Source organism: Hibiscus syriacus, unplaced genomic scaffold, assembly GCF_006381635.1.
Source record: "Hibiscus syriacus cultivar Baekdansim isolate YM2019G1 unplaced genomic scaffold, ASM638163v2 tig00112349_pilon, whole genome shotgun sequence".
In the NCBI taxonomy this organism is placed as follows: Eukaryota; Viridiplantae; Streptophyta; class Magnoliopsida; order Malvales; family Malvaceae; genus Hibiscus; species Hibiscus syriacus.
Window position 1 is genome coordinate 886,208 of NW_024063310.1, and position 72,089 is coordinate 958,296.

Sequence of the window (72,089 nt, forward strand, 5' to 3'; positions counted from 1 at the left end):
CTAATTAAGGGTATTGATACTGTTAGGACTACTCAAATTCTAGTAGCCTATTTTGGTTTCGATACCTTAGGTTAGTACCGATACTCTAAGGTCAGTATCAGTATTGAAGGGCCTGGTATCGATACCCTCATTTTGAATTGGGTAAGAAACTTATTTCATCTTAAGTTTTTTTGGTAAGAGGATCAAAGGTCGTCAGAACTTTATAAATAAGACTACAAGTGAGAATAACAATAAGGATTATAATTACAACTAGAAACGATATAAATTAGGAAGAAATAAAACTAGTCTTTATGTGACACTTGGGAAACGAACATGACACCCGAGTTACTTTAATAGTATAACTATCGTCTTATTTGCTAGAATGTCCAAACATGTCTTAGTCAGTGCAAAAGGCACTTTAATTGTTGGATGGGCCTAGATGCCCCAAGTACTAGCAGAGAGTAGGTTGGTCAGGTTACGTTTATGATACAAAAATTTCGGATCTCACCCTAGGTAGGCTAGAGGGGCGTGAGTCCCGAGATGTAGCAAAACCCTCTGACCACATCATGATGCCTACCTCTATATGTGTTTTTATCTTAGCATCCTTGTATGCTAATATTTTGTTTCCTAGTATGATCATGCAGTGAAAACATGCAATATAGTTTGGTTATTGTTGTGGAACTAAGCTTATGAGCTCATGGTTTGAAATTTGTTTCCATGCGCAGGTTCATAGGAGAAACGTTCAAGGAGCTTATCACACAGTTCATATTCTAAATCGACCCAAGCTTCAGAGTACGTCTTGAGTATTTCTTAGAGAAAATGTACTATTTATGGACCTTCTTGTATTCGAGTCGTATTTGTATTTTGAAATGCTCATTTAAAACATTTGAGATGTATTTTGAGGGCTTCCCGTATTTGTAAACTTGAACACTGTGTTTTTATTTTATGATTATGATTTATGATTTTCACATGAGATTATACAAGCTTTTATAAAGAAATTTTTGGGTTAGCCAATTCGGTGGTCATGTGTAATGTTTTAGTCTATCGATCTCCAGGTTGTATCGACTTAGGACATTACAAAACAAATCCAAATATAACATCTCATACATAATAGCTCAATTGAATTTTGGCTTAGCCTTGACACTCACGCCCAGTTGGAAAAGAAGCCCTACACTGACGAACTATGTTGAAAAACCCAATGTAATTAGGGTTTTCACCTTTTACTCACTGACATATGCTCTTAGCCATAAGATTTAGATCCATCCAATGGTGCATATCAGAAATACATCTAAGGTTTTCAAACCCTAATGAGAAAGTTTCCAACGTTGCTGTTATGGAAGGAGCTGAGATAACAACATCAAGGAATGAGAATGAATATCTAGGAGGAGCTGGCAATGCAGAAGCAGTAACCAAGGACAACCGAGAAATTTTATTTCCAACTTAAATCTACTTTCAATTCCCTCTCTTCCTTCTCTGGTTTTCTCTGGTTTGATTCATAACAATTTGGTACTCTCGTTGAGTTCAATACCATGGTGAGTAACACTGAAGCAATCAAATCCTTGCAGGAGACAAGTGCACGTCACGATCAACTGCTGACCTCTATTCAAGCTGATGCGGAGGAGTAGAAGAACTGGAATGCCTCCACTAAAAAAAACCTACAGGAAGTCCTGTGACAGTTGGCGATGATTTCTGCACGGTTGGGCACTATGACAACTACTTTTGCTGAAGGCGATGGTTTTGTGGATATCGGGAGTACCCGAGGCAAATAAAAAATACGAGCTGAATCTGAGGACATATTTCCTATCTTGCCAAAATCGGTCCAAGTATAATTACCCCTATTCAATGGGAAAGACCCAGAGGAGTGGTTGGCATCTGCAAATGACTTCTTTGAATTTTATGGCACTGAAGACCATCATCAGGTAACAATGGCGTCCTTCAAAATGGAAGGAACTGCCAAGAAATGGTTTCGTTAGATACAACGCCAAAGATAACTGGCCGGTTGACACCATTTAATCGGCATGATTCGACGACGATTCAGAGTAATAGAAATCGAATCGCCAGAAGGGCAGTTGTCCAAGCTGGTTCAGATCACGACAGTGGAAGATTATCAAACACACTTTGAAGATATGGCTCTGCGTACAACCAACCTCTCGGATGAGTTCCTTATACCATGTTTTGTGTCTGGGCTTCGTCCAGATATTAAAAATGAGGTCTTGGGACATCGTTCTAATTCAATGAGTGAGGTGCTACCTTTGGCTCAATTTTATGAGGCCAAGTTCAATGAGACACGAAAGGTAATGAACCGCATGCCAAATATGAAGCTACCTCATCTTTTACCTACGCCAACAACATGTCCATCGATGTCTAAAGCACAAACAAGCCATCCACTACCATCATAACACTATATAGTATTTTCTACTCCTATGCAACCTCGTCGAATTTCTGCCGCTGAAGCTCAGTCACGGCGTGAGAAAGGGTTATGTTATTATTGTGACGCTAAATTTATCCCAGGCCACAAGTGCAAAGATCCTCAGTTATTCTTGTTGGATGATGAATTGGAGGATGAGCAACCAGTTCAGACCACTGTGGTGATGACAAATGAGAGCAATAAACTAGAAAGCTCCGATGATACTACACGCGAACAATCTTTGGTCTCCTTCAATGCTCTAGCAGGCTGCTTAACTCCTAATACTCTTCGCGTTATGGGGGAGGTTCATGGACGCCAGGTGCGAATTTTGATTGACAGTGGAAGTACCCATAACTTTTTCTTCCCCAGTGTTGCTCGTAAAGAAAAAGGATGGAACATGGCGATTTTGCGTGGACTATCGTTCTTTAAATGCAATTACAGTTAAAGATAAATTTTTTATCCCTACCGCCGATGAATTATTTGATGAACTGGGTAATGCTCACTTCTTCTCTAAGTTAGATTTGCTTGTTGGATATCATCAAATCCGAGTCAAAGCTGAAGATGTTTCGAAAATGGCATTCTAATCACATGACGGACATTACGAATTTCTCGTAATGCCATTCGGATTAACAAACGCGCCATCCACTATCCAGGCAACAATGAACGATCTGTTCGCCTATTTCTACGTAAATTTGTTTTGATTTTTCTGGATGACATACTTGTGTATAGTCGAAATTGGTAGGAACACTTAAACCATGTACGACAAGTGCTACAAACACTGCAAGAGAATGGTTTTGTTGTAAAACACAACAAATGTACATTCGGACAAACCTCAGTTGAGTACCTGGGTCATATAGTTTCTCGAGAGGGTTTATTAGTAGATCATTCAAAGGTTGAGGCAATAAAAGCATGGCTGATTCCTACAACGATCAAGGATGTGAGAAGTTTTCTAGGCATCGCAGGATATTATCGCAAATTTATTAAAGGATTTGCAACCATTGCAACGCCAATCTCTGATTTACTTTGCAAAGGACATCCATTTGAATGGACTACAACAACTCAACACGCCATTGATAAGTTGAAATTATGTCTTTGTTCTACTCCAGTGTTGGGATTACCACAATTTGACAAAGAATTTCATGTCGAAATTGATGCTTCTGGAACAGGGATATGAGCCGTCTTAACCCAAGAGGGTAAACCTTTGGCATATTTTAGCCAAAAACTTAACCCAATAATGTAAGTTGCTTCTGCTTACAACCTTGAAATGTTTTCCATCACCCAGGTAGTAGGGAAATGGCGACAATATCTAGTCGGACGAAAATTCAGCATCATTACTGATCAAAAATCATTACGCGAATTAAACCAACATACTATACAGACTCCAGAACAACAAATATGGCTGTCAAAATTAATCGGGGTATGATTTTGAGATCCGTTATCGACCAGGGAAGCTTAATAATGTTGCTGATGCATTATCTAGAGAAATCGAAGCTACTCTCATGGCTTTCTCTCATCCACTATTTGGCATTATTGATGATATACGAGCATCAAGTTAGAAAGATGTTGATATCCAGCATATTCGGGATAACATTTTAAAGGATGGGACTGACTATGATGGTTATGAAGAACACGAATGTTTGATGTTGGTTTGAGGAAGAATTATGGTTCCTCATGAGGCGACATTGTGATCTCTATTATTAAGAGAATTTCACAGTTCACTAATGGGGGACATGCTGGTATTACTCGTACATTTCAATGATTAGCTGCCAATTTCTACTGGAAGGGTATGAGGAGAGACGTTCGCCAGTTTGTCTCTGAATGTCAAGTTTGCCAATGTATGAAAAGCACTAGTTTGGCTTCAGCTGGTCTTCTTCAACCACTTCCCATTCCCAACCAAGTATTTGAAGATATTTCTTTAGACTTCATTGTAGGCTTGCCGAAATCTAATGGGAATGAGACTATATTGGTGGTGGTCGATCGACTCACTAAATAGGGACATTTTTTCGCACTACCGAGGCACTTTGATAGCAAATATATGGCTAACATTATGGTTCAAGGGATCGTAAAACTTCATGGAATACCAAGAACAATAATTAGTGATAGGGATCGATTTTTTTTGAGCGAATTGTGGACAGAAATAGCCAAGCTACAGGGAACAGAGTTGTGTTTAAGCTCATCTTATCACCCACAAACTAATGGGCAAACCGAAGCTTCGAATCGGTGTCTCGAGATGTATCTTCGTTGTATGGCAGGGGATGATCCGAGCAAGTGGGAACAATACTTAGCATGGGCTGAATACTAGTATAATACGACTTTTCAGACCTTAGCTGGTATGACTCCTTTTCAAGCTTTGTATGGGCGTGAACCTCCCACCATCGTTCACTACCTAGAAGAAAGTTCTACTAATGCTCAGGTAAATCGTGACTTACAAGAGCGTGATGCGTTACTTAGGGTCTTGAAACACAATTTAAGTCAAGCACAAGGACATATGAAAACTCAGGCGGATAAGCATCGACGCGAACTGGAACTATAAGAAGGTAGCTGGGCTTTTGTGTGTTTACAACCTTATAGACAATTGTCGTTACGACTACGAAAAAATCAGAAGTTTGGTCCACGATTCTTTGGCCCTTACCGAGTTACAAAACGTATTGGACCTGCCGCTTACAAGCTAGAACTCCCGGAGTCCGCTCGTATCCATCCAATAAAAAAGCGATTTCAAAAGTTTCTTACCGATTAAACTATTTCGAGTAAGATGATAAGTCCTCTGGGCAATCCACAAGACTTTTAGGCATGATATTTTCATATGATATTTGAAAAATGAGAAAACAATTTTCAAAATTTCTCATTTGATCTTTTTTGAAAATGAAATTTTTGAAAAGTAAGAAAATAATTTCCAAAGTTTCTTACCTAGTAGACTATTCCAAAAGCTAAAAAGTCCTCAAGGCATCTGTAAGTCTTTCAAGCTTTATGATTAAATCATCCAGATCATCTGAAAATCTTTCGAGCAGGATGATAAGTCCTTCAGGCCATGTATAATACCTTCAAACAAGATGATTTTGTATGCTATTTGTGAAGAAATGAGAAAGATGTCTTCAAAATTTATCATTTAATGTTTTCACTCGAAACAAAATCTTATCTCACTTGAAATTATCTTTTTAAAACAATTTCGTCTCACTGAGATTGTTTTTCTTTAAAAATTGTCTCACTTGAAATTGTTTTTCTTAAAATAAATTTCGACTCACTAATTTTTTTTTCTTTAAAAAAATCATCTTACTTGATATTGTTTTTTCTTAAAACAAATTTCATCTCACTTGAGATTCTTTTCTTAAAACAAATTTCATCTCACTTGAGATTCTTTTCTTAAAAACAAAGTTTATCTCGCATGAGATAATATCCTTTGAAACACAAACTTTAAAATCATTTCACTTAAAAGAAATATTATCTCAATTGAGATTATTTTTCTTAAAATAAATTTCGTCTCACTTGAGATTGTTATTCTTAAAATAAATTTCGTCTCGCTTGAGATTGTTTTTCTTAAAATGAGTTTCATCTAACTTGAGATTTTTTTTCTAAAAACACATTTTATCTCACTTGAGATTGTTTTCCTTGAACACAAATTTTAAGATCAGTTCACTTAAAAAAGAAAATTTTATCTTACTTGAGATTGTTTCTGTCGAAACAAAAATTTTATCTCGCCTGAAATAGTTTCGCTTGAAATACAAACTTTGAAAAGTTTTACTCGAAAGAAATATTTTTATCTCGCTTGAGATAGTTTCCCTTGAAACATAAAATTTGAAATCATTTCACTCGAAAATTTTTATCTCGTCTGAGATAGTTTATCTTGTAGTACAAACTTTGAAAACTTTCACTTGAAAGAATTTTTTTGTCTCGCTTGAGATAATTTCCCTTGAAATACAAATATTGAGATTGTTTCACTTGAAATAAAATTTTATCTCTTCTGAGATAATTTCCCTTGAAATACAAACTTTGAAATTGTTTTACTAGAAAAAAATCATCTCACTTGAGATTGTTTCTTTGAAAACATGTTATTTTCCTTACTCAGAACAATTTTTTAATTTGCCATGAAATCACTTCCTTCTAGACATATGACTTCGAAGAAATGTGGAATCGAATAAAAAGTCGTTGTCTTTTCGTTTTTACCCTACTCTTATTTACACAAAAAAAAAAGAGATCATTGTAGACACTCATTTTCATATGAAGGATTAACATGAGCATTTATTTTTAATTTTTAATCCTTTACTTTCATTTGAGTTATTTTAACTATATTATTTTAATTTTAAAGTTATTATTAATACTTTTTTTTTTGAAACGTGGAAAGGCGTTATGTATTATAAATGAAAGAGAGCTAGCTGTTCGACACTCGTACAATTGTAAACCAAACAATCCATCGAAAATCAAAACAAAATTTTAAGCAAAAATAAATAAAACAAAAACACCAATTAAATATAAATCGGCTATCCATCTTCCATTCCCAACAGCAAACAAAACGATAACCACACAGCAGCAAGGAAGTTCAAAGTTGTAGGTTAGAAGCGGGCAATCCAAAACCCGAAAACCACCAAACTGTCACGGAGGGTCCAGGAAGCGTCTGTCTTCAGCTATCCGAGCCATCACTGGCAGTGGAACGTCTTCAATCCGGTCGGAATCTTCATTTCCCAGACTTGCCTCAGAATCTAAGGTATGAGCCGCTTTGTTTTCCAATCTTGGAATATACTAAAACTTACAATCCCCCGATAGCTATATTCTCCATTTCGCTTCCCAGGAGGACTAATTTTCGATCTATCATGAGCTACAGAAAGGATCTTTAGCACCACGGAACGAGCATCGCCTTCAAAACTCACTCTCGTGAAACCCATGCCTTGGGTAAATTCCAAAGCATGAAGAGTCGCCCAGCCTCCGCAGCAAATGCCGAGGTGACGTTCTCCACCCACCTTTGACACGCTCCCAAAATATTACCCTCATCCTCTCTTATTACCACTACTGACCAAGCTTGTTTATTGAATTGCAGGTACATGGAATCAAAGTTTGCCTTTACAAAACCAGGAGGGGGAGCCCAATCCATCCACCTACACAGTCGTAGCAGAGTTGTAATCGAGGCAATGAGATCTAACGAAGGTAACAATTTCATTTCCCCGAGTAATTTTAACAATTTCATTTCCCTGATTAATTTTGCCTTCATGAGAATGCTTGTTTCTAGCAAACTAAAGAGCCCACACTGTAGTTAAAACTTGAGCATGCTTCAAACTCGGGTAGTGCTCCTCGAGTAGCGAACCTAACCATTGAGTGAAACTCCACTGCCTGCCCACCACATGCCAAGTGATATTTAGGAGTGGCTACACGGAGCATGCTAAGCCACATTTTCGAGCGATATGAACACTCAATTCTACCTTAGTAAAGCATTGTTTACAAACTGGATCGCTAGTGATCCTTCTAGAGTATAATACCTGATGAGTAGTAACAAAATTATGGATAAATTTCCACACCTGCAACTTGATTTTACTTTGACATTGCACACCCTATAACCTTTACGACTCTCACGCTTATTAACAAATGAGTGTAACAACTCATACGCCAACAAGATGTTGTCAGAGACAAGTCTGCTCGGTACGAAAGCACTTTTTGTATCATCGATACAAAGATAAAGAAAAGATTGCATTCCATTAACCAACATCTTTGATATTATTTTATAAAGCACATTACACAAGCCGATTGGCCTAAAGTGAGAAAGTCTCACAGGTTCACGAACATTGGGAATAAACACAATATGGGTGGAGTTAATATCTGACATATCAGTCCTTTGATGCTTCGAATAATGTAACAACAATCAGTGCAAGCATACACTTTTGTATCAACTAATAAAGTAGATGCAAATTAATGCATCGAGTATCGTATCTACAGAGACTAGTATTATTTAGATAATTGCTATAGCATTTAGTAAGTAAAAAAATAGAATTTTATAGGTCATGTTGTAAACAAATCAATAAAAATATAAAAGCTAAAATAAATATGTGAATAAAGATATTAAGGGATGAAGGGAATCACAGTAGTGGCAATGAAATCAGTGGATCGACTCAAGCTAAAGATTATGGTATTGTTAAACTCAATCGTGCAATTAATGATGTCACAGAAATGCGTCTAGCATTAGTGATATGATCTCGATTATATGTTTCGAGTCATATATGTGAATGTCCGATCGTGATTCTAGTAAAAAACCCCGTAATGATAGCTTGAACTATGAAATTACATAAATATAAACATAAGAAGGAAATGATATGAAATAATAATTGAAATGATGGAATGAAAAGAATGAGGAAATTGTTTGAAGGTGATGGAAGAGTGATGGTTGTTGTGGTTTGATGATAATGAAAATAGATGGTGAAGTATGAATGGCGTTGTCGTGGCAAATGGTGTTGTTGTGGCAAAGTGTGTAAGGATAAAGCGGATTGTGACCCGTTAGCTATTTGGAGCTAAGAACCAACAATATAAAAAAAATTGGAATTGAAATGGTAGGGTATGGAACGTGACCCACTAGCTATATATGAGCTGGGAACCAACGCTATAACAAAAGGAAATGGATGAAGACTACAAGACTATCTTGAAGCCGATAAAGTTCTACAAGAGAACAAGAATGAAAGCAACCTCTCAAAGATGTTTTATATATTCCAATCTGTCCTACAAATGATCCCAAAGGTGTCTATTTATAGTATTTTCTAAGAAGCATATGAAAAGACTCAAAAGATGAAAACATTCTCATCAATTTAGCAATAAAATGCACTTGAATGCTTTGTCTTCTTATCTTCAAAGTTGGATGAATATTCTAGATCATTTTGGGGATGAATCTAGACAATTTGAAGCTGAATTTGGCCTTAATTTCGTCCAAGGGGTGGAAGACTCTTGCTATTCCATGCTGAAAATTGTCTTGATAAGTGAATTAAATCACCCTTCATTGCATGCTCCCTTGAAGAATATGAACAGCCCTTGAACTTAGATGATAACAATCAACTTTGAATGCTTTTAATAGGTGAATTAAGAGTCCTTCAATGGCTTGTCACTTGGCTGAAGTTGAAAAGACTCTCCCTTGGCTCAAACTCATCCAAATCATCCATGCATAAAATTCCCGTAACAAAATTCCAGCCTGCACTGTCTTCAATAAATCGATCATATCTCAAGCTCCTGATATCGGATTAAGGTGATTCAAAAGGCGTTGGAAAGCTAAGAGATAGAGGAATAATGTCCAATTGATTTCTAGAACCAAACACATCTGTATCGCATCCAGAATTGGAAGACATTCTGACTGACATTCTTGCATATGATGAAACCATTTAACTTCTCTTATGCACCTAGACACAAAGGTGAACTTTATTCAATATTTAATTGAAAACATGCATGAAAAAATTAAGAGTTAATATAATAAAAGAACTAATTTGATGAATGAACTAGATGATTTAAATGCAATGCATGCTTGAATGAACAACACACTTATTAAATGCAATGAATGTTATGCAAACTTTAAATTCTCATGCAAATTCATGCATAAGCAAAGTAAAGTATTCCTCCCTTATTATTCCTTTTTCATCACGTTCCAAACGTGATGTAAACATACTCTCCATAGCTGCTTGAAATTCCTTAGCCCTTGCTCGTGTGATGGGGCCACTTGGGTACTTCTCCGGGTCTTTGCTATTGGCTATCATATCAGTCCCTCCCTCTTTAAAGCGATTTGTCCCCAAATCATCACCTATATCATAAGGAGACAAGTCAACAACATTGAAGGTTGCACTGACATTAAACTCACCTGGAATATCTAATTGATAGTCGTTGTCATTGATCTTCTTGACTATTTTGGAATGGTCCATCTCCCCGAGGCAGTAATTTGGACTTTCGTTGTGCCGGAAACCTTTCTTTCCTCATGTGCAGCCACACCCAATCCCTTGGCTCAAAAGTATTTCGCTTACGACCCTTACTTGCTTGCTGCTCGTATTGCTTAATTCGTTTTTCAATGTTCTCCCTTACTTGTTGATGAAGCTTCTTAACAAACTCAGCTTTGTTAAGTCCATCTTTATTCACAATTTGATCAGCAGGTAATGGTAGCAAGTCTATCGGTGTTAATGGATTAAACCCATACACCACTTCGAAAGGCGTACGCCCCGTAGTAGTATGGATTGAACGGTTGTATGCAAACTCCACATGTGGTAAACTCTCCTCCCATGTTCTCAAATTCTTCCGAATGATAGATCGAAGTAACATGGAAAGTACTCGATTCACCACTTCAGTTTGACCATCCGTTTGAGGGTGACAAGGGGTGGAGAATAGTAACTTAGTACCAATCTTACTCCATAGGGCTCTCCAAAAGTGGCTTAAGAACTTCACATCCCGATCAGACACAATAGTTCTTGGTATACCATGTAGCCTTAAAATTTCCCTGAAAAACAAAGTAGCAATATGTGAGGCATCATTAGTTTTGTCACAGGGAATGAAATGAGTCATTTTGGAAAATCTATCAACAACTACAAAGATGGAGTCTTTATTGTTCTTTGTGCGAGGAAGCCCTAGCACAAAATCCATTGAAATATCCATCCATGGTGCTTCCGGTATGGGTAGTGGTGTGTAAAGTCCATGTGGAATGACTTTAGATATGCCCTTCTTGCAAGTAATGCAACGCTCACATAACCTTTCCACATCTCGTTTCATTTTGGCCCAATATAGATGTTCTTGAAGTATAGCCAAAGTCTTTGATATCCCAAAATGTCCCCATTAATCCTCCTCCATGGGCTTCCTTAGTAAGCAATTCTCGCATGGAACCTTGAGGGACGCGTAATCTCCCTTCCTTGAATAGAAAACCACCATGCTTAAAGTATTTATCAATTGTCCCTTTCTCACAAGCTTTATAAATTTCCCCAAAATCAGAGTCAGAAACATATAAGTCTTTAATAAGTAAAACCCAACAACTTAGATTCCAAAGTGTTTAAAAGAACATACCTTCGTGACAATGCATCGGCAACTATATTCTCCTTACCTTTCTTGTACTTGATAACATATGGAAAAGTTTCAAGAAACTCTACCCATTTGGCATGCCTTTTGTTGAGTTTATGTTGCCCCCGAATATGTTTCAACGCCTCATGATCGGTGTGAATGATGAACTCCTTAGGCCAAAGGTAGTGTTGCCATGTGTCCATTGCCCTCACAAGAGTATACATCCCTTTGTCGTAGGTAGGATAGTTAACCGTAGCTCCACTTAATTTCTCACTAAAAATAGGCTATAGGACGTCCACCTTGAGACAAGATTGCTCCAATTCCTACACCTGATGCATCACATTCAATTTCAAAAGTTAAATTAAAATCAGGTAGAACAACTAAAGGGGCATGTATTAAACAATCTTTAATTCTATTAAAGGACTTCTCTTGATCTTCCCCCCAAAAGAATTTAGAATTCTTCTTAATAACACTTGTTAGTGGGGCGGCTATGGTGCTGAAGTTTGGGACGAATCTCCGATAAAAACTTGCAAGTCCATGGAAGCTCCTAACTTGAGAAATGCTTGTTGGTCGTGGCCACTCTTCAATGGCTTTAACCTTCTCTTTGTCAACCTCAAAACCTTCAGAACTCACAACGAAACCTAGGAAAACAACCCTGTCAGTACAAAACGTACATTTTTGTAAATTAGCAAACAATTTTTCCTTCCTCAAAACAAGTAAAACTGGCCTCAAATGTTGAACATGTTCTTCCATGGTTTTACTATATATTATAATGTCATCAAAATAAACCACACAAAACTTACCCAAGAATGGCCTAAGAACATGATTCATTAACCTCATAAATGTGCTTGGTGCATTAGTTAAGCCAAAAGGCATAACCAACCACTCATAAAGACCTTGCTTCGTTTTGAATGTTGTTTTCCACTCATTACTTTCCCGCATTCATATTTGGTGGTAACCACTCTTAAGATCAATCTTGGAAAAGAGGTTAGAATCGTTAAGCTCATCTAACATGTCATCTAAGCGAGGAATAGGGTGACGATACTTTACCGTAATTTTGTTTACCGCTCGACAATCCACATACATGCGCCAAGTTTCATCTTTCTTTGGCACAAATAGAATCGGCATGGCACATGGGCTAAGGCTTTCCCTCACGTAGCCTTTTTCCATCAACTCAGATACTTGCCTTTGCAATTCCTTAGTTTCTTCGGGGTTGTTTCAGTATGCTGGTCGGTTTGGAAAATTATCATTCTTTCTAAAGAGAGAGAGTTGAAAAAGTGTTTAATGACGGCAAAGGAAGCACTTGTGCTCATGTACAAGGAAATTTTTTTAACACTAACTACCTTGATCAAAATTGCCAAGGCCTTCCAAGTAGTAAATGGCTTGCGTGCATTGGTACAACATCACATAGCACCTTGTCTTTGTACTTCCCTATAGAGAAAGCAATTCGAACTTGCTTGGTCACATTGAGTTCTCCTCCATCGTTGAGCCATTGCAATTTATAAGGCTGTGGATGCTTTGTTGTTGCCAAGCCAAGTGTATCTACCATTAAGGTACTAGCAACATTAGTGCAACTACCTCCATCAATAATAACAAAGCATACATTTCCTCCAACGTGGCAGCGAGTATGGAAGATATTTTCACGTTGTTCATCTCCTCCATTGGATTGCACGTTTAGACTCCTTTTGACAACAAGGACCTCTCCTTCCACGGCATGCTCTAATTCTTCCATATCAATGGTAGCATCTTCATTCTCATCCTCTTCTTGTTCCGATTCAACTTCTCCATCATCTCGAAGAAGCATGGTGTTGCGATTTGGACATTGGCTTGCAATGTGTCCACGCCCCAAACACTTAAAACATTGTATGTCACGAGAACGATTTGGAGTGGCGGCAGTCTTACCCTTGCTGGTTTCGGCAATGGGCTTACTTCCTTTGGGCGGTCCTCCTCTTTCGTGGGATGGAAATGGAGGAGTCTTCTTGTATGAACTTTTCCCCCATTTTGAAGTTGCACTCCCATAAGATCGTGTGGCACCCTTCCTTTTGAGTTGTTTTTCCATCTTTATGGCCATATGCACCATGTCTTCTATCTCCACATAATGTTGCAACTCAACCACGTTCGCAATGTCCGGATTAAGTCCCGCTAGGAATCTTGCCATTGTGGCTTCTCGATACTCATCGATGTTGGCTCGAATCATGGCCACCTTCATCTCTTTGTAATAATCTTCAACACTTCGGTTACCTTGTGAAAGGTTTTGAAGAAGGTTGAATAACTCCCGATGGTAGTGGGTTGGAATGAATAGCCTTCACATCACTGCTTTCATTTCATCCCATGTAGTGATAGGATGTTCTCCATTGCGTCTCCTACTTGATGTCAATTGATCCCATCATATTAGTGCATAATCCATAAACTCAAGGGCAGCGAGTTTTACCTTCTTGAGTTCGGAATAATCATGGCACCCGAAGATGTGCTCTACCTTCTTTTCCCATGCTAAGTAAGCCTCGGGATCCGTCTTGCCTTGGAATGGTGGAATGGAAATCTTGATATTAACAAGATTATCATCCATTAATGGACGAAACCTTTGGGGCCTTATACCTCGATTTCCCATTCTTTGTTGTGATGCACGATCTTCTTCTGGTCTTTCCACTTCTTCATTTCCTCCTTGATTGACATCTTCTTGCTCTCGAAATCCTTGAGTACGCTCTTCTTCAATACGGTCAATATGTTCATGGAGAGGTTCCAACTCTTCCCTCAAAATCCTAGTCAATTCACACACCATGGCTTGCATTTGTAGGTTTGGTTCAACGGTACCTGTAACTTGAGAATTGTCTCCCGAATGATGAGACATAATTAGTAATAAACAAACCTCACACAAAAAAAAACCTCACCAAACGCTCCAAGAAAAGTCACTCCCACTCGTGTTTCACTCGGGATGGCTTTTACCCTTAATGATCACTCTTGCCTTTTACCACTCGTGCTTTGATTTCAAGTCCTTTTGGGAACTTTCTCAAGGCTTACAAGGTCTAGTGGACTTCGGCTGAAACAATTATGGTTTGGTAGTAACGATAGTGAAAAGAAATTGGCTACAAGGAAAAGAGATGGTAAGCAAAGGTAACAAAAATTGAACAATTGAATATAAAGATGAAGTAAATATATTTTTTTCTTTAAAGATGAAAAGAATTACTCCCTCCCTCTTTAAACTTTTTTTTTCTTTTTGACTTTTTTTTTGATTTTGTACTGACCCGGAAGAGAGAAAAATGATACGCTTACTGAATCGACTAGCTCTGATGGCAAATGATATGATCTCGATTATATGTTTCGAGTCATATATGTGAATGTCTGATCGTGATTCTAGTAAAAAACCCCGTAATGATAGCTTGAACTCTGAAATTACATAAATATAAACATAAGAAGGAAATAATATGAAATAATAATTGAAATGATGGAATGAAAAGAATGAGGAAGTTGTTTGAAGGTGATGGAAGAGTGATGGTTGTTGTGGTTTGATGATAATGAAAATAGATGGTGAAGTATGAATGGCGTTGTCGTGGCAAATGTTGTTGTTGTGGCAAAGTGTGTAAGGATAAAGCGGATTGTGACCCGTTAGCTATTTGGAGCTAAGAACCAACAATATAAAAAAAAATTGGAATCGAATTGTAGGGTATGGAACGTGACCCACTAGCTATATATGAGCTAGGAACCAACGCTATAACAAAAGGAAATGGATGAAGACTACAAGACTATCTTGAAGCCGATAAAGTTCTACAAGAGAACAAGAATGAAAGCAACCTCTCAAAGATGTTTTATATATTCCAATCTGTCCTACAAATGATCCCAAAGGTGTCTATTTATAGTATTTCTAAGAAGCATATGAAAAGACTCAAAAGATGAAAACATTCTCATCAATTTAGCAATAAAATGCACTTGAATGCTTTGTCTTCTTATCTTCAGAGTTGGATGAATATTCTAGATCATTTTGGGGATGAATCTAGACAATTTGAAGCTGAATTTGGCCTTAATTTCGTCCAAGGGGTGGAAGACTCTTGCTATTCCATGCTGAAAATTGTCTTGATAAGTGAATTAAATCACCCTTCATTGCATGCTCCCTTGAAGAATATGAACAGCCCTTGAACTTAGATGATAACAATCATCTTTGAATGCCTTTAATAGGTGAATTAAGAGTCCTTCAATGGCTTGTCACTTGGCTGAAGTTGAAAAGACTCTCCCTTGGCTCAAACTCATCCAAATCATCCATGCATAAAATTCCCGTAACAAAATTCCAGCATGCACTGTCTTCAATAAATCGATCATATCTCAAGCTCCCGATATCGGATTAAGGTGATTCAAAAGGCGTTGGAAAGCTAAGAGATAGAGGAATAATGTCCAATTGATTTCTAGAACCAAACACATCTGTATCGCATCCAGAATTGGAAGACATTCTGACTGACATTCTTGCATATGATGAAACCATTTAACTTCTCTCATGCACCTAGACACAAAGGTGAACTTTATTCAATATTTAATTAAAAACATGCATGAAACAATTAAGAGTTAATATAATAAAAAAGAACTAATTTGATGAATGAACTAGATGATTTAAATGCAATGCATGCTTGAATGAACAACACACTTATTAAATGCAATGAATGTTATGCAAACTTTAAATTCTCATGCAAATTCATGCATAAGCAAAGTAAAGTATTCCTCCCTTATTATTCCTTTTTCATCACGTTCCAAACGTGATGTAAACATACTCTCCATAGCTGCTTGAAATTCCTTAGCCTTTGCTCGTGTGATGGGGCCACTTGGGTACTTCTCCGGGTCTTTGCTATTGGCTATCATATCAATTAGCTTAGCATGTTTTCCTCTCTCGATGGCTCCACCCAGAAACTCGCGACAAGGTTATATCTCTATACCCATTGATGTAAATTTACTAAGGATGCTACGAAAATCAGTCAGTAAAATCTCTCTATACTGAAATGTTGCTCTCGCAACCACTGATGTTGCGACATCGACACTTACCTCTCGATGCAGTGCTCACACAATTCCACTCACCTCTCGATGCAGTGGACTAGACAAATATATATTTCTTTACTAAATGTCTTTATTAAACCAAGCAAACACCAATCGAATTAATGGACAAAATTAATTAATATGAAACTCAAAATATATTTAAAAATAATAGCATCCAAGGTTTAACAAATCCCAAACAAGTTTGATTGGTATGAATTTCCCAGCAGCAACCTCCCCAAGATGCACAGGTAGACACCCTAGCCACTAAACCACGGATTCCCCGATTAAAACAAAGATTTTTATATTTCTTTATCTTGCTAAGCCCATAGGAACTTGTTTGATGAATTCAACTCTCAATTGATTAAATGCTAGCGACATACCACGCTCACTGTAGTGGGGGAATAGGTGCTCGCACCGAGAGAAAGCCCGATAGAGACCCCTGCTTTTATGGAAATCTTGTTTTTTAGACCTTCGCTGATAGATGGCTTCCCGGTTTTTATAAACTTGTTTTTTCTAGTTCAAGAGATCCACTCCCGATAAAGTAAAAACTCCTAACTAAAACAAACAATGCAAATTTCATTTCAAGTGCCAGGCAAAGGACCAAGCAGGGGCTTAGGCTCTTGTTGAGGAGTTCCGGAAGCTGAGTAAAAGCAAGCGCCCAGACTTCTTTCTATACGAAAATAGAAATTAGTATACGAAAATAGAAATTAGAAAGAGGCCCCCTACGAAGGAAGAATCTGAACAAGAGGAATGAGTACGGCTAGCCGAAAGAATAAATGGATCGATCCGGGACTTGCATCAATGAATGCACCATGGGTACAATGGGCATACCTTTCATCTACCCTGCGTAGGAGGTCGCCTTAGCTAGTGCCAAAGGTTTTACATCATCCTTGGCTTGGGTTGTCCCAATTCCTTGATCTGATTATGAAACAAGCTCTTCTGCGACTGCCTTAGCTCTTAGCTGCGGGGTCAACTAAATAAATTCTTTCAGCTCCAGGACCAACTTCTCAATGAAAGAGCTCTTTTCGGCATAAGAAAGAACCAGAAACCAGAGCCTCGAAAAAGGGGCTTTTTACTCCCTATGTGGGGCGTGGGAAACTCACCTGTGAAGCTGGTGTTTAGTGGTGAGGCGTCCTAAAACCGACCGACGAGTCTGCAATAGATTGGATTTTGAGGAAACCTAGGTAAAAAAGGTTACTGGGAAACTAAGCTAATAGAATAGGGTTATTCGGCATTGATCGAAAAAACCCCTGAGGAAAGAAAACGAACTAAGCGTGGGATTATAAACCTATATATATTGTGTGGTAGAATGGGGCTTTGCCTCCTTCGAGACACATCGCTCTGTATGCTACTAGGCGTACTAGCTTGCTTAAGCCCAGCATAAGGCTTTCTTTACTGCGCCTTCCTTGCTTGACAGTTTTCTTTCTTCTACAAAAGGAAATATAGATAGATACATCTTTGAAGGGGTTGTACGATCGATTGCTTTTTCACTGCCGGGCATGCATAACTAGTTACTTTACTCTTTCTAAACCCCCCGACCCCTTAGATGAGGCAAAGGCCGGAGCTGCTACAATAGCAAAAGCGGGAGCTGGAGGAAATAAGACTGATAGATGGACGTGAGAAAGCTCTTTTATAATTCTAACATTTTGGTCTGGTATCGTGTGGTATATGGGCGGGAGGAGAATAAGAGTTTCGTCTCATCTTTCAGCTGGAGTTAAGGCTCTCCTGTAAGAACTCTTACAGGAATTGGTAGACAAAGCATAATGCTTCTTACAAGCGAAAGAAAGATTAGCTCGATCCCAGGAGCGGAGATGGAATCTGTCGAGGAGCACTTCTCGGGGTAGCATCGCCCAGGTTGAGAAGGAATCGCTTAGGTTTCTTCGGAACAAGAAGAATAGGAATTCTTACTTGACGTAATCTCAATATCAGAAAAAGGGCTATGCTATATATCTATATATATAAATTATTAGAGAAGCTGCGTCTCTATCTCTTAGTGAGATAGCCGCTACTATATAAGGGATTTGTGCAATGAATTCTTTTCTGCCAGTTTCGAGTGGGAGTCTAAATCAACCCATTTTCAAGCAAGATAGACCAAACGACTTTACTGTAGGAAGAATCCCAGAAGAGGTGATACACTGATTCTGGATGCAACTCACAAAGACAGCAAGTTTCATCATCAAAAACTCTATCGTATTGAGAGTTCTTTTGATCCCATCCATTCCTTTATCGTCTGATTCAGTGATTAGTTAAGTTAGAAGAATGGAATTACTTCCATATGCGGGCAGATATGCATTAACAAGCTTATTGAAGGAAGTTCCCCGCTCTCGAATAATAAAGTAAGCTGACTATCCCGCAGTGAGCGCTACCTAAGCACTGTTGAAGGCACTCAGAGAAGAGTGGAAATAGTCCTAAGAGGGCTTCTCACTAAGACTTTCGACTCCGATGCCCTTGAATCCGTTGATTGAATGTCTATCACACTTTCACATCCTAGGAAGTTGTGAAGTGGTTTTTTTTCTGCTTTCAATTGAGCGTAGTGGCGGTACTTCCACTTGTCAGTAGATCCACCTAGCTTAGCTCCGCTTCCTATCTGCATGGACTGCTTTCGTATGATGATGCGCATCATTCGCCTCTGGCTTGGCTCTCCCTAGTTCTCCTCCCCTGCTTGACTTGCTTTCAGGATTGAGGCTGTCCACACTCTCTATTGCACTCCGGAATTCGAAGTCATTGAACTACTGAACTACCTTAATCAAGCCTGGGCATTCTCATAAGCTGATAGACTAGACTGACTTATAACGAACTGGACTTAGCTGAACACCAAGCCGAGATCCATGAAAGATGGGTGGAATCGAATGGATCATTCCCTGAACTCATTGGACTGACCTCGCGAGGTTCTTGATTAGATAGATCACCTTCAATCGGAAGACTCAGTTGTCTCGTCCACATTCCTTCCCTGTCTTTCCCCAGGTAGGTCCATTCAGGCATAGAACTGGAGTTTGGAGTTCTCTACCAGGTTGATTGAGTGCTCGACCAAAGGGAAAGGGCTTGAGCGTCCTTGATTCAAAGTCTCTATATCCCAAAGCAACTGAGCTTGATAGCTGCCACCTCCGCATCTCCGATAACAATATCGGAACCCAAGATAGCATAGGTAGTAAACCCGGATCCACTAACTCGGTACTCAACCACACGGTGTTGTGGTGTGCTAGAGTGAATAATGTCCAGGAACCATAGAAAGCAAGTGGTTGTCCCCGTGCCGAACGCCACCAAACAGTAACCTTCTCGACGATGGGAACATAAGTGAGATTTCATGGGAAAGAATGACTAGTTTCGGAAGGAGGTAAGCGCCTTCTCCTAATCGAAACTGCTTGGCTCGAACTGAAACCTTTTTATGTTTTCTTCTCTGTTTAGTGTAAACTTTCACACCTTATTCATCGTACGAGCAATAGTCTGATTAGGATTCTGCTGGAACTGCTTATCTCGGCTAACTCAGAGAAACTTAATTGACTAGCTTGCCGGATCCCTATTTACGTTCACTCGCGGTCGATCATCTTATTTCCGGTAGTGAATAATCGAAAAATAAGCTAAAAACACGGTAAAATACTTTTTTATCACTTTGCGATATCGCGTAGGGAAGGAAATGGACTTGATGCCAAAAAACACGGTAAAATGCAACGCAATAATTCTCGAACTGACTTCCGTTCCGTCCTGTGTCCCTTTGTTCGGGTTTTTCCGTACTAGGGCTAGCTATCTTTCTGGGAGCGAACTCCAGGGTCTGAAAGAGGGAGTGAACCACCAGGCTCCGGAGGGAGTGTGAACTACCCAGGGAACACGAACCGATTGTAGCTATTCCGGGTTCTTATTTTCGTAGCGGCGAAAGAAATTGATCCAGGGCTCCGAAGGAGTAGTTTCACAACCTGGGTCCGCTAGGAGTTTTTCAATAGGAACAGGGTCCAGGAAAGCGAAAGAGGATTTCAGTGAAGGTCTGAAAGTGTCGACCAGAGGGAGGAGAGGGATAGGCAAATCCAGCCGAAATGCTTTCTTCAACTGTCAAGTCCGTACTAGGGGATACCGTTTCAGGAGGGCGATTTGCTTTCCTTTTGTTTTGTTTTCGTGTCGCCCCTCTTCCTATTGAAGTGAAGGCTTAGAACGCTTTACGATCTTATACCCCGCTAGCTTTCAAGGGTTTTCAAAAGATCTGTTATCCCCTTGCTTTATCAAACCAGGTCTCCTCCTTAGCCTGGAAAAAGGCATTACCCCCTCCTCGGTACGAAGCAGGATGGATTCGGGGGCGGGCCGGCTTTCGAGTTCTACCTTCGGTATCCTCTCCCATTTCTTCGCGCTCCTCCTCTTTTCGTGGTTTACGTAATATCGGGTGTTAGAACGGATCTTTATCTCCTTTAATAGCTAGTCGAAGGAAGATGGACAAATTCTAGGGTCGGTAATGCCGTTGAATGAACGAAGACTTCCAAAACTAACAGAGAATCCTCCTTGAAGCCAGATTGTTAAGGTTGCTGTTGCACGTACTAAAAATCCGGTACCATTCCGTTTTGTTTCCCTCGGCGTGAGTGATCTTAATGTTCAAAAAAATGTACAAAACGCCCCAACCCAGGATCTAAACACGGGAGTGAACTACCTGGGTTCGAGATGTTGATAACGCCACGCGCACGGTCACTTTAAAGCCAGGGCTCCTACGGTTATTCAAAACCAGGCTAGAACGGTAACTTATCCAGGGTCCGTTAGGACTGGTTTTTCAAAGCCAGGAAGCGTAGCTGGTTTTTCAACGCCAGGTGCATACGGAGGTAAAGGAGAGGATCTGAAAGAGGCTCGATTGTGATTGTAAGGAGAGGGTCTGAAAGAGGTTTTATAACGTAACGCCAGGCGGAGAACGGGTTTTAGGTAGGCTTAGTAGACCGCTCCTGCTTCTTTGTATTACCGTTACGTTTTCCCATCCTCTCGCTTTCCTCTGCCTTAGCTACCTTTCAGTCTCGCTTTCGGCTAACCTTTTCGCTTTCCTCTCCCTCTGGTCGAGCTTTTTCTTTCACTTCGTCTACGAACGCGACTAACGCTTTCCTGGTCGAGTCAGAGGCTACCTTTTCCTCTCCTTTCAGTCGAGATATTATATAACCTCTCCCTTTCGGTCGACTACCTTCGGTACCCTCTCCCGAGGTTAGAAATGTGGGGGGACCTTTCCCGTCACCTGTTAGCTCTGTCCGCCACGTGTTATGTTAGCGACATAAAGTGCGAATAAAAGTTCATCGGGACATTTTCTAACGTCCGGTTATGCTTCTTTCTTATCCTCTCCTAGCTGCCAGAACTCCGGAAGAACATCAATAGAAGAAGCAACTAATTAAGATAAGAACTTTCAGTAAATTAAGGGAGTCTTTTAGCAGTCCTAGTTGATGCAATAAGAGAAAAGAACCTAGGAAGGAGAAAGTCAGATTTTTATCCCCAAAAAGAAGATCATATTGAGCAGCGGGAGATAGCATTGGGACATGCTATTACCTATGTATGGTGACGGGTGTCATGCCAGAGTCTGTCCGGGTGGGAAAAAGCGAGCGTAGGAGAAGGAAAGGCATAAAGCTAGTACTGCGAACCCCTTTAAGCTAAGCACGAGATTGGGCATCCTACTTTCTCCGCATCAAGACCGCGTTCACCCCCTTTCCTTTCAAAGCATTGAAGGCCGGGTGAGAATAAAGAGGGAGGGAGCACTCGTGGCACACTGACTATATCCGTTCGAGAAGAAAGCAGAGTTCCTATTCACCGCTACCCCTGAGTGAAGAGTCGACTCAAAAGAACAATTCAAGAGACAAGCTTGCTTCTTCTCGCGGGTTGGCTTAATTTCTCTTCTTTCAGTCATGGATGGTCATAATACTTTTGAGTAGACTCCTTTTCTTTCGTCAAGTGGCTAAGACTTCTCTCTGTGGTTCAACAATTTAGCGAATCTTCTACCTTTTTTCTTTTTTCGCACAAAGTGACAATCCAATTCAATGTGTTTGCTTCGTGCATGAAAGAGTGGATTTGAAGCCAGCTTTATAGCACTCTGGTTATCACAAAGTAGAGTTAGACCATTAGGCTTTATACCCCAGCTCAGAGAGAAGGTGACGATACCAAGTTCGAATAAAGACAGGTACTGAATGCCAGCAAAGGGGTTCAACGCCACTTGTACATACCTTTTAAGGTATCTCAAGTAAGATCTCCATTCAATCAATAAAGTCTCTAACACCAGGGCTTCGCTCCTTTGAGCTAGCTGGCTTTGCCTTTCTGGTGAGATTTATTCACGCCGGAGGCGAGCAGTTTTCTCAAAGGAGTCCTATGACCCCATTATGTGCGGTATGCGCTGGACCTTTTTGTTGATGATGCGTTTTCGAGTTATCATTGGTCTTGCTTCGGCTTAACCTTTCGCAGGGTCCTGTTGTGTGACTCTCTCTCTCTCTCTATCTTTCTTTCAGATCTTGAGAAAAGAGGATTTTTTACTAGCACAGATAATGAAAAGAAGTCGAGCTCTCACACGTTCCGAACATGAGACTTCTGGAACCCGATGATCCTCTGGACAAAGAAGAAGATAGAATGTGGGCTGTTGGTCTTGATCTGCTGGTGTACTCGAAAAACTGGTCGCTCCTAGTTGTTCTTTCTCTCCACCCAAACGTGTGTCGAGAAGCTGCTTGAAATTCCTTAGCCTTTTCTCGTGTGATGGGGCCACTTGGGTACTTATCCGGGTCTTTGCTATTGGCTATCATATCAATTAGCTTAGCATGTTTTCCTCTCTCGATGGCTCCACCCAGAAACTCGCGACAAGGTTATATCTCTATACCCATTGATGTAAATTTACTAAGGATGCTACGAAAATCAGTCAGTAAAAAATCTCTCTATACTGAAATGTTGCTCTCGCAACCACTGATGTTGCGACATCGACACTTACCTCTCGATGCAGTGCTCACACAATTCCACTCACCTCTCGATGCAGTGGACTAGACAAATATATATTTCTTTACTAAATGTCTTTATTAAACCAAGCAAACACCAATCGAATTAATGGACAAAATTAATTAATATGAAACTCAAAATATATTTAAAAATAATAGCATCCAAGGTTTAACAAATCCCAAACAAGTTAAATAGTATTTCAACTAAACAAAATTAAAACTCCCTCTTAGAATTATTTAATTGTTGATATCGTTGATGCTCTCATCGATAACCAGCCACCACCTCTCGATGTTGACTTTGCCTTCACGACCAATTGTCGCTTTTCTCCAAAATTGCATAAGCGATCATGACTAATGGTGGAGAAAAGAAAAGAATAAAATAAAACCCTAAAAAAATCTCCTTTAAATTAGTGGTTGCCACCTCTTTTATATAATAATTAAAAACCCTAAAAAATAGAATTTTAGCACATATTAAATTAAGGCTCCTTTTCCATTAACATTTCTTTCTACTTTTCAATCCTTTCCATATTAGAATTATGTCTAGCTGTCAATAACTTTCTGCCTACATGTCAATTGCTACAACAACAAACCAGCAATCCTACCTCGTATCAACGTACAACAACAACTATAGCATCAGACCATGTCATAGCATCGGGGTAATAATTTCACAACAAACTAGCATAATTAATCCAAAAATTACCAACTCACTCCTAACAATGCATGTAATGTAAAATTAACTAAAAACACTCTAATTATGATCCTAATATGCTAAAGTGAAAACACAAACCTAAGTAAAAAAGCCTTCAATAATAACTCTTTTGGAGAGTTTCACACCCCCAAACCTAAGTGTTTGCTTGTCCTCAAGCAAAGCATGACAATAACTTTCTCATAGCAATTAGACAACATCACTCTTACACTTGCTTTGCACTTGTCACCTCATAACCTTAGCAATTTTCTGTCAATCACCTTAAAATCTCAAGACAAAAAGAAATCAACTCAAATCAACTAATGATACTCGTGTATGTGTGTTCTCTTAGTCGAGAAGGTTCACCACCATGGATATTTACAGAGAATATTATAATTATCAAATTAATTAAATAAGCGAAAGATGTCACAACAATTACTATTTAGCTTAACTAGAGCTTCAGCTCATCACGACTACTTGTTAATACTTGAATAGTAAGATGCTGTCAACAACGACCCCTAGCCTTTTAGGTAGAGTCATCTCGTGAAGACTTTTATTCACTCATACTATTAGAGAATATTTTTCCTAGTTAGCATTTATTAAATGTATCAAACTTACCTTAGCAGTGGAGTGTTCTAAAGCTAAAAGATTATTGTGAACAATTTATTCGGCTACAGCTAGTTGGGCACCTCTAGCAATTCACACAGAACTTAGAGAAATTTTTTTTGGGTTTAAAAAAAAAAGCAAGATAACTAAATATTCGCCAAAATACCCACAAGTTAACCAAACAGGACATTTAGTAAATAGTTATAGCATCACAAAATTTATTAAGGCAATCTCAAATTATCTCTAAATCATAATATTCTCAGCATTAAAATGCTATCGACAATTATCTCATCATAGAAAAGTGAAAAGTCTCGACAATTGTTTATCTATCTAAATGTCATGAAAAGTAAATGTCATGGAAAAATTGAATGAACAACACAAGCAATGGAAAACATAAACATGACATAACAAATGCAATATGACAAAATGAACAACACCCCCAAACTTGAGATGCGCATTGTCCTCAATGCATGTAAAAAATAAAATAAAATAAAATAAAACATCTGAGAAGAGACATCAATACTTCGCTAATGTTGTTGCAGATGTTGTACAACAATAAATGCGTGGGTGTATTTCTAATGATGCAGCAATGGCAGTCTGAAATGCAAAAAGCTGATGGGCAGTAATGATTGTTTGTAACTCCATATGATGCTTTGAAGCAAATGCAACAATAACAATATGAAATCAAGGATGATGTGGTGATCAAAGTGAAGGCATTACATGAAAAAGAAAAACTCTAGATAAAAAGCATTAAATGAAAAAAAAAGAACAAAACATATCATAATGTCATGAATAACTTATTGAAGCAAGTAAAAAAAATCAATTTCACATAGTGAAATGGATGTTTCTGGTAACTTCTCTTGGATCTTAGTAAAACGATATCCCTTTTTTTTGTCAATGGTTGTTGTGATATAATCATGCGACTTCAGGTCCTTTGTGCTTGTGAGATCAAAACATTATGTGAAGCAAAACTCTTGCTAATCAGTCGTGAATCATACTTCTTCATTGAAACCATAAAGATGTTGCGACTTCAAATGGTAAATTTTTCAGATGAGAACCTTTATTGCTAGAGCCTTACGAAACCTTGTTGCCTTCGTTGTTACTATATCATTCTGCACCATAGTAGCATTTGCAGTTTTGCTCAGGTGCTCATATTGTGACTTTGTAGTCGACTTTAGTGGTGCATAATTGTTGTTGATGTCAGGATCAATATAGATGTATTGGTTTCTCTCTGGCTCGTTTGAGTCTTCTTTTGTCGCAGCAAAATTGAATAGTTCTTCAATGCTCCCACATTCATCTAATTGCTCTTGTATTATTTCTTTGACAATATCAACAACACGACAATCGTCTTCTTCATAGCATTGTAGTGGGTCGAACACATTGAATGTAATTTGTTTTTCATTGAGATGCAATGTGAGTTCTCTCTTTTTGACATTAATCAATGTTTGTCTAGTAGTCAGGAATGATATTCTCAATATTATGGGAACCTTTTTGTCGGTTTCACAGTCCAAGACAATGAAATCAACTAGATATATAAATTTTCCACTCGTACAATCACATTGTCAATCTTGCCTTTACGACATATGACGGATCGATCAACGAGTTGAAGTGTAACTGTTGTGGGTTGTACTTTCCCAATGCTAAGTTTCCTGAAAATAGACAAAGACATTAAGTTAATGTTAAAGCCTAAGTCACGTAAAACTCTACATATGTATTGATTGCTAATAGTGCAAGGAATAGTAAAACTCCTTGGATCTTTTAATTTTTTGGGCAATTTACTCGTGACAATGGTGTTACACCCTTCAATGAGTTCAACGGTCTCAAAATCACCAATCTTATGTTTCTTGGAAAGAATCTTCTTTATAAATTTAACGTATTTTGGTATTTTCTCTAATGCTTGTAACGGATCATGATGTCGTGGACGGATCATGATGCACATTTCGCGGAAGCAAACAAATTATAATTTCTTAATATTCATCACACACAATGTTCAATGTAACTAACATGCAATTGAATCTCAATTAAACATACAAACATTACATTTAAATGTTTAGAGGTATTTCAGTCATTTCACATATTATAATAAATCAACAATTCAAATCACCCAATTAAGGTTACCACATGTTAAACATTGTCAAAAGGAAGTAGCACGCAAAATTTCATACCAATCGGACATCAGATAATCACTCAATTGATCATACAAGATTAGGGACCTAAACGTAAATATGTAAAACTTATGTACCAACTAGTGATATAAAATTAAGGGTTCCATTATGCAATTAAGTGTGTTTAAGAAGTGTCACTCAAATCTCATCAAATTTCCAATTTAAGAGTTTAAGTAATTAAACAAATCAATTTCTGGGTTAAATTGAACTCACATAATCATTTAGGGGTCAAATTAGAATTTAAAGAATACTTAAGACCTTTAATGAATATAATTTCACCTTTTTCTATCGATCAAAACAACGAAGGGGTCGATTTTTTCTTGAAAGGGATCGATCCTTTTTCACGGGGATCAATCCTTTTGAAAATGGATCGATTCTTTACAAAATAGAAACTTTGGGATCGATCCTTTCTCTTAAGTGATCGATCATTTTTTCTTAAAAATTGTAGATTTATCAAGAAAATGCATATTTGGTCAACTAATCACCCACATAAAAGTAATCATGGACTACAAACATGCTTGGACACTATTCAACCGCTTCATACATGTCAAAACAAATGTATAATATGCTTTATAACACAAGTCAACATATTAATCAAGGATTTGACACCAAAAGTCATCAATTGTATAAAAGTTCATTTCAAGCACAAGTAACCTACTCATTTTTGGCATTTAAGGTTGTTTCATGCAATCTAAGAGTCTAACACGTTTAGTTTACCAAGTTACACTTAACTAAACACTCTAAACACTTATTTAGGGTCTAAAACAATATTTGAGTAATTTCATGCTTCAAGAAACAAGTTCATACTTGTAAATCCAAATTCAAAAAATCAAACCAACATCAAATACAAAACATAAATCCACTTATTACAAACCAAAATCCATCATTATAAGTCCAACAAAGTGAATAATAGATCTAAGTCCCAAACGTCCCCACATTTCCACATAAAGTTTCCGAAAACCACATACATATAGCTTTATGCCTTAGCCTTGCTTGATCACACTGATGCCAAGCTCTTCGCCTCCAAACTCGACTCTAATCCTCTGAAAAATGTTAACGAGTGTGAGCTTATAAAGCCCAGTGAACGACTAACATTCAAAGCAATGCACATAACCAAGACAAATATCAATCCTACATACTCATGCGTAACTTGTTCTTTACTCTACACATATAATTCAACATCTCATGCTTAAATGACCAGCTAAAGTTTTCCAAATCACTTGATTCCAGATTAAACAAACATCAAGGACCATATAGTTCAAAATCAATCAAAAGTACACATGCACAATTACATTCCTTGGCAAATCACACACATTTTTCCATTTTAAGATCAACGACTTTTGTTCAAAACAAAATTCACTCATTGGATAAACGAACTCAATACAACTCCCATTTTGCTTACACTCACATAGATCCAAAACCACGATTTACAGAGCAAACTCAACGCCCAATCTTACCCCGTATCTTCTTAGAGCAAAGAGCAACATACCATCTGAATCCCGTATAATCTTGAATCACACACTAATACAAAACATATAGAGTACTATTTTCTAGGCATGCCTTTCATATCCAAAGGTCCTATTAAGATCAATAACTAATTAATCTGATTCACCAAGAGCGGTTGTCAATGATGCATAGTTTTCTCATATTGATTCATATACATTTTGATGCACACTTACTGATAGTTGTAATGATCAACCCACATATTTGGATAGTGAGAAAGTTCAGCTTATCCAATTCACATTCAGAATATATATAGATTTTCACAAACCGTTTCCAAAATCCTATACATCATTTGCAACACATCACATTCATAATTCACATTCTCATTTCCGACACAAGTGGCATCATATTTAATCAACATAATTCATATTATATCGTCATAATTAACCAAATAACACAATATATCGGAATTACAAATGCAACACTACACAAACCTCAACCTTGAATCATGTTCATTTACTAAGAATGAGAACCACTTACCTTGCTGTCTGGAAAACGAAAGCGCTTCCAAACACTATCTTAACATTCACCAAACTCAAAGCACCAAGTTTCCTCAACTAATAACACAATAAGAACCTTGCAAAGCAAATTAACACATCAAAATCTAATCTAAAACAAAGCAAAATCCATTGTTTCTAAAACAAAGTGCAAACATCGAAAACCTTACCAAAGCGTCACTCCGGAATCTCCAAATCGAAACTCACAAATATCCACACTAAAAGATGATAAACAACCTCACAAATTAACATACACAAACCTGAATTCTTGGATTCCCAAAAAATACCAAAAATCGACATTATTTTCAAGAAATCAATTTCAAATCATTTGCAATCGAAAAACTTATTTAATATGATTATAATCAATCCAAAAACAAATAAATTTCATTAAGAAAACCTCAAAACCAATTTAAGAAATCAACACATTAATTAGCTCTGAAAATCAATTGAAATCTTAGAAATCCTTTCAATTAAATCAACAATTCATTGGAATCATTAACATTTAGTCACTTGCCCTCGAATCTTGAAAGAAAACCAAGAAAAATATCCTTGCCTTGCTGGAAAATGAATTGAAATTGAGATCATAAATAGAACTACATTATGATCAAGCTTTAAAAACAAGAAGAAAAGAGAAGAGAAACTAGAGAATTAAAATCAAGATTGAGATTAGTGAATTTTAGAAATCAAGAAGAAAAAGAGAAAGAATTGATCAACTTGTTTGGAAGAAAACAAGAGAAAATGGAGGAAGTTAAGAGAAGTTACTAAAATGTAAAATGGGAAGAAAATGAAATGCACATGAATAAAAACAAGTAAATGTAATTTAAATTAAAATAAATCTAGATGGAAAATGGTAAAAAAGGAAAATTAAAACATTTTAATTTAGAAGGAAAAACTCTAAACATAAGCTTTGGTATAATTGTTTCATAGGCTTTGGACATTGTGAAAATTTACAAAATGATCACCGAAATTATAATTTCCAATTATTTCAATACAGCCGCAAAATCATTTAATTAAACTTCTATAATTAAAATTAATCATATAAAATCACTTAAAACCTTTCCAAAATATTTTTAAAAGCAAAATATAAATTTTAGAAAATTTGTTTCCTTTTTATCGGAAATCCGGAAATCAACCCAAAATCGACCTTAACTACCAGACCCAACTTTAGGACGTTACAATTCTTCCAGCAATAGTATGTTAACGTGCAATTGCCGCAACACTTCAATGAATTTTCTAAATTATCGGTCTCCTTACTTTTCTGGAATGTTTGGGGGAATGATAGAGGTGGCCTCATCTGTGGTTGTTGTGGCATCGGGGTTGAAACAACATTTGGCAGCATTCCTTCTGGTAATGGTCCATAATTACTACAATGGCCCAATTCTCTTGTTGTGGCACTAATAATGGGGCTTTTAAGATCAACTTCTATACCCTTGCCCTTGTCATGCTTTGTAGTCTCTTCATCAGTAGTCTTATTGGGGTCCTAAATATGTTTCCTAATGTGGAGACTACTTCGAGTTGTAATGGCCTTGCAATGCTCATTGCAATGATATTTCCCATGTGGCTTTGGGTTCTCGGTGTTGCTGGGCAACACTTCTTAATGTATACTCCTGATTGAATTAGCTACCTGTCCAACTTGATTCTTCAATGCCCTCAATGATGTTGTCTGGCTTTGGATCACAGCATTCCTCGTGATGTACTTCTTCAGTAGAGACTTAAGAAATGTCGATGTTGAAGCTGAGACTTGGTGAGAAGACTGCCCTTGAAAATTTTCCTGATTATTGTGTTATTGTTGTGGCATTGCTTGATGATGTTGAAACATTGGTTGCAGTTGAGTATATTGTTTTTGTGAATAATGCTATTGTGTATTCCCAAAATTGAATTACAATGCTATATTGGGGTTGTGATGATTCTAGAAATTTAGATTGTAGGAGCTCTCATATATGTTGCCATTGTTATTCATGTTATAATTCTCACAAAATACACAAACTCGAGGTTTTATGGACATTCCTCAACATTATGGCTAACACCACAATAAACGCAAGAAACAAAATATGTAGCTTTTAGCTCATACATACCTCCAGGCTTTTGCATTCTCTTCATTATTTCAGTCAATGCTATCATCTATATAGTCAATGTATTCAGAGAATCATTGTCCACTGCTATACAACACGTCTACTCCACATAACCCTTGTAATGGGGTATTGGTAGTCATTGTTAGAAATCTTCTCTAATATATCATAAGCTTTGTGTTGGATTTATCCAACAATGCTCCATTGGTAGAAACATCTACAACCATCCTTGTTTGCATGTTAAGTCCATTTTAGAATATCTTCATTTGGATCTAGTGCTGGAAATCATGCATCGAGAATTTCTGTAGTAAGTCTTTAAATCGCTCCTAAACTTTATACAAGTTCTCATCCTCCAATTGCTTGAAGGATGTGATGTTGTTCCTCAATTTAGCATTCATGTTGGGTGGGTTGAATCGCATCAAAAACTTTTGAGCAAGTTCATTCTAGGATGTTAAATCACCAGGTGGCAGCGAGTTAAGCCATGCTTTAGGTTTGTCACAGAGCGAGTAGGGAAACAACTTCAGCTTCAAGGCTTCTTCAGGTACTCCTTGCTGTAAAAACGAGTCACACACCTCCATGAACGCTCTAGGGGTGTACTCTAGAATCTTCGGTCAATGCTCCACCATATTATTATATCAATAAAATGGTTAAATCATGATTTCGATCCCTTTATTATGCTTAAATTTGAGATTTAATCTCTACACTTTAATTTATCATAATTCGGTAATTCTATTATTATAATGTCATCGGTTAATCAAAACACCAATGTTGAGTATTTTTCCCAAGAAAACACTCATCTTGAATTGAAAGAAGTGTTTTAACAATACAATTTCAAAATGTTGAATTGATTAGAATAAGTTAATTAAGATTTAAATGAATCAAATAATCATTTAAAGTATAAAATTGATCGATTATTTTTTAATTTTTTAAATCGAATCGAATCCAATTTGATTACTTGGAAAAGAAATAATTGAAATAATTGAAAACATGAACCCAAATTATGCGTGGCTAAAATCAGCAGATTTGTATGGTTGGAAGTATATATCTTTATTGTGGATATATACCCCTCAAAAAGTTGAAAATTCTCAAGAATAGTGGCTATAGTTTTCAATCTTACTTTTTCTTATCCCCTTTCCTTTTCTTTTGTCAACAAAGATTTTGATTGTTTGAAACAATGTTTTTAAAACCAGACCGGACCTTAAACCGGTGAAGGTACTGGTTCACTGGTTTAACCGTGGTTCAACCGGGTTGAATCGGTTTATATAAAATAATATTTTTTTTAAAATTTTACATAATATTCAAAGAAATACCAATATATATATATAACAATCTTTTTAAGTTTACAATATTAAAAGGTATAAAAATATCACAAGTCATATCATATATAAGTTAAATACCATAAAATCAAGTGAAACAAATTGATTCAAATCAACTACAACATAATATTTAAGGTCAATACCTAATGGAATTCATCAACAACTAAATAAAAAAATTATATAATTGATACAAGTATCAATCATCATGATCATAAAATAAATTTGGGGCTGAAAAAAAATCATAACAAACGACGTCGTTTGATTTATTTAAAAAAAAACAGAAACATGTGAACCGGTTTTGTCGGTTCCCAACCGGTTCTTTAGCGGTTCATTGTAAAACTGGTTTTGGAGGTTGACCGGACCGGATAGGCAACCGGTTCCCGGTTCAACCGGCCGGTCTGGTCCGGTTTTGAAAACATTGGTTTGAAAGATGTATGCTTGTCAACATGTTACTCCGTCTTTTCATTTTTCCTAATATTACTACCAACACAATATCAAAATTCAAAACTCTAAATATATAGATAAAAAAATAAAAATCGAGCATAGATATTCGCACCCCTTCATGATGAATTCCGATTCGAGGCATGCATTTTCATTTCGTTTACTAGTGTCGGGATGTTATTCCTTCGTAAAGAGTAATAATATGCTCGCACGGTTTTTATGACCCTCTCCATCGTCGATGAAAAATAGTGTCGACATCTTCATACTCAAAAGTGTGTTTAGCCGGATGTTTTTTTCTCACCTGGAACTCTCTCCACAACGATTTTTTTTTTATTTCTTTTCTCTCTCGAAAGTTCGTTTTTTTAATGCTTCTTCGCTGAAAATGACAAAGAGACTTTATAAAGGCAAGACGTAGGTGATAAATATTCTCCAATATATAAACAGATGCTTCCCTTGAACACATAATGCTAAAGGTAGGAATTGATGGGGTTTTTTTTCACATAAAGATTATTTCTCTGTGTTCCCCCTAAATGCTGAGGACAAGTACTTGACATTATTAAGTGCTAATTTCCACTTAAAACACTTAATTGGGGATTTAATTAAATCATTATCCAAATGAGGAAATGATTCAATTGGGAGTACATTCACACACATTATATAATCATTGATTCTAACATTGGAGGGCATCTAGAACCCTAAAATGCATGAGCATCGACCGAAGTGTATGATTTTGTGTCAGAAGATACGATTCTCTAAAAAAAATATATTAGAAATTTAGAGGTGTAGATTATTAGAAGAAAATACAAAAGAAATATCTAAATTATATAAAAATTTTGAAAATTTTCAAAAAATACAACCGCCCCCAATATTTCCCTTGGTTATCCCTGTGTGCGAGTGAACCTCTCGAGGATTGAAATGAAAGGTCACATACACATGATGGAACAACACTACTTAGAATATTGTTCAAGAATATATATCAAATCACAAACTCTAAACTACCAATAACCTCAAACTCTTAATGAATTAAAGAATTAAAGAAGAGATTATTGAACGTTTAAACATGTCTGAATTCATAATCTAAGAAATTTTCGGTTCAAGAAGAGGGACAGAATGTTTGACTTTTTAGGGTAAACTTTCAATTTTCAAAGCATTAATATATAAATACATATACGTATATGTAAATGAAAGATACATTATATGATGCTCTATAGATTATTTCTCATTACAAGGTAAAGCCGGCTAGCGATTTGATGCTAGAATGATGGCAACTTTCAACTCATAAATTTAAAGCCAAAGAGCACCGGCATTTTTGAGCAAGTTCTTCAAGGAACCATTGAGATGAAGTGTCATGATGGTGTTAGCCGAACCGACGAATCTACCGCCAATGAACACGGCCGGGACCGTCGGGTTGCACCCGAGCCTCATCAAACCCCATTCCATTTCCTTGCCTCTGGCGTCTTCGTCGAGCTCGTATATCGCCGGGCTCACCCCTTGCTCGTAGAACAATCTCTTGATTGCATGGCACATGCAACACGAGCTCTTGCTGAAGATCACAACGGCTTTTTGGGATGCCAATTTCGCTAAGCGATCCATTTTTCAAGAGTATATGAGATTTTGTAGTTGCAATTGCTTACTTTGTTTTGGCTTGTGATGGATTTGAAGGTTTCATATAGATTTGTATATATAGGGCAACCCTAGGCCATGATTGAATAATATTTTAATATTGGGAAATAAAAAAAAAACTGAAGGTTCCTTTTGATATTGGGATCGATGCCACCTTCCAAAATCAACCCTTGATTTGACACACTTATACAAGTATAGAGAATTTGATGAGACCAACATTCTTTTTTCCCCCTCTTATTTTTTGACGAGGTAAAATGCCCCCATTGGCTTCCCATGTGACTGTGGGGATGGAGAGGGTGGGAGGAGAATGTCAACTTTGGATAGAATAGTGGGGTGTGTGTGTATATATATATTTGACATAATTCGATCGTGTTCATGAACTGATATAATACTATATCGATAATCGAATTTTGAATATATTTATATAAATTAATTTGATTAAATCGGTAAAGAATAATAGTCTACAACACATGATGTAAACTATTATAGCAGAAATTCAAATTGAGGAGTCCAATCATGTTTTCCGTACACTAAAATGGAATTGAAGCAGGAGTACGGACCACATTAAATCCTTTTATTTTACCATTTCTTATCATTATTTTAATTTTATCATATAGATTATAAAAAGTTAATTTCTGTTTGTCACCCCTAAAAACTTCTTTGAAATTGTTTATATTCATGGAACCGCATGGATTAAATTGAGATTACATTAAACTCGAACAACTTAATCAGACTAAATTCAGATTAAAATCGATTTTATTATAAAATTATATACTATATTAATTTCATATGGATCAAAATTTAAAACCCTCCAATTCTAGAGGGACTGATGTGTTGAAGAATAATAATAACCAATCTTAGTGAAATATGTGTTTGGAATAATTTATCAGCACGATTAAAGAATAAATCACGTGAAGATTTCGCAATCCTAAAAGGATATATTGATGCGCCTACCAAAGGATATATGTATATATTAAAGCATCATATTAGTTAAATAATGATTATCAAATATATATTATCATTTATTTTACTAATAATGTATAAACTTATAAACAATGAATACTGACGTAAAATTAGCCCAATAGGTCGAGGGTGAAAAATCAGTCTATTAGATCATATTAAAAATTAATTTAGAATATTCGGTAAATATTATAGTGCAGAGTAAATTTGTTACGTCCATATGACGAGTTTATCTAAATAATATTTTTTATTTAAACTCGTCGCGTTGAAGTAACGAGTTCCAATAAAATCTATTTTTAATTAAATTTTGTCTCGTTGGTGTGATAAGTTATAAAAATATATATTTTTATTAGAACTCGTCACTTGAGTGACGAGTTCCAAGTCACTGTAACAAATGTCGTATCTTAAAATAAAAAATCTAGTGTCGTATTGGGCTAAATAATTAGCCTTCCAACGGTATTGGGCCAAATTTACCGAATATTGATATATATCTTTAAAGTTAAGATGAATTTACATTTAAGGGTTATTTTTTAATTTTATATATATTTATGATTTTTGGACGAGTAAAATAGATAATTGAGATTATTTTTTGTATTTTTCAATGAATTTTTTTATTTTTTATTATTAATTTATTCTTATATTAAAGTTAAGATGAGTTTACATTTAAGTGTTATTTTTGGATGAGTAAAATAGGTGTGACACGTGAAAGATTTTTCCAATTCATCATTCTTTATTAATTTATTCTTATATTAAATAAGTATAAAATAAATAAACATTTAACAAAAAATACACTCAAACCGGATTCTTTATTCGAATGCCTCACCAATTCATAACCACAGGCCCCAAAGTAAGATTTGATATTTTTTTCCTTTGAAATTAAAAACCTAAATTATCTTTGACTATTATATTAATATATGATTTATCAAGTTTAGTATTTATTTTTGACAGTATAAAATCAATCAATTTGATCACAAATGATTTAAACTTTACATTGCTTATATATAAAATTTTCAAAGTGTTTAATTATAATTTTTTAAATATGTACTTATGTAATGATTGGAAGCAATAATTATATTATACTTATACAAATATAAATTTAAAACATGTCTTGTTTGCATTTATTTATTTTTGGATAAAATTTATATAGTATAAAGAATATCATTTTTAAATATTTTTTTTAAAATATTATTTGTATATATAATAAAAATAGTATTTTTCATATAAAACTACCTATTAGTTTTACACATTTTTAAGATCGTTGGATTGAGAGAAATTAAAGGTTGAGATTAACTTTTTTTTTCTTCTCGTGAACATATTCTCAATTTTTATTGTTAATCTCAACATTTAATTTTTCCCATCCAATAGTCCTAAAAAAGTGTAAAACTGAAAGAATTTTACACAGTTTAATTAGATCATGCCCCTATATGTGTGTGTGTGAGCGCGCACGCGTGTGTGCATGCGTGTGGTGTGTGTACATGTGCGTGTGTGCACGAACCAACTTATCTCAATGGTTAAAGGAATTGTTGTTGTTTCTAGAGATCATGGGTTGTGCATGTGCGGTTAAAGGAATTGTTATTGTTCCTAAAGGTCATGGGTTCGAGCACCTACAGCTACAACAGTGTGTGTTCGCGATTGCGTGCTCGAACCAACTTACCTCAGTTGTTAAAGAAATTGTTGCTGTTTTTAGAGGTCATGAGTTGTGTGTGTATGTGCGCACGCGCTCGTAGAGGTCATGGGTTCAAGCACCAGTAGATGTAGCAGGGTGTGTGTGCGAGCACACACGCGTAACATGATAATTGAGCGTTTATTGTCAAATGGTTATGAGTATTTAGCTTAACATCAAATATATATATATATATATATATATATATATATAAAGATTTGGCTCCTGGAATTCCGATTGAGCCATTACAATTCTGTTCCTTTGAATCTTTTAAAGCTTGTAAATAATTTGTAGTATCCATCTATATAGAGATAAATTTAATATAAAAAATTAAAAAGAGTTAACTGTATAAATGTATAATGATAAGGATTTGTTAAATATTTAATTTTAAAAAATAAAAGTTATGTTTTAATTTAATTAAAATTTAAATACATAAAATATTATTACATCAAAAAATTTGAAAAAATTAGAATCTCTTTCTCTCTACGTTGCTCCGTGCTTATATCTTTATATATTAAAGTTTTTTTATTAAGTTAAGGTAATTACGAATAATTAAAATTGTAGTTGCAAATAATATTATAACAAAATCGATCATTATTAAATATGTTATGCTTAAATTGGTAATCGAATTATATCTAATTATAAAATAAAATACATTTAAATAAAATTCATACACATAAAGTTAAATTATAATAAATCTAAAAATGAATTTAAACATGTGATCAAAATTCTCAAGACATCATGAAACATGCTTTATTTATGTTATTATTTATAATAACTTTTGCATCATATATCACCAAAATTTGTGTTACTAAATATTTTTTCTTTTAAAAAGGAAAACCACTAAATTAATAATTTACGAGGGAATCACTCAGGTATAGGAAAGTTCTCTCATCTTTATTAAGCCTGAAAATGAATCTAACGTTCACTACAACAGAAAAGGTTTATAGCAGTGTTTTTTACGCCTATAACTGCGTTTTAAAAGCGCCGCTAAAAGCACTCCCCAGGGAAAAAACGGCACAAGAGTGCCAGCTATACAAACGCCACAACGGTTAGCGATGTTTTACGTCAATAAAAAAAGTCATGTTTTTTAACGAGAAGTTCGTTTATGTTCGTTTATTTATTACACTGACAAATGTGAACAAGATTTTATGTTAATTAAATGAATGAATACGAACAAAGGGATCATTTGTTCATTTACGTTCGATAATCTGTTCATTTATGTTCGTTTATCTTCGTTGCCTAATCTCCAGACTCCGTTTGAAATATTAAGACCTAATAAATTTTAACCTTAAACCCATTAATATTTTAAAATTCAATTAATTTTAAACCCAAATAAAAATACTCAAATCAATTAAAGAAAATATAAATCATAAGATTATCTGAAAAGAAAAAAACTCTTCTAAAATATAAACACAATTAATTTTATGTTCTTTCGTTTATGTTCGTGCGTTTTTTGCCTGTTTATGTTTGTTATTTTGTGTTCATTTATCATTTTAACGAACGAACATGAGCAAGTTAAATTTCTTAATAATTGAGCACAAACAAGAAATTTCGTTCATTTAATTGTTCGTGTTCGTTCGTTTGTTCAATTAAAGTTAAACGAACAAACATAAACATACTCACATTTGTGTTCATTAATTTCGTTTACAAGCCTATTCATCTTTAGTCATTAGAGGCACTCATGTGGAATACATGATTAATTTACATTGATATAAAATTCAGGGTAAACTACGAGTTTAGTACCTAAACTATCAATTTTGATCCGTTTTAGTACCTAAACTTTTATTTTTTTCAAAACCATATATAACATTTAGTTTTTATTTTATTTTAGTAAAACATTCAATTTTAAAGTTAAGTTTTCAACGTAATATTAAAATGAAACAAAAACTAAACATTAGGTATATTTTTGAAAAAATTGAAAGTTTAGGTACCTAAACGGACCAAAATTGATACTTTAAGTACTAAACACGTAATTTATCCTAAAATTAAAGTTGTTGAGTTGTCTTAATAATTTTATTTATAATAAATTGAACATCATATTTCACATTCTATTCATATAGGTCATTCGTATTAAGTTTTAAGTAATTAAAAATATAATCATTTAATTCATGTAAAAAATTAAATTGTTAAAATATATATTAATAAAAATAATATTTAATCGATCATTGTCAAATGATTGTTATCCTTAGAAGTTTTAGATTTGAACATATCGTCTGCAGAGATATTTGAATATTCATTATCAAATAGTTGAGAGTTTCTTCAACAAATATTATCTTATAATCATCTAAGACTAATAAAAGTGTAAATTACATGTTTAATACATACTGTACAACTTTGGTTCATTTTAGTACCTAAACTATCAGTTTTTTTCAAAATCATAACTAAGGTTTAGTTTTTGTTTTATTTTATTACATCACCTTTAAAACTTTAGTTTTTGTTTCATTTTAGTACCATATTCAAAATTTAACATTAAGGTTTCAAAAAAAATTGGAGGTTTAGGTACTAAAATAGAAAAAGCTGATAGTTTATGTACTAAACGCATAAAGTTTTTAATAACAGGGTACTAAAACAAAATGAAAACTAACATTATATATGATTTTAAAAAAATAAAAAATTTAAATACTAAAATAGACCAAAAACGATATTTTAGATACTAAATACGTAGTTTACCTTAAAAAGTATGAGTACTAAACGTCAAAAAGGTGTCCAACGTATGCTTTTTTTCCAATTACATTTTTTTTTGTTCCAGTTTGGTACCTAATGTTTCATTCCGTAATTCAGTTTGGGTCTGACCGTGACAAGCCATTAATTTCGGTTGCTAAATGCCACCTGGCATGAGTATAATATTAAAAAAAATCTAATTAAAACAATAACAAATTAATTAATTGAAATTGAAAAATGAAAAAGAAGAAGATAAAAACCTTTTTAACCCTAACCCTAAGTAATTTTCCCTCTATTCATCGTCACTCTCTTCCATTCCTTCTCCACCTTTTTTTTTTTTGAAATTGAATTCAAGAACCCACACTCATTCAACTTATTCTTTAAGGAGCTAAATTTGATTTTCATCTTTAGCTAATAAAATAGCATAAGCAATAGAAAAAGTTCAACCTTTACGATTTCTTCACTTCATCGATCAAAATCAAAACTAAACACACCCAATAAATCAAATGCTCAAAACTTTGAGCTTAGATCTCCCAACCTCAGATGTTTTTTAGAATTAAAATTCCTTGATAAAATCAGTTTTAAATCACGACAATTTCGACTTACCCAAATGAAATTGATGCCCACATTGAAGCTTAGCCCACAATTGATCACTATTATCAGTAATCGATTCAAGGTAAATCGAGCGTGAAACTGAACCTAAAGATTTCCCTCCATTTTTGTAATCAACACTATTACCTCCATCAACACCACTATCACCTCCGTCACCGTCGTCCACCACCACATCTCCCCCACCTTTACTCCCTAATCCCATAATTAAAACAATTATAAACTCATATCTAATATTAATCCAACCCCAATATCTCAAAACCCAAATTCCTAAAATTCAAAAACAAAAGTACACCCTCTAAATCAACCTCCTCCTCCTCCCTTATTATGTACTCAACCTCAGAGTTTAATTGATTTTTTTTTCAATGAGTAGACAATGAATTGAAAAAAATTGCATTGATACATATTTGTTGAATGAGTGTGGGTTCTTGAATTCAATTTCAGAAAGAGGGTGGAGAAGGAATGAGAAGAGAATGAAGGGGAAGAGAGGAGAAATTACTTAGGGGGCGTTTGGATGGAGGTTTTTAGGATTCCCGGTAGGAATATTTTTTTCCTAACCAAGTATACCCATGTTTGGTTGAGTATCCTTTCCCAAGTCAAGGTAATATTTGTTTCCCATCAGTGAATATTCCTGGGAATGTTATTCCCTCACACCCCTTAGGTATTCTTTCATCCCGTGTGTTAAGGGCTAAAATACCTTTTTTTCCCGTTTCCATTACGATATCTTTCTATGTCTCTCTTCCATTTTCGTGATCGTTTACCATCCATTTTCGTGTGTTAAGGCCTCTGCAGTCATCGTCCCAAGCGAAGCTTCACACCGTTGTCGCCTGTTTGCAGACACCAACATGTATGTCTCTCTTCTCCTTCGCACTCTGCCATTTCTTGATCCAAAACCATCCATTTGTGTGTCATTTTCGTAGCAACATACATGTTTGAAATATTTAGAATTTATCTCCGTTGGGTGTCATTTTCTTCTCTGTTTGTTGTTGTTGTTGTTGTTTATTTCTGATTAAAAATCCATCGACTGTTGGGTGCCATTTTCTTCTCTGTTTCTTCTCCGTTGGGTTACAGTTGTCTCATTCGTAAGGAATAAAAACCCTTTTTTCTTCTTCTTGTTTTTTTGGATATACTTTTGTTGTTTGTGTCTATGAAAATGTAGGATGAAGATTGCTTTCTAATCAAAGCAAGTTGATGTTTAAGCTTTACTCTAACTTTCTTTGGTTTGAGGCAAATCTAAAATCTTAGAACTGGCCATGTGAGGCTGGAGATAAAATTTTATGTTTTTCAAATCAGTTCCGATTGCAAAATCAGTAATTGTTGCATACTCTGGCTATAAAAAGTTAAAAAAAATAATATTATATCAGTAAAAAGTTATAGAAGGTGGAGCAGATTCTAAAATTTTGCCCCTTAAAATTGTTACTGCAGCTGGGATTAGGAACTTTTGGAACCTATCTTCTTTGGTTGATTTAATTTGGTATGTTTGAGGTTCTTCAATTTTTATTTATTTATTTATTTATTTTGCTTTCTTGATGTGTAGCAATCCTTTACATTTTTGTGAGACCATTAGGACCATGATAAGTGGAAAGATTACATTGAACATTATACTAATCTTAATCTTTAGGTAACTCCAAAACATTATCATTAGAACTGATTCCCTTTAGTTTTGTAAGGTTCTACTCCCCTAAAATGTAGTTTCTTGAAAGTGCTTGTAGGAAATCATTCTGGTCAGATATAAGCAGTAAACATTTATCATCTCTAAAATATGCTTATCTTGAATGCTAATTTGTATGGAATATAAATCTGCTTATCATGTATGGAATAGAGTGGATATTCACCTTACTGTCCAGCCAGTAATGCAACATGTATTAGCTGAAATATTTGTATCTTGAATAATCTCTCTTCAATTGCTCAAGTCCAATTAATTTAGCCGACATATAAATTAAGATGTAGATCATTCTATTAAAGGCATCAACAACCTTCTATTTACTTTCTACTTAAATTTTCATTATGGGTAGTGTGGTTAAGTATGTCTTTCCAGGTTCAACAATCTTGTCATTTTTCCTTGCCACATTTGGGCCACTATCATATACTGTTGAACAAGAAAATAGCAAGTGGTAGTCATAGGCACAATGTTACCCCACATATCATCTTTATATACAAAGTTCCACAAAACTGCTAGTAAAAATCAATATGCAGAATTAGGTGCAGTGGTATGATTCTTGCATAGGGTACAAGAGGTCCCAAGTTATATGACCATAAAATTGGGAATTAAGTCAACTCCAAAAGTGGAATAATATAGAAGCTTAACTTGATATGCAGAACATTGATTGAGCAATCATTAACTGCCTAATTGTCTAACAACATCTTCCTTAAACCATTCTTGTACAACATTCAACTCACCAACAACTAAGCATATAGCCATATAACCATCCAAATTTATCAGATTCTTGAAGAAAATAGCTAATGATTGAAAAGAAATCATGTTAAACATAAAAAATTGGGTACTTCAGCTAGTAGTATAATTCCACTAGCATTCATCTAGCAAACAAGTTAGCGGAGAGAATCTAATCAAAATTCACAGGGACTTGAAGAAAAATAGATAACAAATAAAAACACATTCTATTAAACATTAATCATTGAACATGTAATCTAGTCGTATGATTCTCTATTCAAGTATGAGAGGTGCTAAGTTCAATTCTGTAAATGCACCAAACCCTTTCTTTTTTCAATTTCCAAAATTTGCAACTGCAAATCAAATAATTGATCATCAAAATCCAGCTTCAACTGGAAATCTGCATTGTCAATTGATTAAGAGTATACTGATACATAAATTCAAGTGTGGTCGGGTGGATGTGACTATTTTTCTATCATAATATACAAAATCCAAGAACTAACTTAACCTTAGGCTCGAAGCAGTTGGAAAAAAAATCAAAGAATGCTCGTGAAACACTAAAATATATATGTAGAAATTGAAAAATCCTCAGTCGAAAACATCCACTTACCTTGTACAAAAATCACAATAAATTAGTAAACAGTATAATAGAACAAATAACACGAGAAGTCGTTAAGGTCCATAGCAGCAACTAATAAGTGGTTACTGGTTAGTTTATGAGGAGTAGGGTGGTCCATTTAAATTACTGGAAAATGGAGGAAGAACGAAGGGAAAGCTTGAAGTGGTTAATTTCCATGGTTTTCTTATTCAACAGTATATGATAGTTAGACTCTGTAGAAATATGAATATAATTAGGTCTTATTTTGTACTGAATTTTGAATTATTACAGAAGTCAAAACCACCGAGGTTGCTGAATCAGCTAAATAATCAGACGGAGTGAGTAGTTGTTTGATATTGTTTTTCATCTTCTAACTGCAACCATGTTAAATTACAAAATTTTCTTGTGGTGCCAACTGCCTAGTTGAGGTCTTGGCGGTTCTTTATTTTGAGTCTAGGTTCTAAAACTGTTAACAATTGCCTGTAAGTTGAGGTCAGATTGCTTAAAATGTATGACATTTCTATGTGATATGATTGATACCCATCAATAGGGAAATTTGGACAGATGAGCAGTAAGATTATATTGTCTTTAAAAGTTGAACTGGTCAGAATTGAAAATTTCAATTGCTCTTTCATGAGATCTTACTAGTTATTAAATTTGAAAATCTTTTCCTTGATCAAAAAAAATAAAATAAATAGATTTTCAAGTTTAAGTTACTTAAAAAAATTGGGAAGCGAGTAAAATGGTTAATAGGGTTGTTTTTAAGGGTGAAACAGGTTGAGGTTTAAAAGCAAAAAAAAAATGTGTGGCTACCTACTTGTTTTACAGTAACTTGCTGAACTGTATTGACATAGTTGCTCTTCTATCATTATTTTGTTATGGTGCCATTTTTATTGTGTTCAATTATTTTTATTGTGATGACCAACAATTGTTCTTGTTAAATATTATTATTTTCTAATACTAAAATGTTTGTTCATAATAACAGTTATGGCTCGTTTACCAATGTGAAAGAAGAAGCATATCGCCACAATTCTTATTTTACAACTGCAAATGATGGAGATTGTGTGTCATATGCTTATGGCTATTTCAGTTATTCTTAGAAAATATAAAAATCGACCTAAAATAACTTATGCACATGAAAGACTTCATAGACATAATATTATATCACTTAATTTACATAAAATTGTATTTGAAAGTGATCGACAAAGTGTTGATAATTGTCGAATGGATAGGAGAGCATTTATCAAATTGTGTCACCTATTACAAAGTCAGTGTGGGTTAAAAGAGAGTCGATATATGTCTATAGAAGAAATGGTTATTACTTTCCTTCATATTATATCCCACCATATTAAGATTAGAGTTTTAAAACATCAAACAGTAAGATCTGGTGAAACAATTAGTAGAGTTCTCCATACAGTGTTAGCTTCAGTCTTGAAACTACATCCGATCCTTTTTAGAAAACCAGAACTGATACAAGATAATTCAACAGGCGATAGATGGAAATGGTTTAAGGTATTGTATCATAATTCTGAACTTTCTTTTAAGTTAATTAGTAATGCTTAATACTTAAATGGATAGTAATAATGCAATTTAACTTTATTTGATGAATATAGGGATGTTTGGGTGCTCTAGATGGAACGTATATTAAGGTCAATGTAGCTACAATCGATAAACCTAGATACAGAACAAGAAAAAATGAAATTGCGACAAATGTACTTGGTGTTTGCACACCAAACATGCAATTCATTTATGTTTTACCTGGGTGGGAAGGTTCTGTAGCTGATGGTAGAATACTCAGAGATGCCATTAGTAGAAGAAATGGTTTAAATGTTCCACAAGGTAAATTATTAGGTCATTAATATATATATATATAAAAGAATGTAAAATTCTTCCAAGTTTTGTATATTAATTTACTTTTTAAATTAAAATAATATAGGGTGTTACTACTTATGTGATGCTGGATACACGAATGAAGAGGGATTTCTTGCACCATATAGAGGACAAAGATACCACTTGAATGATTGGAGAGAAGGACACCAACCTACCACCCCTCAAGAATATTTCAACAAGAAACATTCTCAAGATAGGAATTGCATTGAGAGATGCTTCGACATATTGAAAGCGAGATGGGCAATTTTAAGGGAAAAATCATTTTATCCAGTGAAAACACAATGTAGACTCATTTCAGCTTGTTGTCTTCTCCATAATTTCATAAGATCTGAGATGCCAATCGATCCTATTGAATCTGACTATACTGAGAATAGTAGTCATGTTGAAGAGATTAATGAAGTAGAAATGATTAGACATTGTGAGCCAAGCAGTGCTTGGACTGAGTGGAGAGACAAATTAGCAGAAGATATGTTTACTAGTTGGTTGGTGTCACGTACTTTAGGATATATGTTATTTTATGTTATGAATGACTTCCACCTTCTATTTTATCTAATGTTAGTGATCATCACTTTCATATATTTGACATCTTTATATTTTATGGCATAAACTTTATTAAATTTTTTGTAATTCTATTCTATAAAATTTGAATTTTATTTGTTATGGATATTCATTACTTATGTCATTCACTACATTTGATTTATATTATGTTACTATTTTAAATTTCATTTATGATTAGTATTGACAATGATGACATGTTTTTATTATGTTATACATTTTTTATATACATCTTAGATTGTTTCGAAGAGAATTATGTCAACATCAAATATGTAATCTCAAAGGGGGGAAACCACCGACATCTAGAAAGGTTAAGTCTTTAGTAACTAAAAGGACATGGACTAAAGAGGAGGATGCTACACTTGTTGAATGTTTACACATTTTGGCTGAAGACCCACATTGGAAAGCTGATAATGGAACATTTAGATCAGGTTATCTATCTAATCTTGAAAAGATGTTAGAAATCAAGCTTCCAACATCACAAATTAGGGCCCATCCACATATTGAATCTAGAGTGAAGTTACTCAAAAGACAATACAATGCTTTATCTGAAATGTTGAATATTGGAAGTGGATTCGGTTGGAATGAAGAAGAAAAATGTTTAACTGCACCAAAGGATGTGTTTGATGATTGGGTTAGAGTAAGTATTTTAATTGAATTTATCTTCTTTCTATACTCTTTCTTATCTACTTATCTTTGTAAGATTTATTAAATTTACGATTTTATTATATTGTAGAGTCATCCAACAGCTGTTGGATTGAGAAACAAGTCATTTCCATTATTTGATGACTTTGTTCATATATTTGGAAAAGAAAGAGCTACATGAATAACAGCGGAGACAGCAGCTGATGCAGTGGAACATATTGATGTTGAAGACAATACATTTATAGATGCATTACTTGAAAAAGATGGAGTAAGAGATTCTGAATCAAGAGAGGATGTTGGTGCTTCAACTTGCCAAACATCTGATGCCACTGCCTCTACCCCTGCAATGAAAAAAGTAGCTAGCAAGAAAAGGTCTAGAAGTGATGATGGGTTAACCGAGCTTGTACAGGAGATAAGTAAGTTTGGTGTTGCATACCGAGAAACTGCCAAATAAATTAAGGATATTACTACTTTATTGAAAAAGGAGGCAGAAGGAAATGATCGAAGAATGTCGATTTTCACAGAAATCATGAAAATTGAAGGCCTATCCAATGATGAAATACTTACTGCAGGAGAGTATATTAGCAAAGATGCGCACAAGGTAGATTTCTTCTTTTCTCTGCCAAAAGAATTCAAAAAAGATTATGTGATTAAGCAATTAGTTGAATGCCATCACTTTAGACCATCCTTTTAACTGTGGTCCTTCTACAATTATGTCGATCTCTTTTTGATTATGACTTTAGAATATGGTCCCAACTTTTTTGTGTAGCTTATCCAGGTATATGTCAAGCTTTTGACTTGGAGAATTTTTGTGTATATAATATAGCCAACATATATGATTAAGTTTAGAATGTCATGGCTATTATCTTTTGTAAGTCTGAACATTGTACAAACTTTTGATGATTAATGTTATACTTCTTTTTGTTATGTAAGTTATCTCATGATACTAAAATGAAAGTTTATCTAGTTACAGTGTTCATAGAAAATATTTGTGACAATGTTAAATAACATTGTTTAAAGCATTTTCATTTTGCCTCTCTCCATCAATTCAAAATATACAAATTCAATATCTTCGATAGTTGTCAGCTCTGGGATTTCACAAACCAGATCAGTTACCAGGAATCACTATTTTCCTTTAAGATTAACTTATGTCATTTATGTTAAAGATTATGTATTCTTTGATTTATATTTTATTTTTTTAGGTTTGCCGTACATAATCCTGAGTGATGACCTTAAAATATTGTTTTTGAGATTTTTTTTGTTGAGTTAAAGATTGATTTGCATATGTTTTTCCTTTAGATAAACGGTCTGGAATTTGTAGAAGAGAAAGGCATTTATTAAGATTAGATTTCTAGCTAAATTTTTGCCTTGAATTACAGCCAGTATATTGTGAATTCAGAAGGATTTGCAAATTAGTTGTGTTCTTTCTGTCATGTATAGATATGTGTGTGTTGAATTTAATTGAGAAATTGGGTTGCTAGTAGAATACATATGTTGGTAATTTGTGAAAGTGTATATGATGTGGGAATGAATGTAAATAATAGTAATAATGATAACAACAACAAGTAATATGTTAAACTTCTTTTAAGTTTAGACCGGTTATCCCATCTCCAGACACTCTCATTGGCTGGTAATATGTTGAAGAAAGAAAGCTTCAGATGGTGGCAATCCATTTCTGGTAGTATTCCGAGGAACCAATTAACATGGGATCTTTTCAAGACGCGCTTCCGAAGTCGCTACATCGGAGAGAGATATCTGCAGGAGCGACGACAGGAGTTTCAGAATCTGGAGCAGGGTAATATGTCTGTTATGGATTATGAGGTTGAATTCATCCGATTGAGCCGATATGCTCCTGGACTTGTGGATACTGAGACAGATCGATGCTTGAGGTTCGAGAATGGACTCAGGTATGAAATCAGGAGTCGAGTCGCTACTCACCGAGAGAGGAATTTTGATGCTTTGGTTGAGATAGCCAAGACTGCTGAGGAAATAGAGCGACTGGGTACGGAGCACCGGAGAGATAGTGATCGAGCTCAAACCCGATTCAGGAGGCCTTCTAGTTCTGTTAATTCTTCTGCACATCCTAGTAAGAGGGGCAGGGGTGAATCTTTTCAGAGAGGTAGTGCAAGTGCCAGGCCTGTAGCATCCGGTTCTCCAGCTGTTCAATCTTCTAGACCTGTTGATTCTGGTTCGCAGCCATGTAATTATTGTGGAAAACCTCATCCTGGGGAATGCAGGAGAAAATTTGGTACCTGTTTTAAATGTGGTTCTGGTGACCATTTTATAAGGGATTGTCCATTATCAGTTACTACAGTTCAGACGCCAGCTCGTACTCCCGCTCGTACTCAGAGTACTGTTCAGACTCCTGTAGGTGGTCGTACTCAGGAGAGAGCACCTGGATCGGCTAATAGAGGCCGAGCATCTCAGAGTAGGGGTCCAGTCAGATCTGAGGCTAGACAACCTGCATTGGTTTACACTGCTAGACTTCGACAAGATCGAGATGGGCCTAATGTGACTGCAGGTACTGTTACTATTCATTCAGTTCCATACTTTGCATTGTTTGATAGTGGCTCTACAAATTCCTATGTATCACATTCCGTTTCTGAGGGTCTAAATATTTCTGTTGAGAATACTGAGCGTTCAGTGATAGTTCAAAGTCCCTTAGGCCAATCCATCGTGTTGGATCGTATTTTTAGAGAGTGCCCTATAGAGATCAATGGGGAGATTTTTCTGGCTGACCTGATGGAGTTACCCTTTGAAGAGTTTGATTTGATTCTTGGCGTAGATTGGTTGGACAAACATCGAGTAAATATTGATTTTGAGACTAAGAGAGCTGTTCTGAAAACCTCAGATAATCGAAAGATTGTAATGATCGGGGAACGACGTGGATTTCTGACGAATGTTGTGTCTGCTTTGGTAACAGAGAAGATGATCAGGAAGGGTTCCGAGGCGTTTCTTGCTTATATTTTGGACACTAGGAGATCGCAATCCGATATTGAAAGCATCCGAATTGTCAAGGAATTTCCCGATGTTTTTCCCGAGGAGTTGCCTGGATTACCTCCAGATAGAGAAGTCGAGTTTGTGATTGAAGTCTATTCTGGTTCCACCCCGGTTTCAATGGCTCCTTATCGTATGGCCCCAAAGGAGCTTAAAGAACTGAAAATCCAACTCCAGGAGTTGTTGGACAGGGGATTTATCCGACCCAGTGTATCACCGTGGGGAGCTCCAGTTCTCTTTGTCAAGAAGAAAGATGGGACATTGAGACTCTGTATTGATTATAGAAAACTAAACAAACTCACTGTTAAAAATAAATATCCTCTACCCAGAATCGACGATCTATTTGACCAATTTCGAGGGGCTTCTATCTTTTCAAAGATAGACTTAAGATCTGGTTATTATCAACTTAAAGTGAAAGATTCGGATATTCCGAAGACTGCTTTCCGTACTCGATATGGGCATTATGAGTTTTTAGTGATGTCATTCGGGTTAACTAATGCCCCTGCTGCTTTTATGGATCTGATGCATAGAGTGTTTCGACCTTATTTGGACCAGTTTGTAGTGGTATTCATTGATGATATACTGGTGTATTCTAGAAGTGAAGTAGAACATGAGAAGCATTTAAGAATTGTTCTTCAGACTCTAAGGGAGAATAAGCTATACGCTAAGTTGAGCAAGTGTGAGTTCTGGCTCAGCGAAGTGACTTTTCTTGGACATATCGTCTCCGCTGATGGCATTCAGGTGGATCCAAGCAAAGTGGAGGCTATTCTGAACTGGAAGCAACCCAGAAATGTCTCTGAGATCCGTAGTTTCTTGGGCTTAACTGGTTACTATCGTCGTTTCGTTGAGGGGTTCTCCCTTATTGCAGCTCCTCTGACGAAACTATTAAGGAAAGGTGTTCCATTTGTCTGGTCTGAGGACCAACAAGCTAGTTTTGAGAAATTGAAGACTGTTCTAACTCAAGCCCCAGTGTTGATTCAGCCTGAATCTGGGAAGGATTTTTCTGTCTACAGTGATGCTTCTCATTCTGGATTAGGATGTGTTTTGATGCAAGATAGGAAAGTTGTCGCTTATGCGTCACGTCAGTTAAGGCCGCATGAGCGTAACTATCCTACTCACGATCTGGAATTAGCTGCTGTGGTTTTTGCTTTAAAGATCTGGAGACACTACCTCTACGGAGAAAAGTGTTATATCTATACTGATCATAAGAGTCTGAAGTATCTGCTTACTCAGAAAGAATTAAATTTGAGACAGCGTCGCTGGTTGGAGCTTTTAAAGGACTATGATTTTGAGATAGAATATCATCCAGGGAAGGCTAATGTAGTGGCAGACGCCTTGAGCCGTAAGGCGATATCAGACCTCAGAGCCTTATTTGCCAACTTGAGCTTATTTGATGATAATAGTTTGTTAGCAGAGTTACAAGTTAAACCTACTTTGGCCGAGGAGATTAAGGCTAAACAACTCCTTGATAACTCGTTGCTTTCCATTATTGAACAAGTTAAGCAAGGATCGAGTTCGGAGTATACTGTGGATCAGGATGGTATTTTGTGTTTTCACGGTCGTTACTGCGTTCCTAAAGAAGATGAGTTGAAACGGGTTATTCTTCAGGAGGCTCATAGTAGTCCTTATGCTATGCATCCTGGTGGGGACAAAATGTACAATAATCTCAAAGAGCGCTACTTTTGGACTGGTATGAAGAAAAATATTTCAGATTTTGTGGCGAGGTGTTTGACTTGTCAGCAGGTTAAGGCAGAGCACCAACATCCATCTGGATTATTACAGTCAATTAAGATTCCTGAGTGGAAATGGGAGCGTATTACGATGGACTTCGTTACTGGTCTTCCTCTAACTCCTTCCAAAAAGGATTCTATCTGGGTGATTGTTGATCGACTCACCAAGTCAGCGCACTTTATCCCTATTCGAGTTAATTATTCTCTGGATAAACTGGCTAAATTGTACATTTCTGAGATCGTTAGACTTCATGGTGTTCCGCTGTCTATCATATCTGATCGAGATCCGAGATTCACTTCCAGGTTCTGGAAAGCTTTGCATGAGGCTATGGGTACTCGTTTGAATTTCAGTACAGCTTTTCATCCTCAAACTGATGGACAGTCTGAGCGAGTGATTAAGGTGTTGGAGGATATGTTACGGGGCTGTGTGATTGATTTCCGTGGTAGTTGGGAAGATTTCTTGCCATTAGCTGAGTTTGCTTACAATAATGGTTATCAGGCGAGTATTCGCATGGCACCGTACGAGGCTCTGTATGGACGTAGATGTCGTACTCCTATATGTTGGACAGAGTTACATGATAGAAAAACTTTGGGTCCAGATTTGGTTCGAGAGACTGAAGATACTGTCAGACTGATCCGTGATCGTTTAAGAGAGGCATTTGATAGGCAGAAGTCATACGCAGATAAGCGACGTAAGGATATCGAGTTTGAGGTTGAAGATCAGGTTTTTCTCAAGGTATCTCCATGGAAGAAGGTATTGAGATTTGGACGTAAAGGTAAACTGAGTCCGCGATTTATTGGGCCGTATCGTATTCTGAAGAAAGTTGGACCTGTTGCTTATCAGCTTGAGTTGCCTTCCCAGCTCAGTCGTATTCATGATGTTTTTCATGTTTCTATGTTGAGGCGATACCGTCCAGATCCAGATCACATCATTCAGGTTGATGAGGTAGAGCTGAGACCTGATTTGTCATATGAGGAGGAGCCTGTTCAGGTTTTAGAGAGGGATGAGCGAGTTCTTCGGAATAGGCGTATTCCAATGGTCAAAGTGCAGTGGAGTAATCGTAGACCCTCAGAAGCTACTTGGGAGACGTTGGAGTCAATGGAGCTTCAATTTCCGCATCTATTTTCATAAGTTAAATTTCGAGGACGAAATTTCTTGTAGAGGGGGAGAATTGTAACAACCCGGAAAATGGAAAAAATATATATAATTGTAATTTGAGGTTTTAATTAAGTTAATTGGTGAAATTTGAGGATTTAATTGGAACTTTTAAAACTTGTAGCCTATTTTAAAAAGTGGAGGAAATTCAATGACCAATCACTGAATATTTCCAAGGAGTGTCGGCAGATTTTTTTCTTATATGCGTGCAAATTGATTCTGGTTTCATAACAGAACAATTTGTTAAGTTTTTACCCCACGCACCTCAACTTCCGACGACGATTCTGACACCGTCCGAATTCCGATCGTCGTTTTGAAAGTACCATCGTGTTCGTTATCGAATCAGGAACAATCCCCTCAATTTAATTGAAGCGAAACGCTGCCAAACGTCGTGAATTTCAAGTCAAAGCATCGACGTTTTTTTAAGCTCAATCGCCTAGAAAATCCTAAATTCATCGCCGATCGTTGCTCCTTTTACGACACCTCCCGCACCATCGTATTCCTTGTGCCGTTCCGAGTCCGTCGGTGTCAACCTCGATCTCCGTTGACGGCGGCGCGTAGGGAGGTGGATCAGTCAAAGATTCGGCCGAGTCGAAATCGAGCTCTCCGCCGTTCAAAAATTTGAACCGATCTTTGTAAGTATCTCGAAATCGCTTAAAATAATTTTTAGATATTTTTCCGTGATTTTTAGAGCCCCGGAGGACGTCGCACGCGCCCACACGCGCCGCCGCAGGCGAGTGAACGCTGGAAACCGGTTTTGACCGGTTTAACCGGGTTTTGAACCGGTTTTGACCGGTTTGACCGGTCACGACCCGTTTACCCGTTTACCCGACCCGTTGACCCGACCCGACCCGTTGACCGTTGACCGGTGCTATTCTGGGAATTAATTCAGTTTTGGTGCTATTCTGGGAATTAATTCAAAAAGGGTGCTATTTGTGTAAAATGTTTGACAGTTTGTTGACCTCCTTTGACCAGAACTTTGACCGGCTTTGACCGGCTATTAGACGACCTTTGTTTTCGACCAAGAATACCTATCCTGATAGTTTTCGACGTTCCGAATCCGTTTTTGGGGTCCGTTTTGCTAAATTCAAACCCGAAAGTCTCCAAATCGTCAGTCAACCCCGTTGACTTTAATTTTGACCAAGAATTCGAAATTTCGGAAGGTCATACCTTATATTTTTCGACGTCCTGAATTTGATTCCGAAGTCCGTTTTGCCAAATTCTGACCCGAAATTCCCGAATCGAGCTTGTAAACCCAAAAGGCTTAATATTTTAATATTTTGATTATTTAAATGAGATTTGGTCAAGGATTTATTCAATAAAATATTTTATGAAGGTACTCGTGTTTCACCTGAGCAAGGATCAATTAGGTCCGGTATTATCCGTTCGTTAGATCAGCCTGAACCGCGTACTACGAGAATTACCCGTAGGTTTCTGTATATTATTTAAATAATATTTAGATTATTTATATTAGGATTCCAATATGGATTTTTCCAATTCGTAGGATCTAGCGCTGCAGCAGAACGTGATCGACAGACCCAGTAATAGGCTTCCCTATCTGATTTCTCAGACTGTTACAGGTGTGTTTCCCGACAGTGTTAATTATTTCTGTTTTAAAAATACATCTGAACATTATGTATATGACATCTGATTTGCCTCATATTTCTGATATGATTTTTGGTTACGGTATTTTATACCATTTTTTTTTTGAATATTGAATATTCGATATCTGAAATTCTGTATACTACTGACTTGTCTTCTGATTTCCGTATTTCTGTATATTATTGTTAAGCATGAACACTTTTATGTTTTAAAGATTTAATCATTGTTTTCATTCAAAACATTCATGAACATCTCCATCATTGGGGGGTATCGTTGAAGGAAGTATATCCGCAGGTTCCTCGGCTTTGTGCTCAGGGCCTTATTTGTTGTGTGGGCTGGGTGTATGGTTCTGGGGAACCTACACATTCTGTTGTGATGGGCTGGGGGTAGTGTTCATATTTTTTTTGACGACATGATTGCATAAACTGACTTTACTGGAATATTTTTATCAGTATGTTTTTATATACACTGTATGGAACACACTGGGCTTTTTAGCTCATTCTGTAGTTTTTACCATTTTTCAGATAACAGCAGACCATAAGCTAGCAGATTTGGCATCAGGAGAAATCAACTACTTTATTTTGTACGAACATATATTTCTATATGTTTTTCGGTTATGTTTGGTGACATGTATTTTATTATCGTTTTGGACATATCTGTATTATTAATATTATATTTAACGTCCTATAAGTGAAAAAAAAAACCTCTGAATGGGATATGTGACCACTTAGGTTTGGGTCTAACTCACAGACCGGGTCTAGGGGGTTACAGATTGTACCAGACTATGATCCTTGCATGAAGGAATCTTCAACGGAAGACTTCTCGGTGACAAGTAGAGCTTTGATGATGCCATGGTCCAGGAAAAATCATCGAAATTCAGAACCAGCGTATAAAGAGAAAATAATTATCGGACAAAACTCACAGTTTGAGACACATCTAGCATCAAGTAAACAAGATATAACTTCCAATTAATTACCTGCACATCATCTAATAATCCATTCCCAGATTCGCCCCCAACCACTATCATCTTGTTCCCAACCACAGCAGCTGCATGCTACTCAAAGAAAAAGTTTTCAACGTTTCCATCATTCGTAATGAAGCAATCAGAAAACCGAAAAGAAACAATGCATTACATTAAAGCGAGGCACAGGCTTTTCCCCGGCAACCGATAACACCATCCAGTTCTCAGAGTTCCCTGATGAATTGATCTCGGGGGCAGTCGAAGGAACTTGGGAATCAAATTCATCTGAATGACTACCGGCAGGCAAAGCAGACTCCACCTGAAACAAACTCGAAGGCTTCTACCATTTTTATCACACAATCCCACCTACAGAAAAACGAAAATCAAGTTAAAAAGAGAACTCACAATGGCATTGTTGTTTCCTTTGGGTGGTCTTATAGGGCTTCTAGTTCCATGTCCGTACTCCGAAAGTTGTACTTTCTTCACTCTACACAACAATGTACCAAAAAAGAGGGATTTGAGCATTTTTGTGATCCATTTCGCAATTTACACACCAAGTCCCTCAATTGCTTACAATGATTAGTTCGCTTTTTCTTCATTGACATACAAATTATAATCTTCAACATAGAACAAATATCCAAATGAAGAATTGAAACTACAAAGCAAAGAAAACGATACATACATACATACACACATACATATAAAGTCAAATAATGGAAGAGAAGAAACTGACCTGCCAAGCTTCATGCGTCTACGAGAAAAGCTAAACATTTTCATCTGACCAGACCTTTTGTATGTAGCAAAAGGAGATATCTTTCGATCAAAAACCAAAAACCCTAGAATTTCCGCAAAATTTGAAGCTACATTATCATCAAGAAAACAGTTTAAAACAACAAAAATAAGCCTAAAAGCCACACAAGACATTGATAAAATGATAAAACCTCAATCATTTATCAGAGTTTCCATTTTTTTTCAAATAAGAACAACGTGATATCCACCATAACCATGGACTCAGAGCTTAACCTGACACTAAAGCTTTGACCTTTAACCTCAAACTTGAGATGGGAAAAAAAAGAAGAAAATACATTAATGGGGAAATAGTAAACAATGTTTGAAGGGTTCAATTATGGGACTGGGTTTTTGAGGAAATGAGTTGTACCTTCTGCAAATAGTGATGACAGGGAGAGAGAAAGAGAAGCAGCTGAAAAACAAAGAGAATCATTAATACTGTGATTAACAAAATGATTTTGTTATAAACAAGAATCATTAATGTTGGTTTTTTTATTATTAAACATACTATGAATATGAGTAAATTTTTATGTAATTATTGATCGAAGTCCATATATTTAGTAGCTTTAAATGGAATTGAAAAAGGGTTGTGAAAATTTATAAAGTAAATAACAAGTAGCTGGCAACTCAACCCGAATCCGTCGGGTTCCGACCCGACTCGATCGGGTCGGATTTTTTTTAAAAAAATTCGGGTTCGGGTCGAGTCGGGTTTTTTTTAAATGTACTGTTCGGGTTGGGTCGGGTCAGGTTTATGGTGAAAAAATCCGACCCGACCCGACCCGAAAAATATATATAATTTTATCCTATATATTTAGGGATAATTACAATAATGTCCCTTCATATATAATTTTTTTCAATTAAGTCACTGTTTTCATTGAATAAATTTTTTTTATTATTATTTCGGGTCGGATCGGGTCGGGTGAAACCTTAATTTCGTCGGGTCGGGTCGGGTCACGGGTGAAAAACCATTTCTTCTCGGGTCGGGTCGGGTGGCCCAAAAACCCGACCCGACCCGACCCATTGCCATCCCTACAAGTAGCAGACTTGATAGAGTGACCGCAGAAGAGGGAGAACTCTCATGGAAAAACGACCCCTCCATCGCCATTTGTTTCTTTCTTTGGATATGGCTAACAATTTTAGGGTAAATTGCACTGGAGGTCATTTTTAATTACGGATTAATAATAATAGGTCACTTTTTCTACAAATTAAAAACAAGTCAATTAAAGTATTCTTATAATAAGATAATTTTATCCTTAAAATTTAAGCAAACGTCTATTTTGATATGATGTAATTATAATTATAATTTTAAAACTTTATATATTATATTACTTTTATTTTAATTTAATCTTTTGTATTTGAAAATTTCATCAATTCAATTTTTTTATACCGTCAAACTAAGTGAATCTGACATATTAAAGTGGTAGTTTGATAATTGAATTCTACCATAAACTGACATCAAATTACAATTAATCGTTATTATACCAAAAAAACAATATGATACTTATGAGAGAATAACAAATAATTTAAGAAAAAAAAACAAAAAACTAAAATGATTTTTTTAAATAACTAATTAAAAATTATTAAATTATTTTATATTAGAACTACATATGAATACTGTTTTAGCTATGTATTTATGTATTTATTTATACATGCATTGCATTTTATCTAAATTTTTAATTTTCTGACTGCCGGAGGTCTTCCACGGAAGCTACTCTCAACCTGGCGTTGGGGTAGCCTACTACCCTACCTCCCCCTTACCCCATACATATGGGAATTGGGTTTTGTTGTTGTTGTTGTTGTTATATTAGAACTACATTTTATAAATTTTAAAAATTAAAGTGTTATTATACGAGAATATATATCATTATTTTATCTAATATCATGATAAATTTGTGACAATATTTCAGTAACTTTTAGGAAGAAAAAAAGTATATTTACTATGGAGTTTATGATTAAATGAATTTGAGTGTAATTTATCTTATAATTTTAATGGTATCGACTACTAGTGTTATTTATGTAGTTTTGCTGATAATATTATAAATGTAGAGATCAAATAATGTCAAACTAAAGTGAAGAGGTTAACCTCAAAAGTTAAAATAATGGAGGGACTAAAAAGAAATTAGATTATTTTTATGTGTCTCTTTTTTTGAAATAGTTGAGGTAGGCAGTGGTATCCATTACAAGGACTGCCTTGTCTCGGAACTTGCGGCTATCTGCTGCTCCCTGTCACGGTGGATCTAAATCTCTTCATCACACGTGTCACCTTTTCATTCAACCCCACACCTATTCTGTTTTTTCTATGGGTTTTGGACCCATTTGCAAAAGAAAAGTTAAACCCAAATTCATTTTTAAACTCGTGCTAAACCCTTATTTAGTAGGTTTACACGTCTAAGAGGTGTTATGTTTTATATTTTAGTTTGATTTCTAACATTTTTTCCATTCCAATTTAATGTTTAATGTTTCATTTCGTAACTCATTTTAGATTAGATAGTGATGGGTCGTTATTTTGGCCTTTAAATACCACCTGACATAGGTATAATATTAAAAAATAAGTTTTCTAATTAAAATAATAATTAATTAATTAATTAAAATTGAAAAATTGAAAAAGATAAAAACAAATTACCTTTAACCCTAACTCTACGGGTACGTTTAATTCACAGAATGTTATATTACCAGTGGGAATAAAAAGATTACCAGGGAATATGATTACTGGGAATGTTACATTACTGTGTTTGGTTGGTTTGACAGGAATGTAAGATTACAGTGTTTGGTTGGAGGAATAAAAGATTATTGAAATGTATATTTTACCAAATTGTCCTTGTTCTATATTTGTTTTTTTAACAAGTGAAATTCTAAATATTTAAATAAAAATTATTTATATAAAAATTCTATTTGTTGATAATATATTACTTGAGTATTTAAATATATCATGTATTATTTTAATTTTAATTAATATTAAATTTTACATAATTTATGTAAAAATATATTAAAATTTTACATCAACATTTAACTAAATGTTTATATTGTGGAAATTCTTCATAGATATTCATAATAATAAAAATATGTAAATTATTTTTGTTATCTAAGATATAATATTTATTATATCTTCTATATACAATAATTTATTTATTTATCTTTTATATTTATACTTAATTCTGCATACTTTATCATTATTATTTATCTCATTAATTTATATTACAAAAACATAATTCAAATAAGTAAGAAAATATAACACTAAAAATCATATTGTCTATAATTTTATATTTCACCGTCATTCATCATTATCATATTCGAAAAGAAGATCCTAATGCCCCTAAACATCTTTCTACTGCTTTCTTTTTATTCATGTAAGGACCCTTCTGGTAGCCTTTTTTGGCTTAATTCTATGAGTTTAAGTTGGCAGACAACTCTCTATTACAGGGGTACACATTTCTCATTGATGTGATTCAGATGGTTCTTATTTTTAATTTTTAGATATTAAGCATTTCATTTATGAAATTTAGGTTGCAAAGGAATGTTGTTAAAATGGGTCTGTTGGAAGAAGTAAGTCCTTGATATTCAATCATTATTTAAAATTAATATTCATTGGAGCTAGAATTTAATTAACTTAAACCAATTTAGTTAAAATGGCAATCATGTTATATTGTCTTCTTTGACATGAGAAGGCTGAAGCGAGTTTTCTGCTTTAAAGTAAAGTTTCATGAATTAGCAGTAGTGATGATGACAAGATTTCATCTTTAGAGGTGCTCCTCAAATTTTCTTGTGTCGATATTTTCTGAAGATAAAAGTGTTCTTTCATAGCATTAATTGTCTCAATGTAATGGTTATGCAAAGCTGGTAAGTAATAAAAATATAACTTATTTATCATAGATATAGTTAAAACTTCATACTAAAACAATGTCTGTTTCCGTAATAGTTATTAGTAAAATTGTGCTTGAAATTACTAGTGAAAAAAGGTAAAAAAATGTTGTTAGTGCTGTAAAAACATGAATCTGTAATCTTGAAATAGATGCTGGAATGTGACCTATAAACTTGTTGCTACTCAATGAAAGACTAGTGAGAGACTTAAGATTCCCTATCTGGTCCGGGATGGTTCCAGTGAGCTGGTTGTGGCTCAATGACAAATATGATAGACTGACCAAGTTGAACATGGAAATGGGTCGGTGAGCGTACCCCCTGTAATAGAGAGTTGTCTGCCAACTTAAACTCATAGAATTAAGCCAAAAAAGGCTACCAGAAGGGTCCTTACATGAATAAAAAGAAAGCAGTAGAAAGATGTTTAGGGGCATTAGGATCTTCTTTTCGAATATGATAATGATGAATGACGGTGAAATATAAAATTATAGACAATATGATTTTTAGTGTTATATTTTCTTACTTATTTGAATTATGTTTTTGTAATATAAATTAATGAGATAAATAATAATGATAAAGTATGCAGAATTAAGTATAAATATAAAAGATAAATAAATAAATTATTGTATATAGAAGATATAATAAATATTATATCTTAGATAACAAAAATAATTTACATATTTTTATTATTATGAATATCTATGAAGAATTTCCACAATATAAACATTTAGTTAAATGTTGATGTAAAATTTTAATATATTTTTACATAAATTATGTAAAATTTAATATTAATTAAAATTAAAATAATACATGATATATTTAAATACTCAAGTAATATATTATCAACAAATAGAATTTTTATATAAATAATTTTTATTTAAATATTTAGAATTTCACTTGTTAAAAAAACAAATATAGAACAAGGACAATTTGGTAAAATATACATTTCAATAATCTTTTATTCCTCCAACCAAACACTGTAATCTTACATTCCTGTCAAACCAACCAAACACAGTAATGTAACATTCCCAGTAATCATATTCCCTGGTAATCTTTTATTCCCACTGGTAATATAACATTCTGTGAATTAAACGTACCCGTAGAGTTAGGGTTAAAGGTAATTTGTTTTTATCTTTTTCAATTTTTCAATTTTAATTAATTAATTAATTATTATTTTAATTAGAAAACTTATTTTTTAATATTATACCTATGTCAGGTGGTATTTAAAGGCCAAAATAACGACCCATCACTATCTAATCTAAAATGAGTTACGAAATGAAACATTAAACATTAAATTGGAATGGAAAAAATGTTAGAAATCAAACTAAAATATAAAACATAACACCTCTTAGACGTGTAAACCTACTAAATAAGGGTTTAGCACGAGTTTAAAAATGAATTTGGGTTTAACTTTTCTTTTGCAAATGGGTCCAAAACCCATAGAAAAAACAGAATAGGTGTGGGGTTGAATGAAAAGGTGACACGTGTGATGAAGAGATTTAGATCCACCGTGACAGGGAGCAGCAGATAGCCGCAAGTTCCGAGACAAGGCAGTCCTTGTAATGGATACCACTGCCTACCTCAACTATTTCAAAAAAGAGACACATAAAAATAATCTAATTTCTTTTTAGTCCCTCCATTATTTTAACTTTTGAGGTTAACCTCTTCACTTTAGTTTGACATTATTTGATCTCTACATTTATAATATTATCAGCAAAACTACATAAATAACACTAGTAGTCGATACCATTAAAATTATAAGATAAATTACACTCAAATTCATTTAATCATAAACTCCATAGTAAATATACTTTTTTTCTTCCTAAAAGTTACTGAAATATTGTCACAAATTTATCATGATATTAGATAAAATAATGATATATTCTCGTATAATAACACTTTAATTTTTAAAATTTATAAAATGTAGTTCTAATATAACAACAACAACAACAAAACCCAATTCCCATATGTATGGGGTAAGGGGAGGTAGGGTAGTAGGCTACCCCAACGCCAGGTTGAGAGTAGCTTCCGTGGAAGACCTCCGGCAGTCAGAAAATTAAAAATTTAGATAAAATGCAATGCATGTATAAATAAATACATAAATACATAGCTAAAACAGTATTCATATGTAGTTCTAATATAAAATAATTTAATAATTTTTAATTAGTTATTTAAAAAAAATCATTTTAGTTTTTTGTTTTTTTTTCTTAAATTATTTGTTATTCTCATAAGTATCATATTGTTTTTTTGGTATAATAACGATTAATTGTAATTTGATGTCAGTTTATGGTAGAATTCAATTATCAAACTACCACTTTAATATGTCAGATTCACTTAGTTTGACGGTATAAAAAAATTGAATTGATGAAATTTTCAAATACAAAAGATTAAATTAAAATAAAAGTAATATAATATATAAAGTTTTAAAATTATAATTATAATTACATCATATCAAAATAGACGTTTGCTTAAATTTTAAGGATAAAATTATCTTATTATAAGAATACTTTAATTGACTTGTTTTTAATTTGTAGAAAAAGTGACCTATTATTATCCGTAATTAAAAATGACCTCCAGTGCAATTTACCCTAAAATTGTTAGCCATATCCAAAGAAAGAAACAAATGGCGATGGAGGGGTCGTTTTTCCATGAGAGTTCTCCCTCTTCTGCGGTCACTCTATCAAGTCTGCTACTTGTAGGGATGGCAATGGGTCGGGTCGGGTCGGGTTTTTGGGCCACCCGACCCGACCCGAGAAGAAATGGTTTTTCACCCGTGACCCGACCCGACCCGACGAAATTAAGGTTTCACCCGACCCGATCCGACCCGAAATAATAATAAAAAAAATTTTATTCAATGAAAACAGTGACTTAATTGAAAAAAATTATATATGAAGGGACATTATTGTAATTATCCCTAAATATATAGGATAAAATTATATATATTTTTCGGGTCGGGTCGGGTCGGATTTTTTCACCATAAACCTGACCCGACCCAACCCGAACAGTACATTTAAAAAAAACCCGACTCGACCCGAACCCGAATTTTTTTAAAAAAAATCCGACCCGATCGAGTCGGGTCGGAACCCGACGGATTCGGGTTGAGTTGCCAGCTACTTGTTATTTACTTTATAAATTTTCACAACCCTTTTTTCAATTCCATTTAAAGCTACTAAATATATGGACTTCGATCAATAATTACATAAAAAATTTACTCATATTCATAGTATGTTTAATAATAAAAAAACCAACATTAATGATTCTTGTTTATAACAAAATCATTTTGTTAATCACAGTATTAATGATTCTCTTTGTTTTTCAGCTGCTTCTCTTTCTCTCTCCCTGTCATCACTATTTGCAGAAGGTACAACTCATTTCCTCAAAAACCCAGTCCCATAATTGAACCCTTCAAACATTGTTTACTATTTCCCCATTAATGTATTTTCTTCTTTTTTTTCCCATCTCAAGTTTGAGGTTAAAGGTCAAAGCTTTAGTGTCAGGTTAAGCTCTGAGTCCATGGTTATGGTGGATATCACGTTGTTCTTATTTGAAAAAAATGGAAACTCTGATAAATGATTGAGGTTTTATCATTTTATCAATGTCTTGTGTGGCTTTTAGGCTTATTTTTGTTGTTTTAAACTGTTTTCTTGATGATAATGTAGCTTCAAATTTTGCGGAAATTCTAGGGTTTTTGGTTTTTGATCGAAAGATATCTCCTTTTGCTACATACAAAAGGTCTGGTCAGATGAAAATGTTTAGCTTTTCTCGTAGACGCATGAAGCTTGGCAGGTCAGTTTCTTCTCTTCCATTATTTGACTTTATATGTATGTGTGTATGTATGTATGTATCGTTTTCTTTGCTTTGTAGTTTCAATTCTTCATTTGGATATTTGTTCTATGTTGAAGATTATAATTTGTATGTCAATGAAGAAAAAGCGAACTAATCATTGTAAGCAATTGAGGGACTTGGTGTGTAAATTGCGAAATGGATCACAAAAATGCTCAAATCCCTCTTTTTTGGTACATTGTTGTGTAGAGTGAAGAAAGTACAACTTTCGGAGTACGGACATGGAACTAGAAGCCCTATAAGACCACCCAAAGGAAACAACAATGCCATTGTGAGTTCTCTTTTTAACTTGATTTTCGTTTTTCTGTAGGTGGGATTGTGTGATAAAAATGGTAGAAGCCTTCGAGTTTGTTTCAGGTGGAGTCTGCTTTGCCTGCCGGTAGTCATTCAGATGAATTTGATTCCCAAGTTCCTTCGACTGCCCCCGAGATCAATTCATCAGGGAACTCTGAGAACTGGATGGTGTTATCGGTTGCCGGGGAAAAGCCTGTGCCTCGCTTTAATGTAATGCATTGTTTCTTTTCGGTTTTCTGATTGCTTCATTACGAATGATGGAAACGTTGAAAACTTTTTTCTTTGAGTAGCATGCAGCTGCTGTGGTTGGGAACAAGATGATAGTGGTTGGGGGCGAATCTGGGAATGGATTATTAGATGATGTGCAGGTAATTAATTGGAAGTTATATCTTGTTTACTTGATGCTAGATGTGTCTCAAACTGTGAGTTTTGTCCGATAATTATTTTCTCTTTATACGCTGGTTCTGAATTTCGATGATTTTTCCTGGACCATGGCATCATCAAAGCTCTACTTGTCACCGAGAAGTCTTCCGTTGAAGATTCCTTCATGCAAGGATCATAGTCTGGTACAATCTGTAACCCCCTAGACCCGGTCTGTGAGTTAGACCCAAACCTAAGTGGTCACATATCCCATTCAGAGGTTTTTTTTTTCACTTATAGGACGTTAAATATAATATTAATAATACAGATATGTCCAAAACGATAATAAAATACATGTCACCAAACATAACCGAAAAACATATAGAAATATATGTTCGTACAAAATAAAGTAGTTGATTTCTCCTGATGCCAAATCTGCTAGCTTATGGTCTGCTGTTATCTGAAAAATGGTAAAAACTACAGAATGAGCTAAAAAGCCCAGTGTGTTCCATACAGTGTATATAAAAACATACTGATAAAAATATTCCAGTAAAGTCAGTTTATGCAATCATGTCGTCAAAAAAAATATGAACACTACCCCCCAGCCCATCACAACAGAATGTGTAGGTTCCCCAGAACCATACACCCAGCCCACACAACAAATAAGGCCCTGAGCACAAAGCCGAGGAACCTGCGGATATACTTCCTTCAACGATACCCCCCAATGATGGAGATGTTCATGAATGTTTTTGAATGAAAACAATGATTAAATCTTTAAAACATAAAAGTGTTCATGCTTAACAATAATATACAGAAATACGGAAATCAGAAGACAAGTCAGTAGTATACAGAATTTCAGATATCGAATATTCAATATTCAAAAAAATGGTATAAAATACCGTAACCAAAAATCATATCAGAAATATGAGGCAAATCAGATGTCATATACATAATGTTCAGATGTATTTTTAAAACAGAAATAATTAACACTGTCGGGAAACACACCTGTAACAGTCTGAGAAATCAGATAGGGAAGCCTATTACTGGGTCTGTCGATCACGTTCTGCTGCAGCGCTAGATCCTACGAATTGGAAAAATCCATATTGGAATCCTAATATAAATAATCTAAATATTATTTAAATAATATACAGAAACCTACGGGTAATTCTCGTAGTACGCGGTTCAGGCTGATCTAACGAACGGATAATACCGGACCTAATTGATCCTTGCTCAGGTGAAACACGAGTACCTTCATAAAATATTTTATTGAATAAATCCTTGACCAAATCTCATTTAAATAATCAAAATATTAAAATATTAAGCCTTTTGGGTTTACAAGCTCGATTCGGGAATTTCGGGTCAGAATTTGGCAAAACGGACTTCGGAATCAAATTCAGGACGTCGAAAAATATAAGGTATGACCTTCCGAAATTTCGAATTCTTGGTCAAAATTAAAGTCAACGGGGTTGACTGACGATTTGGAGACTTTCGGGTTGAATTTAGCAAAACGGACCCCAAAAACGGATTCGGAACGTCGAAAACTATCAGGATAGGTATTCTTGGTCGAAAACAAAGGTCGTCTAATAGCCGGTCAAAGCCGGTCAAAGTTCTGGTCAAAGGAGGTCAACAAACTGTCAAACATTTTACACAAATAGCACCCTTTTCGAATTAATTCCCAGAATAGCACCAAAACTGAATTAATTCCCAGAATAGCACCGGTCAACGGTCAACGGGTCGGGTCGGGTCAACGGGTCGGGTAAACGGGTAAACGGGTCGTAACCGGTCAAACCGGTCAAAACCGGTTCAAAACCGGTTAAACCGGTCAAAACCGGTTTCCAGCGTTCACTCGCCTGCGGCGGCGCGTGTGGGCGCGTGCGACGTCCTCCGGGGCTCTAAAAATCACGGAAAAATATCTAAAAATTATTTTAAGCGATTTCGAGATACTTACAAAGATCGGTTCAAATTTTTGAACGGCGGAGAGCTCGATTTCGACTCGGCCGAATCTTTGACTGATCCACCTCCCTACGCGCCGCCGTCAACGGAGATCGAGGTTGACACCGACGGACTCGGAACGGCACAAGGAATACGATGGTGCGGGAGGTGTCGTAAAAGGAGCAACGATCGGCGATGAATTTAGGATTTTCTAGGCGATTGAGCTTAAAAAAACGTCGATGCTTTGACTTGAAATTCACGACGTTTGGCAGCGTTTCGCTTCAATTAAATTGAGGGGATTGTTCCTGATTCGATAACGAACACGATGGTACTTTCAAAACGACGATCGGAATTCGGACGGTGTCAGAATCGTCGTCGGAAGTTGAGGTGCGTGGGGTAAAATCTTAACAAATTGTTCTGTTATGAAACCAGAATCAATTTGCACGCATATAAGAAAAAAATCTGCCGACACTCCTTGGAAATATTCAGTGATTGGTCATTGAATTTCCTCCACTTTTTAAAATAGGCTACAAGTTTTAAAACTTCCAATTAAATCCTCAAATTTCACCAATTAACTTAATTAAAACCTCAAATTACAATTATATATATTTTTTCCATTTTCCGGGTTGTTACACAATCATTTATGATATACACTATTTCCCCCCGACACTATGTTATCTTTGCTTTGCATATCGTATGCGCTGAATTGTTGTTCCTTTATGCTTTTTAATTGAGATATTGTGTGGTATGGTACATTGTACTGGGCATGTCTAGGGGTGAGGTTAATGGCATTCTTGTACCACCACCTTGAGTACCGAGTAGTTTATGCTGTTTCTGTTTAGTCATCCGATGAAGTCCTTTTTTGCTACTTCATTGTATCATTGGGTTGTTTCGTGTTTGTTTTTAACAAGTGGGTTGGCAAAGCATTAGGTGTATTGCTATGCTCATGTGTATCTGTTGCATCTTTACTCAGGTTTCATGGGGCAAAAAGGCCCTCCTTGTTGGAGGCAGAACTGACCCTGTGAATGACAAAGTTTCAGGTTCGAAACTATATTCTTTTGTGGTCCCACTATTGTCACCTTTTTTTAGTACATGATGTGATATGTTTTATGTGCACAATTTATGATTTTGCAGTATGGGCATTTGATACAGAGACCGAATGTTGGTCAGTTATGGAAGCAAAAGGAGAAATTCCGGTACTTTTTGTCGACTCATAGAATGCCAAATTACTTGTAAAGTAGCATTTCTTGCATTGATATCAAACATCATTAGAAGCAAATTCCTAATTATTAATAACAGTGAATTTACTAGGAAGTACATATATTAGATATAGCATTAACATGGACATGTCACAAATTTGCATGGTATGATTGTCTATTTGCTTTGTTTCATCCCTCGTATCAGCTATAACAAAAGCTTCTGTTGCTTCCAGGTTGCTCGAAGTGGTCACACTGCTCAGGGCAAACTCCGTTCTAATCCTTTTTGGGGGTGAAACTGCGAAAAAGAAGAAACTGAACGACCTACATATGTTTGATTTGAAATCAGCGACATGGCTTACACTTCAGTGCACGTATGTCACTTTGCAGACGCAGAAATATGGCTCTTACATATGAATCGTCGTCGGAAGTTGAGGTGCGTGGGGTAAAAACTTAACAAATTGTTCTGTTATGAAACCAGAATCAATTTGCACGCATATAAGAAAAAAATCTGCCGACACTCCTTGGAAATATTCAGTGATTGGTCATTGAATTTCCTCCACTTTTTAAAATAGGCTACAAGTTTTAAAACTTCCAATTAAATCCTCAAATTTCACCAATTAACTTAATTAAAACCTCAAATTACAATTATATATATTTTTTCCATTTTCCGGGTTGTTACAATTCTCCCCCTCTACAAGAAATTTCGTCCTCGAAATTTAACTTATGAAAATAGATGCGGAAATTGAAGCTCCATTGACTCCAACGTCTCCCAAGTAGCTTCTGAGGGTCTACGATTACTCCACTGCACTTTGACCATTGGAATACGCCTATTCCGAAGAACTCGCTCATCCCTCTCTAAAACCTGAACAGGCTCCTCCTCATATGACAAATCAGGTCTCAGCTCTACCTCATCAACCTGAATGATGTGATCTGGATCTGGACGGTATCGCCTCAACATAGAAACATGAAAAACATCATGAATACGACTGAGCTGGGAAGGCAACTCAAGCTGATAAGCAACAGGTCCAACTTTCTTCAGAATACGATACGGCCCAATAAATCGCGGACTCAGTTTACCTTTACGTCCAAATCTCAATACCTTCTTCCATGGAGATACCTTGAGAAAAACCTGATCTTCAACCTCAAACTCGATATCCTTACGTCGCTTATCTGCGTATGACTTCTGCCTATCAAATGCCTCTCTTAAACGATCACGGATCAGTCTGACAGTATCTTCAGTCTCTCGAACCAAATCTGGACCCAAAGTTTTTCTATCATGTAACTCTGTCCAACATATAGGAGTACGACATCTACGTCCATACAGAGCCTCGTACGGTGCCATGCGAATACTCGCCTGATAACCATTATTGTAAGCAAACTCAGCTAATGGCAAGAAATCTTCCCAACTACCACGGAAATCAATCACACAGCCCCGTAACATATCCTCCAACACCTTAATCACTCGCTCAGACTGTCCATCAGTTTGAGGATGAAAAGCTGTACTGAAATTCAAACGAGTACCCATAGCCTCATGCAAAGCTTTCCAGAACCTGGAAGTGAATCTCGGATCTCGATCAGATATGATAGACAACGGAACACCATGAAGTCTAACGATCTCAGAAATGTACAATTTAGCCAGTTTATCCAGAGAATAATTAACTCGAATAGGGATAAAGTGCGCTGACTTGGTGAGTCGATCAACAATCACCCAGATAGAATCCTTTTTGGAAGGAGTTAGAGGAAGACCAGTAACGAAGTCCATCGTAATACGCTCCCATTTCCACTCAGGAATCTTAATTGACTGTAATAATCCAGATGGATGTTGGTGCTCTGCCTTAACCTGCTGACAAGTCAAACACCTCGCCACAAAATCTGAAATATTTTTCTTCATACCAGTCCAAAAGTAGCGCTCTTTGAGATTTGTACATTTTGTCCCCACCAGGATGCATAGCATAAGGACTACTATGAGCCTCCTGAAGAATAACCCGTTTCAACTCATCTTCTTTAGGAACGCAGTAACGACCGTGAAAACACAAAATACCATCCTGATCCACAGTATACTCCGAACTCGATCCTTGCTTAACTTGTTCAATAATGGAAAGCAACGAGTTATCAAGGAGTTGTTTAGCCTTAATCTCCTCGGCCAAAGTAGGTTTAACTTGTAACTCTGCTAACAAACTATTATCATCAAATAAGCTCAAGTTGGCAAATAAGGCTCTGAGGTCTGATATCGCCTTACGGCTCAAGGCGTCTGCCACTACATTAGCCTTCCCTGGATGATATTCTATCTCAAAATCATAGTCCTTTAAAAGCTCCAACCAGCGACGCTGTCTCAAATTTAATTCTTTCTGAGTAAGCAGATACTTCAGACTCTTATGATCAGTATAGATATAACACTTTTCTCCGTAGAGGTAGTGTCTCCAGATCTTTAAAGCAAAAACCACAGCAGCTAATTCCAGATCGTGAGTAGGATAGTTACGCTCATGCGGCCTTAACTGACGTGACGCATAAGCGACAACTTTCCTATCTTGCATCAAAACACATCCTAATCCAGAATGAGAAGCATCACTGTAGACAGAAAAATCCTTCCCAGATTCAGGCTGAATCAACACTGGGGCTTGAGTTAGAACAGTCTTCAATTTCTCAAAACTAGCTTGTTGGTCCTCAGACCAGACAAATGGAACACCTTTCCTTAATAGTTTCGTCAGAGGAGCTGCAATAAGGGAGAACCCCTCAACGAAACGACGATAGTAACCAGCTAAGCCCAAGAAACTACGGATCTCAGAGACATTTCTGGGTTGCTTCCAGTTCAGAATAGCCTCCACTTTGCTTGGATCCACCTGAATGCCATCAGCGGAGACGATATGTCCAAGAAAAGTCACTTCGCTGAGCCAGAACTCACACTTGCTCAACTTAGCGTATAGCTTATTCTCCCTTAGAGTCTGAAGAACAATTCTTAAATGCTTCTCATGTTCTACTTCACTTCTAGAATACACCAGTATATCATCAATGAATACCACTACAAACTGGTCCAAATAAGGTCGAAACCTCTATGCATCAGATCCAAAGTAGCAGGGGCATTAGTTAACCCGAATGACATCACTAAAACTCATAATGCCCATATCGAGTACGGAAAGCAGTCTTCGGAATATCCGAATCTTTCACTTTAAGTTGATAATAACCAGATCTTAAGTCTATATTTGAAAAGATAGAAGCCCCTCGAAATTGGTCAAATAGATCGTCGATTCTGGGTAGAGGATATTTATTTTTAACAGTGAGTTTGTTTAGTTTTCTATAATCAATACAGAGTCTCAATGTCCATCTTCTTCTTGACAAAGAGAACTGGAGCTCCCCACGGTGATACACTAGGTCGGATAAATCCCCTGTCCAACAACTCCTGGAGTTGGATTTTCAGTTCTTTAAGCTCCTTGGGGCCATACGATAAGGAGCCATTGAAACCGGGGTGGAACCAGAATAGACTTCAATCACAAACTCGACTTCTCTATCTGGAGGTAATCAGGCAACTCTCGGGAAAAACATCGGGAAATTCCTTGACAATTCGGATGCTTTCAATATCGGATTGCGATCTCCTAGTGTCCAAAATATAAGCAAGAAACGCCTCGGAACCCTTCCTGATCATCTTCTCTGTTACCAAAGCAGACACAACATTCGTCAGAAATCCACGTCGTTCCCCGATCATTACAATCTTTCGATTATCTGAGGTTTTCAGAACAGCTCTCTTAGTCTCAAAATCAATATTTACTCGATGTTTGTCCAACCAATCTACGCCAGAATCAAATCAAACTCTTCAAAGGGTAACTCCATCAGGTCAGCCAGAAAAATCTCCCATTGACTCTATAGGGCACTCTCTAAAATACGATCCAACACGATGGATTGGCCTAAGGGACTTTGAACTATCACTGAACGCTCAGTATTCTCAACAGGAATATTTAGACCCTCAGAAACGGAATGTGATACATAGGAATTTGTAGAGCCACTATCAAACAATGCAAAGTATGGAACTGAATGAATAGTAACAGTACCTGCAGTCACATTAGGCCCATCTCGATCTTGTCGAAGTCTAGCAGTGTAAACCAATGCAGGTTGTCTAGCCTCAGATCTGACTGGACCCCTACTCTGAGATGCTCGGCCTCTATTAGCCGATCCAGGTGCTCTCTCCTGAGTACGACCACACAGGAGTCTGAACAGTACTCTGAGTACGAGCGGGAGTACGAGCTGGCGTCTGAACTGTAGTAACTGATAATGGACAATCCCTTATAAAATGGTCACCAGAACCACATTTAAAACAGGTACCAAATTTTCTCCTGCATTCCCCAGGATGAGGTTTTCCACAATAATTACATGGCTGCGAACCAGAATCAACAGGTCTAGAAGATTGAACAGCTGGAGAACCGGATGCTACAGGCCTGGCACTTGCACTACCTCTCTGAAAAGATTCACCCGCCCCTCTTACTAGGATGTGCAGAAGAATTAACAGAACTAGAAGGCCTCCTGAATCGGGTTTGAGCTCGATCACTATCTCTCTGGTGCTCCATACCCAGTCGCTCTATTTCCTCAGCAGTCTTGGCTATCTCAACCAAAGCATCAAAATTCCTCTCTCGGTGAGTAGCGACTCGACTCCTGATTTCATACCTGAGTCCATTCTCGAACCTCAAGCATCGATCTGTCTCAGTATCCACAAGTCCAGGAGCTATCGGCTCAATCGGATGAATTCAACCTCATAATCCATAACAGACATATTACCCTGCTCCAGATTCTGAAACTCCTGTCGTCGCTCCTGCAGATATCTCTCTCCGATGTAGCGACTTCGGAAGCGCGTCTTGAAAAGATCCCATGTTAATTGGTTCCTCGGAATACTACCAGAAATGGATTGCCACCATCTGAAGCTTTCTTTCTTCAACATAGTTAGGGCCCCCTTTAACTTTTGTTCAGGTCTGAGGTCCATCTCTCCATAATCCTTTCTGTGTCCTCCAGCCAATACTCAGCGTCTGTCGGAGGTCCACCAGTAATACCCTCGAATGGTACTACACCAGCAGCAACCAGAGAATTTGAAATCTCCACTGCAGTCATGTTACTAGGGGCTCTAGCAGCTCTCTGAAACATGCGGAAGATAGCTCTATTAATGGCGTCTTCATTCATCTCAGAATCCTCATCTTCAG

At 35.9% G+C, this 72,089-nt stretch overlaps 3 protein-coding genes and 1 long non-coding RNA gene across 6 annotated transcripts; 2 read left to right on the forward strand and 2 right to left on the reverse strand.

Annotated features, from left to right (window-relative positions):
* Positions 1-6,892: 6,892 nt before the first annotated feature.
* Positions 6,893-30,593, forward strand: LOC120178442. The gene is made up of 4 exons (XR_005521514.1): positions 6,893-7,085; positions 7,203-7,320; positions 7,416-7,522; positions 30,447-30,593. It is a non-coding gene; the product is annotated as an uncharacterized LOC120178442 (long non-coding RNA).
* Positions 30,594-33,867: 3,274 nt separating this feature from the next.
* Positions 33,868-34,242, reverse strand: LOC120178395 (monothiol glutaredoxin-S10). Its single transcript, XM_039184254.1, has one exon. The coding sequence runs from the start codon at positions 34,183-34,185 to the stop codon at positions 33,877-33,879; it is 309 nt and encodes a 102-aa protein (XP_039040185.1). The 5' UTR covers positions 34,186-34,242; the 3' UTR covers positions 33,868-33,876.
* Positions 34,243-54,580: 20,338 nt separating this feature from the next.
* On the reverse strand, positions 54,581-55,760 carry LOC120178422. Its single transcript, XM_039184267.1, has 5 exons — positions 55,661-55,760; positions 55,371-55,473; positions 55,043-55,124; positions 54,810-54,956; positions 54,581-54,730 (listed from the first exon to the last, which is right to left on the reverse strand). The coding sequence occupies exons 1-5, from the start codon at positions 55,722-55,724 to the stop codon at positions 54,581-54,583; spliced, it is 546 nt and encodes a 181-aa protein (XP_039040198.1). The 5' UTR covers positions 55,725-55,760.
* A 6,715-nt stretch (positions 55,761-62,475) lies between these two features.
* LOC120178447 (acyl-CoA-binding domain-containing protein 6-like) lies at positions 62,476-67,274 on the forward strand. 3 transcript variants are annotated; one of them, XM_039184287.1, is made up of 9 exons: positions 62,476-62,642; positions 62,965-63,067; positions 63,314-63,395; positions 63,464-63,628; positions 63,709-63,786; positions 63,880-63,984; positions 66,684-66,750; positions 66,845-66,906; positions 67,143-67,274. In XM_039184287.1, exons 2-9 carry the CDS (start codon positions 63,024-63,026, stop codon positions 67,200-67,202), a joined length of 663 nt encoding a protein of 220 aa, XP_039040218.1. In that variant the 5' UTR covers positions 62,476-62,642; positions 62,965-63,023; the 3' UTR covers positions 67,203-67,274. The 3 variants fall into 3 exon arrangements, with proteins under 3 accessions (XP_039040218.1, XP_039040216.1, XP_039040217.1); XM_039184285.1 differs by lacking the exon at positions 62,476-62,642 and adding an exon at positions 62,679-62,778; XM_039184286.1 differs by lacking the exon at positions 62,476-62,642 and adding an exon at positions 62,679-62,778 and having other exon boundaries at positions 63,482-63,628.
* The last annotated feature ends 4,815 nt before the right edge of the window (positions 67,275-72,089 follow it).

What these genes read in the sequence shown, in the direction of transcription:
- LOC120178395 (XM_039184254.1), bottom strand. Translation starts at nt 34,185, where the DNA reads ATGGATCGCTTAGCGAAATTGGCATCCCAAAAAGCCGTTGTGATCTTC.
- LOC120178422 (XM_039184267.1), bottom strand. Translation starts at nt 55,724, where the DNA reads ATGTATTTTCTTCTTTTTTTTCCCATCTCAAGTTTGAGGTTAAAGGTC. An exon ending in GGTCAAAGCTTTAGTGTCAG is followed by an intron (nt 55,474 to 55,660) that starts GTTAAGCTCTGA and finishes CGGAAATTCTAG; the next exon opens with GGTTTTTGGTTTTTGATCGA. An exon ending in AGCCTGTGCCTCGCTTTAAT is followed by an intron (nt 54,731 to 54,809) that starts GTAATGCATTGT and finishes TTCTTTGAGTAG; the next exon opens with CATGCAGCTGCTGTGGTTGG.
- LOC120178447 (XM_039184285.1), top strand. Translation starts at nt 62,715, where the DNA reads ATGTATTTTCTTCTTTTTTTTCCCATCTCAAGTTTGAGGTTAAAGGTC. An exon ending in AAGGAAACAACAATGCCATT is followed by an intron (nt 63,396 to 63,463) that starts GTGAGTTCTCTT and finishes AAATGGTAGAAG; the next exon opens with CCTTCGAGTTTGTTTCAGGT. An exon ending in TGTGAATGACAAAGTTTCAG is followed by an intron (nt 66,751 to 66,844) that starts GTTCGAAACTAT and finishes ATGATTTTGCAG; the next exon opens with TATGGGCATTTGATACAGAG.